This window comes from Arachis ipaensis, chromosome B1 (assembly GCF_059453495.1).
Source record: "Arachis ipaensis isolate K30076 ecotype BB chromosome B1, ASM5945349v1, whole genome shotgun sequence".
NCBI lineage: Eukaryota > Viridiplantae > Streptophyta > Magnoliopsida > Fabales > Fabaceae > Arachis > Arachis ipaensis.
In genome coordinates this window covers 35,591,325-35,663,413 of record NC_142436.1, presented here as the reverse complement: position 1 = coordinate 35,663,413, position 72,089 = coordinate 35,591,325, and the positions used below count along the sequence as shown (strand labels likewise).

General features: G+C 37.0%; 2 protein-coding genes and 1 pseudogene across 2 annotated transcripts; 2 read left to right on the top strand and 1 right to left on the bottom strand.

The window, feature by feature from the left end:
- The first annotated feature begins 15,069 nt into the window (after positions 1–15,069).
- On the top strand, positions 15,070–20,845 carry LOC107628558 (protein phosphatase 2C 29). The gene is made up of 4 exons (XM_016331196.3): positions 15,070–17,232; positions 17,583–17,696; positions 19,148–19,412; positions 20,156–20,845. Exons 1-4 carry the CDS (start codon positions 15,397–15,399, stop codon positions 20,278–20,280), a joined length of 2,340 nt encoding a protein of 779 aa, XP_016186682.1. The 5' UTR covers positions 15,070–15,396; the 3' UTR covers positions 20,281–20,845.
- A 1,017-nt stretch (positions 20,846–21,862) lies between these two features.
- Positions 21,863–24,498, bottom strand: LOC107628546 (pentatricopeptide (PPR) repeat-containing protein). Its single transcript, XM_016331186.3, has one exon. The coding sequence runs from the start codon at positions 24,310–24,312 to the stop codon at positions 22,147–22,149; it is 2,166 nt and encodes a 721-aa protein (XP_016186672.1). The 5' UTR covers positions 24,313–24,498; the 3' UTR covers positions 21,863–22,146.
- Positions 24,499–25,334: 836 nt separating this feature from the next.
- On the top strand, positions 25,335–44,203 carry LOC148576210 (GCN5-related N-acetyltransferase 3, chloroplastic-like; annotated as a pseudogene).
- The last annotated feature ends 27,886 nt before the right edge of the window (positions 44,204–72,089 follow it).

Sequence of the window (72,089 nt, the reverse complement as noted above, 5' to 3'; positions counted from 1 at the left end):
TCATAGAAAAGCTATCCCGGGAAGGAAGACTAGACAGGTTCCTGGCCAATAAAACTGATGAAACAAAGAAAAGAAGAAGGGATGAAGAGGTCGGACGAGCTGAACGTCCCCATCACACCCCTGAGAGGCATATTCACATGATCAATGGAGGATTCGCAGGAGGAGGGATCTCTAAGTTGTCACGCAAGAGACACCTGAAGGAGGTGTATCATGTTGGAGGAGGAGACAGGTCGGTCGACCTCCCCAATATCACCTTCACTCAAGAAGACGCCGCGGGCATCATCCCAGGGCATGATGACCCCGTGGTCGTTACCGTAATACTTGCCAATGCCAATCTTCACCGAACACTAATCAACCAAGGAAGCTTTGCGGATATACTGTTCAAATTTGCCTTCGACAAGCTCGGCTTGCAAGAAAAAGAACTCAGAGCGTATCTAAATAGCCTATTTGGGCTAGGAGATGACCCAATTCAGCCGTTAGGATACATCCCACTACACACAACCTTTGGGAAAGAAACTCGATCTAGGACATTGAGCATAGACTACATCGTAGTCGATGTGACCTTAGCCTACAATGCGTTAATAGGTTGGACAACGTTAAACCAGCTCGCCGCCGTGGTCTCCACTCCACACCTATGCATGTAGTTCCCTACTTCGGAAGGGATCGCTACCATAAAGGGAGACCAAAAACTCGCGCGACATTGTTACAACGAAGTTTGAACCTTAAAGGAGACCCCAGAGGAAAAGAAACCAATACTATAGAACTCAGGGGAATTTGAGCTCACGAAAAACTTTACCCTCAGCTAGAAGGTGAAACTCAAAAGGTTCAAATTGGAGATGCTCTAAACAAAACAACAAGTATAGGAGCAAATCTGAGAGAAGACTTAAAGGAACTGCTAATAAAGCTCCTAAAAGATAACTCCGACCTCTTTGCATGGAAGGCCGCCGACATGCCTGGTATTGATCCCGGACTAATGTGCCACAAGTTAGCCGTATACACAGGATCTCGGCCAGTACAGCAAAAATGTAGGAAGCTCAGCCCAGAAAGGTCGCAAGCTGTAAAGGAGCAGGTACAGGCCATGCTGGAGGCAGGGTTCATAAGGGAGGTAAAATACCCACTATGGCTAGCCAATGTGGTGTTGGTCAAAAAGTCAAATGGAAAGTGGCGGATGTGCACCGATTACACCAACCTCAACAAAGTCTGCCCAAAAGATCCCTACCCACTCCCGAACATTGACACACTAGTCGATGCTTCGTCAGGCTATCAATACCTCTCCTTCATGGACGCTTACTCGGGATACAACCAGATCCCAAAGTATCAACCCGACCAAGAGAAGACATCATTCTTGACCCCAAAAGCAAACTATTGCTATATAGTTATGCCCTTTGGACTCAAGAACGCAGGGGCTACCTACCAAAAACTGATGAACAAAGTCTTCACCAACCACATCGGAAAGCTAATGGAGGTTTATGTAGAGGACATGCTGGTAAAAACACAAAGTGAGGAATCGTTGTTACCCGACCTCACTAAAGTATTCGACACCATAAGAAAACATGGTATGCGATTTAATCCCGCAAAGTGCACCTTCGCGGTAGAAGCTGGCAAATTCCTGGGCTTCATGCTCACCCAAAGAGGAATCAAAGCAAACCCAAATAAGTGCCAGGCCATACTTCACATGAAAAGTCCAACCTGTGTCAAAGAGGTCCAGCAGCTCAATGGAAGACTAGCGGCTCTGTCTAGGTTCCTAGCTGGATCAGCCTTAATATCTCTCCCCTTCTATGCAACATTAAGAAAGGGAAAGAGGTTCGAGTGGATCCCAGAATGCCAACAAGCCTTCCAAGAGTTCAAAAAATTTCTGGGGCAACCACCTGTCCTTACTCGACCTCAGCAAGGTGAAGAGCTCATACTATACCTCGCCATAGGAAGTCGGACAATAGCATCAGCACTAGTCAGAGAAGACGAAAGTGGGCAACAACCCATCTACTTAATCAGCAAGGCTTTACAAGGGGCTGAATTAAACTATCAAAAGATAGAAAAGTTCACCTACGCCCTCATACTCACTTCCCGACGACTACGACCATACTTTCAAGCTCACACCATCAGAGTACAGACCAACCAATCCATAAAGAGGATCTTACAGAAAACAGACTTAGCTGGAAGAATCCTAAAATGGACAGTTGAGTTGTCCGAATTCGACATCAAGTATGAAGCTCGGACAGCTATTAAATCCCAATACCTAGCCGACTTCATCGCAGAGTATACTGATACCCTGGGCACCCCCACAAAATGTAGCCTTTATGTAGATGGCTCCTCAAACAAAGCCGGGAGTGGTGCATGCATCATTTTAGAGAGCGATCAGGGAACCCAAATCGAGCTCTCCTTAAAATTTGAGTTTCCGGCCTCAAATAATCAAGCTGAATATGAAGCACTACTAGTTGGCTTGAGGCTGGCTAGGGAAGTGGGAGCTCAAAGACTTACCATCTTCAGTGACTCCCAAGTAGTCACTTCACAAATAGAAGGGGGCTATCAAGCTAAGGACCCCACTATGAAAAAATACCTTAACGAAACCAAAGAACAGCTCGGAAAATTTAAGGAATATGAGGTCCAACACATGCCTCGAGAACAGAATGCCGAGCTGATGCACTCTCAAAACTAGCTAGCACCAAAACAGGGGGCAACAATAGAAGTCTCATCCAAAAAACACTCCGAAGTCCATCAACCTTGGAGGAAGAAAAGATCCTAGCCATATCAGGACAGGATCAAGGATGGATGACTCCCATAATTAACTACCTCAAGTCAGAAACACTTTCCGCAGACAAAAAGGAGGCAAAAAGGCTAGTACGAGAAGCACAGTACTACACCATAATACAAGACGTCCTATATAAGAGAGGAATATCTACACCTCTCCTAAAATGCGTCCCGACCTCCGCTACAAGGGAAGTTCTCAAAGAAGTCCACAGTGGCATGTGTGGAAATCACCTTGGGGTACGAGCCCTTGCCAAAAAGGTACTCCGAGCTGGTTTCTACTGGCCGACCTTGCAAAGGGAAGCAACAGAGTTTGTCAAGACATGCCCACCATGCCAGAAGCATGCCAACTTCCACATAGCTCCACCTGAGGAGCTCATCTGTGTTACTTCACCCTAGCCATTCGCGAAGTGGAGGATCGACCTCCTTGGACCCTTCTCCCAAGGGTCCGGACAAGTCAAGTTTCTCATTGTAGGCATAGACTACTTCACAAAGTGGATTGAGGTAGAGCCGTTAGCTAATGCCACTGCCCAAAGAATTCAGAAATTTCTATACAGAAACATTATCACAAGGTTTGGGGTCCCATGCTCCATCACCACAGATAATGGTACTCAATTCACCGACACAGGCTTTAGAAATCTGGTAGCTGATCTAAAAATCAAGCACCAGTTCACCTCTGTAGAGCACCTACAAGCCAATGGACAGGTGGAAGCCACCAACAAAGTCATACTGGCCGGGTTAAAATGGAGATTACAGGACGCCAAGGGAGCTTGGGCTGAAGAGCTCCCGCAAGTCCTATGGGCATATCGGATAACACCACATTCAACCACAGGAGAATCACCATTCCGACTTGTTTATAGAATGGAGGCAATGATTCCCGTGGAGATAGAAGAAAGATCTCCTAGAATGGTCCTCTATAATGAAGATACCAACTCCCAAGCTCAAAAGGAAGAGCTTGACCTACTTCCAGAAGTCCGAGAAAGAGTTCAGATTAAAGAGGAAGCCCTAAAGCGTCGAATGGCTCTGAAGTATAATCGGAAGGTAGTCCAGCAAAGTTTCACCACCAATGATCTCATCTTAATCTGAAATGATATTGAAGCAGGTCGGTCAGGAGAAAGGAAGCTAGCAGCTAATTGGAAAGGACAATAACGAGTAGCAGAAGTACTGGGAAAAGGTTACTACAAGGTGTCCGACCTCGAAGGGCGAGAGCTACCAAGGTCATGGCATGCCTGTAACCTAAGAAGGTACTATAGCTAGAGAAAAGTAAAGATCTTAGGTCAATGGGCACTCTTTTTCCTGAAAAAGATTTTTTAATGAGGCGCCAGGCCGAGATCTAAGAAACTGCCCGACCTCTAAGGGTAAGCACTCATATGTACATACTTATATTTATGTTTTTATTTCATTTATTATTCAAATAAAAGTCGCCAATTCCCTAAAAAGTTTTCTACCAAGACGCATTAATCTAAGCTCATAAAATGCAAAAATTTATTGCCTGATTACAAAGAGGTCGGCAAGGTGAAAACCAAATTCATCTCCCGATTACAAAGAAGTCGGCAAGGTGAAAATCAAATTCATCGACCAATTACAAAGAAGTCAGCAAGGTGAAAGCAATAGAAGCAGATTAATGCAAGAAGTTATAAAAAGTAACCCATAAAAAGCGACCTGACGAGGTCTGACTAAAAATGGATTACTAAAAATAACTTAATAAGGCCTGACAGAGAAGTCGGACCAACGAAAGAATCACTAAAAAGGGACGAAGACAGAAGTGCCTAGCTATAAAAGTACAAGTCTTGCAAAAAGACACTACTTAAAAAAGCAAAGGCACAAACAGAGCTAAAAAGTCGTCCAAACAAACTATCAAGAAAAGGTTCCCCTTGGAACACTACCTAAAAAGTTGTTGGAACATGACTAAAAAGCTCACGTCAACATCAACTCAAGGCACGACCTAGCAAAGCAAGCACGACCCCGAGAAAGTAATAAAAGCCAAAAAAGGTTAGAAATAACTTAAGGCTCAAACAGGCTTAGCTAAAGGGGTGAAAACTCTGCTCAAAGGAGGCACGATCTCAAAAAAAAAGGGCTAATCATTCGAACAAACTAAAAAGGTTCTATAGAACACTAAAAAGTTGTCGGACAAAGCCCGGACGCCAAGCCGCAAAGATTGCCTGACTTGATAAAAGAATGGCAAGTTTCAACTCAATGCAAGCCTTGATACCAATCAAAGGAGGTCGGACTAGGGAAATACTTAGCCTCTGCAAAACTCACAAAGGGTTGCAAAAAGTAAACCTCCAGAAATGCAAGGAATCAAAAACCCTAAAACTCTTAAAATAAACTACTGGAGATAGCAACGGAAACCTAAGGTGCCCACACTTCCCTAAAATGGAGCAATAGGGATAGAGAAAATCACAACCCCGATTAAGAACAAGGATGCAGATTTTCCCGAAAGGTCCAACTTTTTCAAGGCAAACACAATAAAGATCGAGACTTTGTGTGTAAAGACAAGCATGCAACAGTAAAAAACACACATAAAGGTGACTACTAAGGCATAAAAAGGAAGAAGAATACCAACTTGTGCAACGGAGAAGGAGTGAGCACGATAGAGCCAATGGAAGCCCCAAAAAGCTGAAGAAAGAAACGATCTTTCCGACGAAGGAAAGGAAACTTCTTTTCGCTGAGCAAAGAAATGCACAACTCAAAGAGCAAAATTTTAGCAGAGAAGCGAGCGTAGGAGCAAGGTAAAAAATGAAATAGGAGGGAGAAAGAAACTGAAAACTAAAGGTAAAACCTCTCCTTTGATTTTCAAACGAAAGAGGGAAAAGAAACAGCAGGAGAAAAATGTGAAGCCCAATAAATGAGCCTTGAAAGCCCTCACGCATTCCCAAGAAAGCGCAACGTGCGCTACAATTAAAGAAAGAAAGGAACGCCTCACATTCAAGCAGAAGCAATCCTATCAGGAGTAATACAGGAGATCAACCAAGAAGCGAAATGCTTGAGCACAACCTTCTCAAAGGGGTCGAAGTCTAAAAACACGACCTCAAGGGAAAGATTGAACTCGAGCAGGGGCACTGTTCATACCCTGGGACAAGCTACGCGACCCGGGTTAAAAACAAGAAGTGACCGACCTCTTATAAAGGTTGGTCGACATGGATCTCTTCTTAAAGAGCTCGGCCAAATCACCATACAGGCCCAAAGAAGGCCCAAAGCAGAAGATCACAGTCCACCTAAAGATAAGATAAGATAACTAACTTATCTCAAAGGAAGGTCACTCCACACTACTATAAATACACTAGAACACCCAAGTATAACTCATACTCTGATTCTACACAAAAATCTGCCTAAAGCACGTGCTAACTTAAGCATCAAAGTCTCTTGCAGGTACCACCACCCTCCGGTGATCAAGGATCAGCAGCACCACCAGAACCAACAAGTCGAACACGACTATTCCGACCACCACAGCAGATCTCATCCAAGATCGACTTTCAGTTTCAGGTAACCCTCGAAACATTTCCTATCTCATATAAATTTCTCCTGCACAAAGTAATTCAACAACATTAGTTAATCGAAATAAAATACAGTTAAAATACAATTAGTTCAACAACATTGGATTATTATCGCCCACTTCTAAAACTATTGTTCTCTGGTCTTAGCAGGGATCTTTGTGTAGCTCGACTATGGGTTGTCATACATGGACTTAATCACATTGGAGATCTCCTGTGTACATGCATTATTATTTGGTGTAAACCTATCAATGAAAAACTAAATATTAGCAAATATATAAAACATATAAAACTTAACACATTAAAATAGAACCTGAGCTTTGAACAAAGGAAGAAGAACTCAGGGGAGGGGTATGTAATGGCAGCGACAGAGAGGGAGAGAAAGAGTGCGGTTGACTTTGGGTTGCAAAGGAGAGAGAATGAAAGAAGGAGCTGATTTCGGTGAGAGGGAGAAGAGGCGGCAAAAAGAGGTTGCAGAGGCGTTGCCGACGGGGGCAAAGCTAACAGAGTGACATGGAGAGGAGAGAGTTAGAGAGAGAGTGGGGAAGAGATGTTAGAGAGAGAGAGGGGAGAATTCGAAATGAAAGGGGAGAAGCTTTGTGTTTCGAATTTTAGGGCTCGTTACCGTCGGATTTACTGGCAGATAAATCCGATGGTAAAATATTGCGGATCACTGAAACGTAGCGTTTCACTAATTGGGTTTACCGGCGAATAAATCCGTCGATAAATTTCATGCTACATTTCGAGCCCATTTTTTCCATTTTCCACCAATTATTATTGGCAAATTTACCGTCAGAAATGAAAATTCGCCGGTAATGATTTGACCTGATAAATTTGACAACTAAACCGTTAATAAATCCGCTAATAAAGCCAACGCTAATGTACAATGCTAAATCCAATAATAAATCCGATGGTATTCGGCATTTTTCTTATATTGCATCTCAGTAGTTGTGGACCCACTTAAAATGAGAGTTGAGACCGTACTAGAACAATGACCCTAGTCTCATGCACCGCTATGCCACAAATAAGACAAACAAGACATCAGTCAAGGATGGCTCCTTGCACTGTGGGAGGTTTAGCTACCATTGCTGGCACCAAGAGAAAAATGATAACCTTTTCATTTAGTTAAATTTTAAGTTTTATCTTTTATTACAAATTTAATTATGACTTATTTTAAATGTGTGTTCACTATGATTAGATAAAGAATAATATTTATCTTTATTTTATAACATATTTTTTTATGTGCTAGGACCCAGCAATCTCAGTAGAGTGGAAAGGAAGAACACAAGTCAAACAGTACTATGCAAGCGGATCCAAATACAGTGTGGCTTGACATTTTAGACAAGCCATACAAGAATTGCGTTTATGGTAAAGGATCCTCCTTTTTCAACACTCTTTGTTGGAGCCTTTTGACATCAACCACCAGCACACCTCTACTTCTCAGGAGATGGTCGTCAATTTGTATGAGTAGGTTCACAACCTCAACAGAATTTACATGATTAAGAAAACACCTATATCAAGATGAGGAGTGGATCCAAGATCTCCTTACTTGCTTAGATGAGGAGCTTGTGCCGAGATTTTACAGGACAAGAAGTAAATATATAAGATGAGGTAGGACATTACAGTCTTTTACGAGCAAATATGCGCTAGTGGCAACATTGCTAGACGAACGGATAGGGATGGCAAAAAAATCTATGAAAATGGGTACCTATATGAATTACCTGCGATGGGAAGGTAAATGAGGATTCACGAAATTTCCATGGGAACAAGGACCCATTCCCGCGAATAATGGAAATGGAGATGAGGGTAGAGGTACGCACTTTTTTGGGACCCACTAAATCCCAGTGAAGAAGTAGAATTTAATAAAATACCCTAACTTACTAAGGTGAATTATGTTATTTTATATGTTAAAAATTATTTTTATTTTATTTTCTTTTAATATGTATGTTAGATTATGTTAAATTGTGTTAGATTAGGTTAATTTTTATTAAATTGTATTGGACTTTTATATTATGATTTTGTATTACTATTTTTTTTTAAATTTTTTAGAGGAGTATCCATGGGTGGTTGCTGATATCAATCTTTTCTGCGAGGACAATTAAATATTTTTTTTTTGTCAAGTGGATTGGATAGCCTCCAATCCTAGGTATTACACTCATATACTACACACCTACACAATACACTCACACACACTACATGGGTTCACACTATAGGTTCTTAAACAACATCCAACTTTAGCTGGGACTTGAACCCATATGCAGCTTGCAAGAGGCATATAGATATGCCATCTGTGCTAGGTCTCCACTGCGACAATTAAATATTTAAATAGGGATTCATAATGGAGATAGAGCGGAGACGAAGCCCATTTTTTAAAACAGAGATGAAAAATAAGAAAAGGATACTCACCCTACAGTACCAATTGCCACTACTAGAAACTGATCGGATAGAATGATGTAGATGATTATGAAAATTCTTCTAATTTTTTTTGTATCATTTAATTTTCTGTAATTATAATTTAACATTTTATAGATTTTATACATTTTTTGTATTATTGATATTTTAATTTATTATTTTGATAAAAAATATTATTTATTTTCTATTATGTTTAATAGTGATTTAAATATGAATTTTGATAATAGGATATTGGTTATTTAGTATATTTAGTTAAAAATTTTAAAATTAGTCATAGATATTATTGTCAAATTTATAATAGGATAAATCTGTCGAAAATATTTAATTTTTTTTTCTAAAAAAATAGATTGTACATTACCATCGAATACACCATAGAAAGATATTATGATAATACTTTACAAATTCATAATTCTTGATGGTATTTACCGTTGGACTAATTCGATCATAATATCAACAATATTAGTATCAAATACGGAAAATCTAACTTTAATATGTTTTCGTTGAAATTTTCATTGTTTGATAGAATCAGACAATAAATTTAACAGTAATATTATAGAATAATGTTACACATCTAACTTTTTTTGTTAATCAAGTTTAATTAAATTGATCAAACAAAACAAAAATCAGTTATGACTAATATTATTCAAAGTCTAATTGTTTAATTTAATTGAATTCGATTTATAAAAAAAAAATTAGATGTGTATCATTACTCTAATATTATATACCATCTAATTTATATATAAAATCCGAAGACACAGCAGATAATAGAGAAGTAAACAAAAAAGGAAAAAAAAATTTACAACTTATGATGCATGCTTTTCAAAAAGGATTCATGGCTTTTTCCTCTGCTTAATGTTAAAAACTTGAAATTGAACAAGTGTCTTGAACAAGAATAAGGTTTATGGCCTGTTGTTCAAGCAATCAAGGTGAAGTGACATTTGGATATTTCTAATGAAGGAAACTGATAATAATGCATTATAGTCCTAGCTTTTAAATCTTAGTATAATATCATATTCAAATTACCGGTTCAAATCAAACTGCGTAGTCTATTATTTCAACACAAATAATTTAGCACTAAATGCTTAAGATAATGATACCACTTTTTTTTTTTTTTTTTCCAGAAAATGATGAAAAATTGACAACTATCAAAAATAAAATAGTCCATAGAAATTGAAGTATTTTTTAAGGTATTAAAAATTAAAAGTATAGAAAGCTTATTTTAAAAATCATAAATTTTAAGCATTTTTATCTTTCTTATAAAATAATATATAATTTTATTTATCATATAAAAATAATAAAATTTACCGATACAGTAAGCAAACTTCATAAAAATAAGCAAGTTTGTCATTACAGTGGACGAACTTGATTCAAACTTAAAAGAAAAAATGTATTCTAAAAATTAAAGATAAAATTATTTGTTTTAAAAAATAAATAATTTTTTAAATTTATTTCAGAAAAATTTACTTTTTAATAATGACAATATTATTAAATGATTATTAATTATTAAAACTACTACCAAATTCAGCGTAAATCTCAACGTTATAATATTTATATATAGTTTATTTTAATATTAGTAGTACAATTATATTTTGATAAACAAATTATCAGCCCCTATTAATATTTTAAGTCTAGAACTATGAGACTATTGCATGCCAAGACCCCATCAACGATGGCTATGCAAAATCGTGCTCTACTACTTCTAACATCATCATTATTTGTTTAATTCAAGCAATGAATGACGCAATTTCATTTAACAAAATGTAGAAAAAAAAAGACTAACCCAAGAAGAATGAATAATTAAGATCCAACAACAAAGGTAAATGAGAAATAGTCAAATTATTTTAAATTCAACACGTCAAATAACGACAACCTAAAATATTTTATATTGGTCTACAGGGTGGGAAGTAGTCAATTAAAATTTTCATTCTACGCTTTCACATGTCTAGAAATTCAATAGGTCAATGACTTCGATCAAATATCTAGAATGACTTTCTATTATATTCATTTTGCTTTATAAAAATATTACATTGTTGATTGTTCAGAAACTCTTCATTAAAATAAACAAGGGAATAGACCCAAAGAGAGAAAATATTATTTATTATTCCCCTCACGGTTGAGAATTTGACGTAAGAATATGAAAATTGAAGTTTGAATTATGTTTATTTTTAGTTTCTCTAATGACCTTGTGATGTAAATGACAAATTGACATATATCTAAGTTGTATTTTTTCAACTAACCTGTGCTGCAATGCTGAGTCTAAAGCGATCTTCAAGACAATAATCTTGATAAGTATGGATGCTATAAGAAAAATTTGAATTCTATCCGATCTTTTTTTAAATAGAAAATAAATTATCTTTTATGATATATTTAATAATTATTAAATAAAATAAATTATGTCATTATAGTTAATATTAACTTTTAATTTAATTTGAATTTTGACAATTAATTAAATTAATTAAATATAATATTTTTTTTTTGTGAATGATAAGAGTTATAAAAAAGATCTTATTTTATAATGTTTTTATTTATTAAAATTACACATATATTAATTAGATCTAATGATACAAAAAATAAACTAAAAAATAAAAAAAACAAATAAAAAAATCAAAGACCAAATCACAAATTTAAAATAACAAAAAAAAAAATAGATAAAATATTAATTGAGTAAGAGTAAATTTCATAGTTGTTAATGGAGTTGATATAAGAATTATGTAATTTTATAGGTATGCAAAGTTCAGGTGATTTTACTATGATTCATTAATTTAGTTGTCAAAATTTAAGTTAAATTAAGAATTAATATTAAATATTTTGATGATATAATTTATTTTATTCAATAACTATTATATTTATTTTAAAAAATAACTTATTTTTTATTGAAAAAAATTGGATAAAATTTACCAAAAAAATGTTTTCCATATAATTTCACATACTTAACTCCTCCCAAGATCATATTATTGATGGTTGTGTAGCATTTTTTAGTTTAATATAAATTCTCTTTATTAGAAAAAACTCCTCCAATAGAGAAATCGATTTTGCTAGACGAACAAAACATCAGCCAATAATACGTAAAAAAGAAACTCGTACATCGAAAAATTCAATAGCTACCTAAAAAAAAAAAATAAAAAAAAAATCCCAAAACTACACATCAAAATTTGTGTTTTCTAATATATTAACTATTGCATATTAATTTTATTAAATGATAAAATTTACATGTATAACTTTTTTTTTGACTAAAATATACTGTATTTGGGTTTGTTCTTAGTGTTTTTTTAAGAAAAATAAGGTAATAATAATTAGTTTCATTTCTCATTAATAAACTAATATTTAAATAAATGAGATAAAATAAGTAGAAAAATATGAAGTGTATATATATATTACATTTGTATTTATATTTATATTTTTTATTAAATTTTAAAAATTATTTTATTGAATATAATTATTATTGATTTATTATCGAAAGCTAAATTTTATATAGAATTTTTTTTAATATTTTTATTTTTGACATGTAAATTATATAAAATAAACATAACAATATTAATAATACTCTACAAAATTATTAGTACTTTTATGGTATGTTTAGTTAAGAAGTTGTTACATATTTTTTTAAATAAAATTAATTCTTATAAAAGTTTCAAAAACTTAAAAATAAATTATAAATTATTAATTATCTCAAAAATATCATACTCTTATAAAATACAAAATATAATTTTTAAAATAAAACTATAATCGAAATAAGTTATTATAAAAAAATCAGATAAAAATTTTTCTTTTCAAATAATATAAGTTTAGAAAAAAAAATATTTTTTATAAAAAAAATATATAAAGTAAATAATATGATTATTAAAATATAATGTTGTAAGTCATTATCCTATAGAGATAAGTATATATATAGAAATTAATTTAAAAAAACATATAGATCTAAGTGTATAATATTAAATTAATTAAATAAAAATATCAATAAAAAATAATTAAAACTTAAACCCATCACATTATTAAAAATAATTACATATAAAATCATTAAATATTTTTTATTTTATCAACCACATATTTAATATATATATTTCAAAATTTTAGGGGATCAACACCATTACTTATCCTCCTTAAATCCGTTTCTCAAAATGATATTTATCTATGTGTTATACATATATAATTGTATCTTAAATAAAAAAAATGTATTTAAATTATTTTATTTATATATATAAAATTAATTATTAAATTAATTATTCATATAAAATATATATTAAAATATAAAATATACGTTAAAAATAAAATAATATATATATATAATAGATATTTTTGATATACATCATTTTTTAAAAATACTTCACCAAACGGTTAATTTTTTTTTTAAATGGATAAATGTGATGTGTTATTCATTAGTATGGATAAGTTAAGTATTTTTTTTAATGTGGAGATAAGAAATATGAGGATAAGATGTCATAATAAAATTCTATCAATACATAAATTTAATTTTTAGATTTGTATTTTTTTTTAAAAAATCATAAACACAAATCTCGAGATTGACCTTTAGATTTGTGATTTAAAAAAATAAAAAATATATAAACACAAATCTAACTTTTAAATTTGTGATTTTTTAAATTTAACCTTTCGATTTCTTTTACTTCTTTTTCACAATTTTGTGATACACCTCCTATTTTTATAATCTAACAAAACACACTTTTTTCTCGAATATTAAAAATAAAAAGTATCACCACTCACCAATATAAATACATAACCATAGGACAAAAAAACTCGCACCCACATGTATTTACAGATATTTACAGAAATTATCCGTGATGGAAGGACTAAAAGATAGTTAAAAAATTCTTACAAAAAAAAAATTTACACATAACATATAATTATTTAATAATAAAAAAATATTATTTTAATTTTAATAACATTTTTTAAAATATTATAATCACTATAGTATAGTTATAATAGAATCCATCACATACATACTCCATAACAATAAAAAAATGTTATTTTAATTTTAATAACACTTTTTAAAACAATATAATCACCCTAATATAGTTATATTAGAATCTAACATTCACATACATACATATATATATAATCCTAATTTATTCCTAATATTTTTGGAAAATTTTTTATTTTATTTTATTTTAATTTATGTATTACAAATTTTGTTGTATGTATATTAATTATGTTGAATTTGTATTGAGATTATGTTTTAATTTGATATATTTGGTTGAATTATATTAGATCTTATTATAGTTGTATTAATTTTTTTAAACTTTTTTTAAAACTTAATATTTATAGATACCTGTAAATATCCGTCTTCTCTACGAAAAAAATAAACAAAGATTTGTGACAAAAATAAAAAGTCAATTCTATAGTGGCTTTTGTTTGATGTCTAACTTTTGCTTAAATTATTTTTTATAGTAATTTTAAAATATTTAAAAATTTTTAACTTATATTTTTAAAATTAATTATTTAACCTATTTTAACAATTAGATAATATTTTTTAGATACTATAATAAACATAAAAATAAAATAAAAATAGAAAATAAAAAAAGATATGCTATAAAACTCTATTGTCATCCCTAAATATGATTATGTGTTGCATGCTAACTTTATTTTTGATTTATATTTTTAAAATAAGTTTAAAAGTAATATACATTATAAATAGACATTTTTATATATAATAAAGGAGATTAAAATTAATAAAAAAAATTAATTTCTACATTAATAGTAATAAAATATTAAAATATGTTTATAATATATTTATAAAATTCGTAAATATTTTATTAAGTGACTAATATGTATCTTTTATATTTTGTTTATAGCTGAAATGTTGAATCACTATTATGCGAATTTATTAATTGATTCCTAAAATTTTCTTTTATAAATATATAAACAAAATTTTAAAAATAACGTGTCAATATATCTCGGATCTTATCATATTCAATATTATCCGTGTCAATACTCAATATCCTTCGTACCAGACCACAATCATAATGAAAAGAAAAAACATTTGAAAACGCCACAAAAGGGACAAATCTCCTTCAAATTTCAACTCACACAAAAACACTCTTGTCCCCCTTCCCTTCTCTCTTTCTCCCCTGCATTTTCTCCTTCTCAAACTGTCAAAAACATTATTACTAATACACATACAAATGATCAAGTTTTTAAGTGCTAATATGTTTAAGTAGTTAACTTAAATAAGCTACTAAATCTTATTACCAATGCTAATGTTTAAAAAATAACTTAAAAATAAAAATTCTTACTTACATTATTCAAAATATTTATTATCAAAATCCATAATATAAAATGATTTTTATAAATGAAAAATTATAAAGCACTATGTAACAAGAAAATAAAAACCCTGTTTAAATACTTATAATATTTTAATTTTAGCTAAATCCATATCTGTATATATAACATAAATGAAATATATGAAGAAAAGAAAAACACAACCCTGGGACCTTTATTTTCTTCTTCCCTCTATACTCATATTTTCTTGGTTTTGTATTCTTTTCTCCACTTTCCCACTCTCTCACTCAGCTTCCTTTTTGTTTTTCTTGGACCGTTCCTTTAACTAGTTTTGGATTAGAGTTAGAGGAGTTGGGGTCTTTTCCCTCTCTCCCTCTCTCTCTCAGCCGGAAAATCCTCCTGATTTTCCCCCCACCCAAACACAAAACCAGCCACCAAAAAAGGAAAGCACTAGACAAGACAAGAAATCAAGAGAGAGAGCAACACAAAACGGTGGCGCAACTCAAATGTGATGGGAAGTGGAGTCTCTACCTTGTGTTCCTGCCTCGAACCGGCGCCGAACCAACCGGACCTCGACAACGACGTGATCTTCGCCGCCACCGAACCGCTTGACGAAACTCTCGGCCATTCCTTCTGCTATGTCAGATCCTCCAACCGATTCCTCTCGCCAACACACTCCGATCGCTTCGTTTCCCCCTCTGCCTCACTCCGTTTCTCTCCAACTCACGACCCGATCCACAGAACCCGGCCCGACCCACCCGAAACTGCTTTCAAGGCCATTTCGGGAGCCTCCGTTAGTGCCAACAGCTCCGTTCCCAAGACAGTTATTCAGTTAGAAGAAGAGGCCACCGACTGTTCCGGTAACAGAGCAGCTGGATTAGGAGGAGGGACCGTTGTCAACGGTTTCGAGAGTACGTCGTCCTTTAGCGCGCTACCGCTCCAGCCGGTTCCTCGCGGTGGAGAGCCTTCTGGAACATTCGAGAGGGGAGGAGGGTTCTTCCTCTCGGGACCAATCGAGAGCGGTGCGCTCTCCGGGCCGCTTAATTCCGGCGCCGCCACCGCCGCCGGAGTCCCGTTCTCGGCCCCGCTGGGAGGGGTGTACGTGAGGAAAAAGAGGAAGAATGGCGTGTCCGGATTCAGGAAGGCGTTTCAGAGGGGCGTGCCGGAGAAGAAGCGGCCGTGGGTGGTGCCGGTGCTGAACTTCGTCGGGAGGAAGGAAGTTCAGGCTTGCGAGGGAAAGCCGGCGCCCGTAGGGGCGGATGACGTGGCGAGAGAGGAGAGCAATGTGCAATGGGCGCTGGGGAAGGCTGGCGAGGACAGGGTGCACGTGGTAGTGTCGGAGGAGCAAGGTTGGTTGTTCGTTGGGATTTACGACGGTTTCAACGGCCCCGACGCGCCGGAGTTCCTGATGGGACATCTCTACCGTGCCGTCCACAACGAACTTCAGGGTCTGTTCTGGGAAGCTGAAGAAGCAGAGGGCAGAAACGACAATATTCCCGCTGCTGAAGTTGCTGCTGAGGTGAAAAACACTGAGGGAGATGCCAGTGAAGACTCGATCTCTCACTCGGCGACTGCGGCTGTTAAGAAGGTAACGTTTCAGGTGGAGGGAACGGAAAGCAGGAGGCGTAGGCTGTGGGAATTTCTTGCTGAGGACCCTGAAGACGGCCTTGACCTTTCTGGTTCCGATAGGTTTGCGTTTTCCGTGGATGATGCTCTCAGTGTTAACAATGCCAATGCTGGCTCCGCTGTTAGCAGAAGGTGGCTGCTGTTGTCGAAATTGAAGCATGGGTTGTCCAAGCATAAAGAGGGTCAAGGTAGGAGGCTGCTGCCATGGAGCTTTGGTGCGGAAGGGAAGGATGAGAAGGTGGAAACAGAGGCAGAGAACCCAGCTGAGGAGAAGTTTTCTTCCGGTGGAGGCCGCAGTGGTGGGAGGAGGAGGAAGGTTGGCCCGGTGGACCATGATCTTGTTTTGAGGGCATTATCTCGTGCGCTCGAGGTGACCGAGCTGGCATATTTGGATATGACTGATAAGCTTCTGGATACGAATCCAGAACTTGCTTTGATGGGTTCGTGTTTGTTGGTTTCTCTGATGAGGGATGAGGATGTGTATGTGATGAACGTTGGGGATAGCCGCGCTATTGTTGCTCATTATGAGCCCAAAGAGGGCGCTGCTGCTTGTACAGGATCCAGACTCAAGAAGGGGAACGATGGGTTGAGCACGGAGAGTATTGTTGAGGAGTCCTCGGCAGGTGAAAGCACAGGCAATTTGGGGAACGAGGATCCTGCTCCGGAAATGAGGTTGGCAGCATTGCAGCTGTCAACTGACCACAGCACCTGCATTAAAGAAGTAAGTTTAATTTTGTTTCAACTTGAGATGAAATGGTTTCTTCCATCACATAATTTTAAAGCTTCAATGGCTTCGTTAGTTGTAATAACATCATACAGATATTTGTTCACTAAATTCACCATTCTAATATGTATAAGTGGTAATGAAGTTCCAGATTTGGTAACATTTTTGAGTAATTTCAAGAGGGTGGAATGTGGATCATGATCATGTTTTGTATGGTTCTTCTTTTAATTATGGAAATTATGAAAAATTAGAAATGTTCCTGTTTCATTGTTGCAGTTTTTAGTTGTGTTTCCTCTTTTGTTCAGATTGCATCAGCTTTCTAAACAGTGGAGCCTATTCTTTTGCAGGAAGTCAATAGAATTAAAAATGAGCACCCTGATGATGCGCAATGCATAGTCAATGATAGAGTAAAAGGTCGTCTCAAGGTCACCAGAGCATTTGGGGCAGGATTTTTGAAACAGGTGTCTTTCAAAATCCTCTATGTTAATGGAATGCATTTCTATACAATAAATGCTAGTATACAAGTATTTAAATGGAGGGAGCCACTCGGATAAACGTCTTTTTTTAAAGATGTTTTCTAACAATTAAAATTTAATATATGTAATTGATTAAACCGTATTATTTTTGTTATAATAGATCGGACAAACTGATTTGACCAAAAAATCGATGAACTAAATTTTAAACTGATATAAATTAATATTTTTTTTTATAAAAAATACTACAATACCCTTATTATAGAAAATGACTAAAATACTCATATATATATATAAAACCCTAAAACTTAACCCCATGACAACTTAGAGAGAAGAGAAGGGTTAGGATTTATGGTTCTCAAAATTAATATATATGAGTATTTTGTCATTTTCTATAAAAAGGATATTATAGTCATTTTCTATAAAAATATTAATTTAGACCGGTTTAAGATTTAGTTCATTGATTTTTTGGCCAAATCAATTTGTCTGATATAATTTTGACAAAAATAACACGATTTAATGAGTTATATGTATTGAATTTTAATTACTAAGAAACATCTTTAAAAAAAGTTGTTTTTAACGTGTTTATCCGAATGGCTCCCTTAAATGGATGCACGGAGCTGTGGACATTTCTTATATGCTTATAAATAGGTTGTGTGATCTTTTTATATTAATGGAAAGGAAAATCATTTTTTATAATCCTGTGTTTCTAATGTGAATTTTCGGTATGTAGGTACTTTCACATATATAAGTTGAAATTTTGGCATGTAAGTTTAGTTTCATTTATAAAAGTTAAATGAGATGATTAGAAATATGACCAGAACCAAAAATTGAAGGGTGAAATTGCAAACCTGTGGAATTGAAACTTGTCAGATGAATTCATGCTTGTTGAAAAGTGTTTCCTTAAGATGCTCTAGTGCTCTATATGATGTAAGCTACACATTCAAACATTTAGACTTAACGGTTGCAAATTGCATTACACTTTTACTTGAAAATAATCTGGTGAGTGGTAAGGTCAGTTTTAGTAGAAGATGCTGACATTGGAAGCATTAGTTCCTTGAAAAAAAATTTGTCTTTCTTTAGGCAGTGTATTATATACAATGTTGTTTCTCTATAAAGGGTTTCTTGGCAAGTACAACTTGGTACTTTTTGCTCACAAGTGTCCAATTATTGATTTTCATGTATTTTGAATATGCTGCTTATCTGTATGTTAATATTGTACTTGAAGAACCAACATAAAATTCTTGAATTTCCCCTTGCCCTGCTCTTTTTGTGATTTGTTGTTTAAGATGGCCCAACTTGGCATAATATGTCATGTGCATATTACTACTTATGCTGCTCCCTCCGCACAATAATTTAGAAGCCTGATTGTTATGCCTCCTGTTTAATATCTTGCACAAATGTATACTCACATCAGGGGTGGTTTGCATTTTTTGTAGCCAAAGTTGAATGATGCGGTGTTAGAAATGTTTCGGAACGAGTATATTGGCACTGCTCCATATATATCCTGCTCTCCTTCGCTACGTCACCATAGATTATGCCCTAGAGATCAGTTCTTGATTCTCTCATCTGATGGGTTATATCAATATCTAAACAATGAAGAAGTTGTTTCTCAAGTGGAGAGCTTCATGGAAAAGTTTCCAGAAGGAGATCCTGCTCAACATTTAATTGAAGAGCTGCTTCTCCGTGCAGCAAAGAAGGCTGGTAAGCAAGTCTTCTGCCCTTGTGTATCTTTCTTCTTCTGCAATCTACTTAGTCATGTAAAGTTTGTATGGCATAAGCGGAGAGAATAGTAATTAGATCCTTGTTTTTATAGAGACTAAAGCTTACATCGTATACAAGTTGAGACTTGTCAGTTGGAAATATTTTATGCATTTGCCTTTGGGAGCTTTATACTTAATTAACCAAACCCCCACCCCCCCCCCCCCCCCCCCAAAAAAAAACCCCAAAGTCTGCTGTTCCGCAAGATTGCTGGATCGTCTATATTAAATAAGCCTCTATTTTACATTATGCTCCCTTCTGGTCCACTGATTTGATACTCTGCAGTTTTATGCAGCAACTACTGTATATTTCCCATCTTTTATAAGTCTACAGTCCTTAATGTTCTTATATTTTATTCTTACCACTCCTGTGGACCTCTGAATTATTCATCAGGTCAATTTCAAAGAGTACTATTGTAGTCAATATCCACCTTTTGCGTCTGTCTGCTTTTGTTTTTGTAGTTTTGGCTCTTGTGTTTGAACAAAATTTATGTGATTATTATCTTTGATGCCAGAACGCTGTTTTTCCCTTTCTCAACTTCCCTGGGAATGCAGGTAACATGAAAAATCAGGCAAACAAGAAAAAGTGCTTCCTTCAATATGTTGATTTCATTTATAAGCTGATTTTTCTATCATGTTTATATATAAAATGCACGTCTAGATATTTATTTTGGACTTATTTTGCAGGCATGGGTTTTCATGAGTTGCTTGATATCCCACATGGAGATAGGAGGAAATACCATGATGATGTCACTGTCATGGTGATATCACTTGAAGGAAGAATCTGGAAATCCTCTGGGAGGTATCTGTGAGTTGCCACCTTCAAGTTGATGTTGGCTCTTATGACATGTGATGGTCACTTTCCATTCGCTTTGCCTCAAAGCCGGGACAGAAGTACATAGCTGATCCATTTTTCATGGATCCTGGATGCTTTCCAATCACAAAAACCGTTATCAAATTGAGGAATTCTCAGATGTTGTTGGCAAGAATCTTCAACTAGAGCTCTATCTGGAATTAAAGAAGCTGAATGCAATTTGATGAGCTAGGAATGAGCGTTGCAGATGCACTTTGGACTTCAGGAAAAAAAAAAAAAGAAAATCTGTAAAGCCTTTCAAACTGTTTCCTTATCCATTGAAAGAGTCTATTCTCTATAATCCCCTGCTCTTTAGTAGTTATAGAGATGGAAAATGATAGAAATTTTGCAGAGGGAAGGCCCTTTCTATTTATTTTTCTTTTTCTTCTTTTCTCTTCGGCAGAGCTAAGGGTGTACATTCGTGGGGATACAAAATGTACTGGTTGAAGTTGAGCATCTCTGTAACTGAGGGTGGATTTCACCACAGTGGATTAAATATTTTTCTTAGAGATCTCTAAATCAAATCAGTCTGCTCATAATTCAGTGCATATAACTTGCTGATTGAAATAGCCCTTTCGGACTTTGGACGACCAGACATTAATTGCTGTCACTTATTTCTAGGGGTGACCATGGGTAGGGTAGGGTAGGGTTTGGATCCAACTCTAACTCTACTCGTGGGTTGAGAATATTCCAATCCTAACCCTACCCATTCTTAACTCGCGGGTACCCGACCTTACCTGCGGGTTACAAAAAATATACAACATTATTATATAACTTGATGATAATTTAAAATAGAATTGATTTTTATATAAAAAAAAATATTAAATTATCAATTAATAATTTTCTTTTAGTGGTTAAAAATCTTTTGCATTTAGTAAGAGGTCTTTGATTTAATATTCACTTAAAACATATTTTTATATAAGTATATAATATAAACATATATAGAGTGCGGGTTGGTCGGATAAGATTGAAGCTCAATCCGCACCCTACCCGACCCGCACGAGAACCCTACCCGCACCCTACCCTACCCGCTGCGGATTGGGTTGACAACCCTACCCGAACGGGTGGGATCGAGTTGGGTACCCGCGGATAAGGTACATATTGCCACCCCCTACTTATTTTTTTCACAAGAATTAAGTCGGTCTTTTTTTTTTGAAAAGAAATTGTCTTAAATCAGTCTAAACTCTAAAATAAAAGAATAAGGATATAATTTAATTCTTAATAAATTGAGTTACTAAATTAATTTCTAATTTTTTTATTAAAAAAAGCCATAAAAAAAAAAATAAAGAAAGAGTAATAATTCAAATTAATCCTTAAGAAATTTTTGGTGGAACACTTTTAATCTTTAATAAATTTTAATTCTCAAATTAATTGTAAAACTTTTTATTTCGGTATACAGCTTAATTCTCATATTGGGGGGGGGGGGGGGGGGGGGAGTTTGTGTAATACATTCATTTTTTTAAGTGCATGTTTGCATAAATACTAAACCAACTGCATTTCACCTTGTTAAAAAGAATGCAATTTTGCATTGGAAAGTTCAGTATTGCTTTGAATTGTGCAGTAAATCCCCTTCCTAAAACTAATTTTTATTGAATTTGAATGTAATAAAGATTGCAAAAAAGGAAAAAAGAAATAGTGAAGGGGAAAAAAGAAAAAAGAAGACTACATTTAAGGGTTTTTATCATTAAATAAACAGAGAGGAGTTACATGCCATCCCCTCCAACTTCACTCTCCACATTTCAAGTAATAAAAGTATACTTGCAAAGTATCATTGTTATGTATCAGCGATAGAGAAAGTTGAATGCCACTTGATCCTCTCCACAGTCTATGTTGCAACAGCTGCTGATGAAAACTTTGACCTAACCCAATAGATCAAATCCTCTCTAGTTGCAACGAAACAACCAGCTTTTTCCTCACTTGGATTAAATGGAGCAGCTAGTTTCTTCAAATGAGACGCAAAAGAAATGTTCAGTCCTTGCGCGAACTTATGAACACCGGTACCAGTTTGTGCTAGGAAAAACTCTGGAAGTGCCTCCTCCCGCTGAACGATTTTGGTGAGTGTCCACATCCACTCTTCGAGTGCAGTTAGAGCTGCGCCAACTGACAATGATCGAACATCTAAACACCATTCGCTATTGGTTTTGTTGTGTAAACCAGGGTATAATCCAAACAAGGTTCCCAGGTAGAGTAGCTCATGTGCTCTCTCTTGTAGATCTTTGTTTCTACATATGTCAATCAAGCAGTTACAGAAGGGTCTTCGAACTTCAACCGAAGCATTGCTCATTATCACCTTGAACTCTTCCTTGACAGCCTCGAATCTAGTTTCTTCATCTACAATCAACTGAATAAAGGCAACCAATTTCGGGTTAGCTTTACGCAAACAAGAAAGGACCTTTTCCTCGTCGTCCTTGCTACCCTGAGACAGAGACAAAACAGATAGCAAGGAACCGCATAGCCTATCATCAGGCTTAACTCCCCTCTCAATAGCAACATCAAAAACTCTGACCAGATCATCAAACTCCATAGCCTTCCCTAAGCACTGAATCAAGCAGGTACACCCCATCACGTTGAGTTGGATCCCCAACCTTGACATCTCTTCAAACAACTCCATTGCGCTATCGACATCTCCCTCACTCCCATATATGTTGAGCATTGCTGTGTAACTATAGCTATCAGGTTTAGTATGCTCGGACTGTTTCATGTCCTCGAAGAGAGTCTCAGCCTCCTCCACCAACCCAACATCCGCGCACATGTTCAACAGCGTATTATACAGAATGAAATCCATAGGCCAGCCATTTTCCTTCATTCTCTCCCACAACTCCAAAGCATCTCTAGACCACCTAGCCTTACCATATATCTTAATAACAGCAGTTAGCGTCTTCTCGTTCGGTTCTACCCCCGACTCAATCATTTCCTCAAAAAGGCTCCTAGCAAAACCCGGCTTCCCGGCCTTCCCCATTGCCTCCAACAAGGTGTTGTACACAACCAGATTTGGCTGAACCCCAATAGACTTCATCTCTTGCAAAACATACCTAATGCCATCATAGTCCCCGGCCTCACCAAACATCTTCCCCAAAACAGAGAATGTTATTGGGTCCGGCTTCCACCCAGTTGCTCTCCCTCTCTCATACAAGTTTATCACCTCTTGCACCTTCCCTAACTTAGCATAAACATCCAATATAGCAGAGTAAGTTACCTCATCTGGCATCAAACCGGTCTTGTACATTCTCTCAAACCAGTACACGGCCTTATCAAAAAGATTGCACTTCTTTGCACATGAAATGATTGTAGAGTAAGTAATGTTATCTAACTCAATACCATCATGAAACATCTGGTGTGCAAGTTCTTCAATCAGCTGAAACTGCCTCCCAAACCTCAACGACTTCATTGTGACATTGTAGAAGATTGTTTCCATGGGAATCAAATTCTGGGTCCGCATCCAATGCAAGAACATGTGGGTCTTCGGCCATGGCTTCAAGCTATTAAGCACCAAAAGCGCGTTTTCTCTAGTAAGTGTGTGCGGGATTTCCTTCACCATATCAGAGAACTCATCATCAGAATTCCCACATTCATTGATCTTTTGCGCAAAGAGTTGAAAATCTCTGAGCTGAGGAGTGTAGGAGTAAGGGGCACGCTTCTGCCTCTGGTGCGAGAGCACGGAGCGTTTGGGTTTTGTGGGGTTGACCCACGTTGACTTTGGCTTCGAAAGAACATTGGGTTGGATTCCAATGGAGGTTGATAAGGTTTTGTTGGCGAGAGGAGTGAGTTGTTCAGACAAAGAAGGGTTCTTCTTGGTGGTTGTGGAAGGAGCTTCCGGGTTGGATTTTGAAGTGGTGCAGTGAATGGGGAAATTTTTTCTACGTGTTTTTGGCTTCAGAGGGTTAGGGTTAGGGTTGGTGGTGGCGGTATTGGTATTTGTGTTGGTGGTGAATCTTGTTCTCTTGGTGTCTGTGAAGAGGATATCAGTGATTGAAGAGAGTGGCGCAGCCATTGAAGAAGTGAAGTGAGTGAGGGGTTTGGGATCTTGCAATGATGTTATATTTTCTTAGTACCTTATCTAAACGGTTAATCCAAAAAATTCTGGGTTTTTTCTTGGGTCACAGGAGATAGATATTTTTATGACATCCCATTAAGATCCTTAGTTCTAGTTCCTCAAACTGGGCCTTCACAGAAAGCCTGTCATAACTCGGACCAAAAGCTTAATAAAAAAAGAGAAAAAGATATAGTGAATGGCAAATGAGGTTTTGGTTGAGTGGCTAAATATGTTACATTCGGATTCGAATTTTAGTGTTGGTTAAGTAGTAGATAAAATTTTTAAATGTGTGCGAATATTTGATACGTAAGTGTATAATGTCTAAAATTGGGGCTATCCAATCTATCCGATAAAAAAAAGGATATAGTGAATGTAAGGGGCAAGATTCGACAATGTCACAACGAGTTTTGCACTAACGTTAGTCAACAAATGCGTTGATGGTTATATGAAGAAAAAAATTAGATCCGAAAGTTGATAAGTGGTGGTATTTATTCCTTACATTTAAATCTCATAATTTTGTATTATTTAATTTTTTTTATCTAATACACTAGGCACTAAGTATTTTATAAAAAGTTTAATTATTCTGTTGGTTTTTATAATTTTATTAAATTTTCAATTAGGTCTCTATACTTTTTTCTTTCAATTGGGTCCCTGAATCATTTATATTTTTTTTTCAATTAGGTCCTTTCTGATACCAAACGTTAAAAAAATGTTAAAGAAGAGTGAATTTACTATTATACCTATCGTTTACTCTGTACAATTCTCTCATACATAGTATGGTTCTAACTCTCCTTTCTCTTCCTTTATTTGCTTCTCATACTTTGTGAACACTCATAGATTCAAGCCAACTATTTTCAGAAATCTCTAGATTTAAAAAGTATTTTCAAGTGATGATGGATTAATTTGGAGTAATCCTCTAAAATTGATTACGACTATCAACTTTCCACTCGCCCTATCTAAAAGTTCAGTAGTCAACAATAATGGAAGTGACACCATTGCTAATGATGATAGAATGTTTCACCTCTAAAAATCCTACTATGGAACTCAAATGGCTCAAAACTACAACAACAATAATAAAATCAACCACCAACAAGAACCTTCTCCTTACACCATCCATCTTTTCAATTTACATTTCCACCGATCTCACCACGTCGACCTTCTCTGCGGCATGTGCCACCACTCTTTCCACAGGTTTCTAAGTCACGTGGTAGAGGATCAACCCCTCTTTCTTGACACTCGCAAGCTCCGCATTGCTCTCTCTCACAGCACTTTCGTTGTCTTTGTCTTCTGCAAGTCTTACCATATTCTTGCTGCTGCTGATGGTAGTGACGATGGAAGTTTTGAGATAGAGAATTTGGTTGAGTGTGTGATGTTGATGACTCCTTCTGATGGTGAATTAGTAGGATTTGGGGTTTGGGGTACCATTTCGAATTGTTGCCTCATTGCTTCAATTTATGATATCATGGTAACACTTACAAAAAGCAATTAAAAAGATGAGCTTTACCTGGTTGAAAAATTTTCCTGAGCTGAATTTGATGGTAATAAACACATGAGTTGTATCATTTGGATTTTAGTTATTTATTTTTTGGTTAGTATATGAATAAACGTGTACGAAGGAACGAAAGAGGGAGTGAAAGAGAAAGATTTTGGTCTAAGTGTGAGAATGACAAAGGAAAGGACTAATTTTGTCTTTATGAAAAAAAGCAGGAGAGAGACAATTAAGGATCCAGAAAAAAAAAGTTAGGGTATTTTCAATTTGAAAATTGAATATTTTGTTAATCAAATATTTTTATCATGGTAGGGACCTAATTGAAAAAAAAATAAATGCTCAAGGATCCAATTGAAAGAAAAAAAATATAAAGATCTAATTAAAAATTTGACAAAATTATAAAAACTAACAGAATAATTAAACCTTTGTAAAATCATTATTAATCATGCGACCCACCTTTTTTTTCCTTCTCTCCTTTTCTCAATAGATCAAAACCCAAGAATGATTTTTTTTTCTTTCAAGAACTTCCCAATCTTTTGTGGAATCCTATAAAGTAAGAAATTTCAAGAGTATGAAGCTAGCTTAATTATCACCGCCACCACCCCTAGGGAGTGGAATCCCCCACATAATTAATAGAAGTAACACTACCATTATTGTCACCATTATTATTGACCATAAAAGCTTTGAGCTTTTTCATGAGTTCTTGAAGTGGGTTTTTTCTTTAAGATTCTAAGAAAAAAGACAAAGTAAATGTCTTTCTTGAAGGAAGGAGAACAGTGTTGCGATCTCTATGAGAGTCTGGTGCACGAAATTGTGATCTCCAGGCTCGAACAAATCCTGGTAATGGCTCCAAGGCTTGGTGCTCTGATCTTAATTCATGATTGTCACAACTTCGATACAACTAACCAGCAAGTGCACTGGGTCGTCCAAGTAATACCTTACGTGAGTAAGGGTCGAATCCCACGGAGATTGTTGGTATGAAGCAAGCTATGGTCACCTTGTAAATCTCAGTCAGGCAGATATAAAGTGATAATGGTGTTTTCGAATATTATATAATAAAATAGGGATAGAGATACTTATGTAGATTCATTGGCAGGGATTTCAGATAAGCGAATGGAGATGCTTTTCGTTCCTCTGAACCTCTGCTTTCCTGCTATCTTCATCCAATCAGTCTTACTCCTTTCCATGGCTAGCTTTATGTGATACATCACCACTGTCAATGGCTACTTTCGGTCATCTCTCGGGAAAATGATCCAATGCCCTGTCACGGCACGGCTAATCGTCTGGAGGCATCACCCTTGTCAATGGCTTCATCTTATCCTCTCAGTGAATAATATGCTCACGCACCCTGTCACGGCACGGCTATTCATCTGTCGGTTCTCGATCATGCTGGAATAGGATTTACTATCCTTTTGCGTCTGTCACTAACGCCCTGCAATCGCGAGTTCGGAGCTCGTCACAGTCATTCAATCATTGAATCCTACTCGGAATACCACAGACAAGGTTTAGACCTTCCGGATTCTCTTGAATGCCGCCATCATTCTAGCTTATGCCACGAAGATTCTGGTTAGGAGATCTAAGAGATACTCATTCTAGCTTAATTCATGTAGAACGGAAGTGTTTGTCAGGCACGCGTTCATAGGGGAGATGGTGATGAGCGTCACACATAATCATCACCTTCATCACGTTCTTGGGTGCGAATGGATATCTTAGAAGCGAAATAAGATGAATTGAATAGAAAACAGTAGTACTTGCATTAATCTTTGAGGAACAGTAGAGCTCCACACCTTAATCTATGAAGTGTAGAAACTCTACCGTTAAAAATACATAAGTGGAGGTCCAGGCATGGCCGAGATGGCCAGCCCCCTATTGTGATCTAAGATAGCATACAACTGATCAAAGATGCCTCATACAATAGTAATAGGTCCTATTTATAATAAACTAGCTACTAGGGTTTACATGAGTAAGTAATTGATGCATAAATCCACTTCCGGGACCCACTTGGTGTGTGTTTGGACTGAGCTTAAGTGTAGCACGTGCAGAGGCCATTTGTGGAGTTGAACGCCAGCTTTTGTGCCATTTCTGGCGTTCAACTCTGGTTTTGGATCCTTTTCTGGCGCTGGACGCCAGATTTGGGTAGAAGGCTGGCGTTGAACGCCAGTTTACGTCGTCAATTCTTGGCCAAAGTATGAACTATTATACATTGCTGGAAAGCTCTGGATGTCTACTTTCTAAAGAAATTGGAAGCGCGCCATTTCGAGTTCTGTAGCTCCAGAAAATCCACTTTGAGTACAGGGAGGTCAGAATCCAACAGCATCAGCAGTCCTTCTTCAACCTCTGAATCTGATTTCTGCTCAAGTCCCTCAATTTCAGCCAGAAAATACCTGAAATCACAGAAAAACACACAAACTCATATTAAAGTCCATAAATGTGAATTTAACATAAAAACTAATGAAAACATCCCTAAAAGTAACTAGATCCTACTAAAAACATACTAAAAACAATGCCAAAAAGCGTATAAATTATCCGCTCATCACAACACCAAACTTAAATTGTTGCTTGTCCCCAAGCAACTGAAAATCAAATAGGATAAAAAGAAGAGAATATACTATAAATTCCAAACTATCAATGAAACAGAGCTTCAATCATATGAGCGGGACTTATAGCTTTTTGCCTCTTGAATAGTTTTGGCATCTCACTTTATCCATTGAAGTTCAGAATGATTGGCATCTATAGGAACTTCAGATTTCGAATAGTGTTATTGACTCTCCTAGTTCAGTATGATGATTCTTGAACACAGCTTCTTTATGAGTCTTGGCCGTGGCCCTAAGCACTTTGTTTTCCAGTATTACCACCGGATACATAAATGCCACATACACATAATTGGGTGAACCTTTTCAGATTGTGACTCAGCTTTGCTAAAGTCCCCAATTAGAGGTGTCCAGGGTTCTTAAGCACACTCTTCTTTTGCTTTGGACCTTGACTTTAACCGCTCAGTCTCAAGTTTTCACTTGACACCTACACACCACAAGCACATGGTTAGGGACAGCTTGGTTTAGCCGCTTAGTCCGGGATTTTATTCCTTTAGGCCCTCCTATCCACTGATGCTCAAAGCCTTGGGATCCTTTTTATTGGCTTTTTGCTCTTGCCTCTTGGTTTTAAGAGCTTTTTGGCTTTTTCTGCTTGCTTTTTCTTTTTCTTTCTATTTTTTTTTCGCCTATTTTTTTTTTCTGCAAGCTTTGTTCTTTGCTGCTTTTTCTTGCTTCAAGAATCATTTTTATGATTTTTCAGATTATCAAATAACATGTCTCCTAGTCATCATTCTTTCAAGAGCCAACATATTTAACATTCTTAAACAACAACTTCAAAAGACATATGCACTGTTCAAGCATACATTCAGAAAACAGGAAGCATTGTCACCACATCAATATAATTAAGTTAAGTTCAAGGATAAATTCGAAACTCATGTACTTCTTGTTCTTTTGAATTAAAAACATTTTTCATTTAAGAGAGGTGATGGATTCATAGGACATTCATAACTTTAAGACAAAGTTACTACTACTAATGATCATGTAATGAAGACACAAACATAGATAAGCACATAACATAGAAAACGAAAAACAGAGAAAGTAAGAACAAGGAATGAGTCCACCTTAATGATGTCCTTGAGCTCTTCTATGTCTCTTCCTTGTCTTTGCTGCTCCTCCTTCATTGCTTTTAGATCTTCTCTGATTTCATGAAGGATGATGGAGTGCTCTTGATGTTCCACCCTTTAGTTGCTTCTAATAATTGTGTGGAAGAAAATGTATCCCCTGAGGTATCTCAGGGATCTCTTGATTTGCAGTCAAATGTTCTACCATTGAGCTATAGACCCTTGATGGAAGCTTTTTGTCTTCCCTTTCCTCTTTCTAGAGGCTTTTCTGGCCTTAGGTGCCATCAATGGTTATGGAAAAAACAAAAAAGCTATGCTTTTACCACACCAAACTTAGAATGTTGCTCGCCCTCGAGCAAAAGAAGAAAGAATAGAAGAAGAAGATATGGAGGAGATGGAGGGAGATGTGTATTCGGCCATATGGGTGGGATTGGGTGGGAAAGAGATGTTGAATTTTGAAGGAAAGTGGGTGTTTGGATGTGAGTGGTAAAGGGTTAATTAGGGAAGAGTGTTTATTGGGAATAGAGGATGATTGAGAAGAGAGAAGAGAGTGAGTGGAGGTGGGTGGGGATCCTGTGGGGTCCACAGATCCTGAGGTGATCCTGTGAGGTCCACAGATCTTGAGGTGTCAAGGCATTTACATCCCTGCACCAATTTAGGCATGCAAAATGCCCTTGCACACAACTCTGGGCGTTCAGCGCCAGGTTGGTGCCCATTTTGGGCGTTCAACGCCCATTTGCTGCCATTTCTGGCGTTGAATGCCAGAACCATGCTTGTTCTGGGCGTTCAGCGCCAGGATGCTCCCATTCTGGGCGTTCAGCGCCAGAACTATGCTCTGTTCTGGCGTTTGAACGCCAGACAGATGCTCCTCCAGGGTGTGATTTTTCTTCTGCTGTTTTTGATTCCGTTTTCAATTTTTTTATTTATTTTGTGACTCCATATGATCATGAACCTAAGAAAACATGAAAAACAATAAAAATAAGAATTAGATAAACATTGGGTTGCCTCCCAACAAGCGCTTCTTTAATGTCAATAGCTTGACAGTGAGCTCTCATGGAGCCTCACAGATGTGCAGAGCTTTGTTGAGACTCTCCAACACCAAACTTAGAGTTTGGATATGGGAGTTCAACACCAAACTTAGAGTTTGGTTGTGGCCTCCCAACACCAAACTTAGAGTTTGACTGTGGGGGCTCTGGTTGACTCTGCTTGGAGAGAAGCTTTTTCTGCTTCCTCTCCATGGTTGCAGAGGGAGATCCTTGAGTTTTAAACACAAGGGAGTTCTCATTCCATTGAAGGAATATTTCACCTCTGTCAACATCAATCACAGCTCTTGCTGTGGCCAGGAAAGGTCTTCCTAGGATGATGGATTCATCCTCTTCCTTTCCAGTATCCAGAACTATGAAGTCAGTAGGTAAGTAAAGGCCCTCAACCTTTACTAATACATCTTCTACTTGTCCATAAGCCTGTCTTCTTGAGCTGTCTGCCATCTCTAGTGAGATTTTAGCAGCTTGCACCCCATAGATTCCCAGTTTCTCTATTACAGAGAGGGGCATGAGGTTTATTCCTGAACCAAGGTCACACAGAGCCTTAAAGATCATGGTGCCTATGGTACAGGGTATTATGAACTTTCCAGGATCCTGTCTCTTCTGAGGCAATGTCAGTTGATCCAGATCACTTAGTTCATTGATGAACAAGGGAGGTTCAACTTCCCAAGCATCAATGCCAAATAATTTGGCATTCAGCTTCATGATTGCACCAAGAAACTTGGCAGTTTGCTCTTCAGTAACATCCTCATTCTCTTCAGAAGAGGAATACTCATCAGAGCTCATGAAGGGCATAAGGAGGTTCAATGGGATCTCTATGGTCTCTAGATGAGCCTCAGAGTCCTTTGGTTCCTCAGAGGGAAGCTCCTTATTGGTCACTGGACGTCCCAGGAGCTCTTCCTCTTTGGGATTCACGTCCTCTCCTCTCCTCACAGGTTCGGCCAGGGCACTTATGTCAATGGCCTTGCACTCTCCTTTTGGGTTCTCTTCTGTATTGCTTGGGAGAGTACTAGGAGGGATTTCAGTGATCCTTTTACTCAGCTGGCCCACTTGTACTTCCAGATTTCTAATGGAAGACCTTGTTTCATTCATGAAACTTACAGTAGCCTTAGATAGATCAGAGACTAGATTTGCTAAATTAGAAGCATTTTGTTCAGAGTTCTCTGTCTGTTGCTGAGTTGATGATGGAAAAGGTTTGCTATTGCTAAACCTGTTTCTTCCACCATTATTAAAGCCTTGTTGAGGCTTTTGATCCTTCCATGAGAAATTTGGATGATTTCTCCATGTTGAGTTATAGGTGTTTCCATAAGGTTCACCTAAATAATTTACCTCTGCTATTGCAGGGTTCTCAGGATCATAGGCTTCTTCTTCAGAAGATGCCTCTTGAGTTCTGTTGGATGCAGCTTGCATTCCATGCAGACTCTGAGAAATCATATTGACTTGCTGAGTCAATATTTTATTCTGAGCCAATATGGCATTCAGAGTATCAACCTCAAGAACTCCCTTCTTCATAGGCGTCCCATTGCTCACAGGATTCCTTTCAGAAGTGTACATGAACTGGTTATTAGCAACCATGTCAATGAGTTCTTGAGCTTCTGCAGGCGTTTTCTTTAGGTGAATGGATCCACCTGCAGAGGTGTCCAGTGACATCTTTGATAGCTCAGATAAACCATCATAGAATATATCCAGGATGGTCCATTCTGAAAGCATGTCAGAAGAACACTTTTTGGTCAACTGTTTGTATCTTTCCCAAGCTTCATAGAGGGATTCACCTTCTTTCTGTCTGAAGGTTTGAACATCAGCTCTAAGCTTGCTCAGCTTTTGAGGAGGAAAGTACTTGGCTAAGAAAGCCGTGACCAGCTTATCCCAAGAGTTCAGGCTGTCTTTAGGTTGAGAATCCAACCATAATCTAGCTCTGTCTCTTATAGCAAAAGGGAAAACCATGAGCCTGTAGACTTCATGATCTACTCCATTAGTCTTAACAGTATCACATATCTGCAAGAATTCAGTTAAGAACTGAAAAGGATCTTCAGATGGAAGTCCATGAATTTTGCAGTTCTGCTGCATCAGGGAAACTAATTGAGGTTTCAGCTCAAAGTTGTTTGCTCCAATGGCAGGAATGGAGATGCTTCTTCCATGTAAATTGGAATTAGGTGCAGTAAAGTCACCAAGCATCCTCCTTGCATTATTATTATTTTCGGCTGCCATCTCCTCTGCCTGTTCGAAAATTTCTGAAAGGTTATCTCTGGATTGTTGTATTTTAGCTTCTCTTAATTTTCTCTTCAGAGTCCTTTCAGGTTCTGGATCTGCTTCCACAAGAATGTTCTTATCCTTGCTCCTGCTCATATGACAAGGAAGAATGGCCAGAAAAATGATAATAATAATAGAGATCCTCTATACCACAGTATAGGGATCCCTTTGTGAGTGGAAGAGAAGGAGGAGACAAAGAATGTGATGTAAAGGAAGAAATGCAACTGTACGAATGGAAGAGATGTGAGATGAGATGTTAGGATATGAATGAATAAATAGAATAGGATGGGGGAGGGATAATTTTCGAAAATTATTTTGAAAAATAGTTAGTGATTTTTGAAAATAGTTTTTTAAAAAAAGGTTAGTATTTTTTTTCGAAAATTTTTGAAATCAAAAATAAAAATAAAAATAATTAGTTAATTAAAAAGAAATTTTTGAAAAAGAGGGGAGATATTTTCGAAAATTAGAGAGAGAGAGTTAGTTAGGTAGTTTTGAAAAAGTTAAGAAACAAACAAAAAGTTAGTTAGTTAGTTGAAACAAATTTTGAAAAGATAAGAAGTTAGGAAGTTAGAAAAGATATTTTGAAAAGATATTTTTGAAAAAGATAAGATAAGAAGATATTTTTGAAAAGATATGATTGAAATTAGTTTTGAAAAAGATTTGATTTTTAAAATCTCAATTAATGATTTGATTCATAAGAAATCACAAGATATGATTCTAGAACTCAAAGTTTGAATCTTTCTTAACAAGCAAGTAACAAACTTCAAATTTTTGAATCAAAACATTAATTGATTATGTTATTTTCGAAAATTTGATTTAAAAATAAGAAAAAGATTTTTGAAAAATACTTTTGAAATTTTCGAAAATAACTAATAATTTTGAAAAAGATTTGATTTTTGAAAAAGATTTTGAAAAAGATAAGATTTTCAAATTGAAAATTTGATTTGACTCATTGGCAACAACTTGATTTTAAAATTTTTTTGAAAAAGTCAACTCAAATTTTCGAATTTGATGAGAGAAAAAGGGAAAGATAATTTTTTTGATTTTTTAAAATTTTTTATGATGCAAGAGAAAAACACTAAAAAGATGAAATGCATGAAATTTTTAGATCAAAACAATGAATGCATGCAAGAATGCTATGAATGTCAAGATGAACACCAAGAACACTATGAATGTCATGATGAACATCAAGAACATATTTTTGAAAAATTTTTAATGCAAAGAAAACATGCAAGACACCAAACTTAGAATTCTTTAATGCTTAGACACTAAGAATTCAAGAATGCATATGATAAACATGAAAAGAAACAAAACAAAAAATCATCAAGATCAAACAAGAAGACTTACCAAGAACAACTTGAAGATCATGAAGAACACTATGAATGCATGATATTTTCGAAAAAATGCAAGATGCATATGCAAGTGACACCAAACTTATGATATGACTCAAGACTCAAACAAGAAACACAAAAATATTTTTGATTTTTATGATTTTCTAAATTTTTTTTTTTGGATTTTTATTTTATGTTTTTCGAAAAATAATTTTGAAAAAGAAAATAAGGATTCCAAAATTTTTAATATGAATTCCAGGAATCTTATGCTCTAAAGCTCCAATCAAAGGGTCAGGCATGGCTTAATAGCTAGCCAAGCTTTAGTATGTAACTCAGACATGACACGCCTGACATTCCTTACATTCAACAGCCAATTGGCTAAGAAAGATAAAGAAGCTCTTCTCTTGAGTATAAGAATTGAGACATGGCTTTACAGCCAGCCAGGCTTCAACATGCTCCATGAAACACTAGAATTCATTCTTAAAAACTCTGAAAGGAAAATATATTTTTGAAAACATTTTTATTTAAAATTTGTTTTTTTTCAAAAACAAAGGAAGAATTTTTGAAAGATTTTTGAAAAATTTTTTTTGAAAACAAGACAAAAAGAAAATTACCTAATCTGAGCAACAAGATGAACCGTCAGTTGTCCAAACTCGAACAATCCCCGGCAACGGCGCCAAAAACTTGGTGCACGAAATTGTGATCTCCAGGCTCGAACAAATCCTGATAATGGCTCCAAGGCTTGGTGCTCTGATCTTAATTCATGATTGTCACAACTTCGATACAACTAACCAGCAAGTGCACTGGGTCGTCCAAGTAATACCTTACGTGAGTAAGGGTCGAATCCCACGGAGATTGTTGGTATGAAGCAAGCTATGGTCACCTTGTAAATCTCAGTCAGGCAGATATAAAGTGATAATGGTGTTTTCGAATATTATATAATAAAATAGGGATAGAGATACTTATGTAGATTCATTGGCAGGAATTTCAGATAAGCGAATGGAGATGCTTTTCGTTCCTCTGAACCTCTGCTTTCCTGCTATCTTCATCCAATCAGTCTTACTCCTTTCCATGGCTGGCTTTATGTGATACATCACCACTGTCAATGGCTACTTTCGGTCATCTCTCGGGAAAATGATCCAATGCCCTGTCACGGCACGGCTAATCGTCTGGAGGCATCACCCTTGCCAATGGCTTCATCTTATCCTCTCAGTGAATAATATGCTCACGCACCCTGTCACGGCACGGCTATTCATCTGTCGGTTCTCGATCATGCTGGAATAGGATTTACTATCCTTTTGCGTCTGTCACTAACGCCCTGCAATCGCGAGTTCGGAGCTTGTCACAGTCATTCAATCATTGAATCCTACTCAGAATACCACAGACAAGGTTTAGACCTTCCGGATTCTCTTGAATGCCGCCATCATTCTAGCTTACGCCACGAAGATTCTGGTTAGGAGATCTAAGAGATACTCATTCTAGCTTAATTCATGTAGAACGGAAGTGTTTGTCAGGCACGCGTTCATAGGGGAGATGGTGATGAGCGTCACACATAATCATCACCTTCATCACGTTCTTGGGTGCGAATGGATATCTTAGAAGCGAAATAAGATGAATTGAATAGAAAACAGTAGTACTTGCATTAATCTTTGAGGAACAGCAGAGCTCCACACCTTAATCTATGGAGTGTAGAAACTCTACCGTTAAAAATACATAAGTGGAGGTCCAGGCATGGCCGAGATGGCCAGCCCCCTATTGTGATCTAAGATAGCATACAACTGATCAAAGATGCCTCATACAATAGTAATAGGTCCTATTTATAATAAACTAGCTACTAGGGTTTACATGAGTAAGTAATTGATGCATAAATCCACTTCCGGGGCCCACTTGGTGTGTGTTTGGGCTGAGCTTAAGTGTAGCACGTGCAGAGGCCATTTGTGGAGTTGAACGCCAGCTTTTGTGCCATTTCTGGCGTTCAACTCTGGTTTTGGATCCTTTTCTGGCGCTGGACGCCAGATTTGGGTAGAAGGCTGGCGTTGAACGCCAGTTTACGTCGTCAATTCTTGGCCAAAGTATGAACTATTATACATTGCTGGAAAGCCCTGGATGTCTACTTTCTAACGCAATTGGAAGCGCGCCATTTCGAGTTCTGTAGCTCCAGAAAATCCACTTTGAGTGTAGGGAGGTCAGAATCCAACAGCATCAGCAGTCCTTCTTCAACCTCTGAATCTGATTTCTGCTCAAGTCCCTCAATTTCAGCCAGAAAATACCTGAAATCACAGAAAAACACACAAACTCATAGTAAAGTCCAGAAATGTGAATTTAACATAAAAACTAATGAAAACATCCCTAAAAGTAACTAGATCCTACTAAAAACATACTAAAAACAATGCCAAAAATCGTATAAATTATCCGCTCATCAGAGTCGTGATGAAATTCTTGTAAAGCATAGGGGAGAGGGTGTTAATGACTGGGTGCTTGCAAGGAAGGTGTGTTTCAAGAACTTAAAATAGTCATTTTGATATCTGAAAGATTATGATTTTGATAAAACGGGTTCCAATATTTGTTTTTGAAAAAATGAACTGCCAGATATCGGGTCTATTTGACAAAATGACCTAAACGTCCTGAGTAATGGGTTTACGATTAGCCTATTTTGTCAAATGAAGTTGATATTTGAAGGTCTATTTTGTGAAAAATAAAAACTTTATCAAAATCAAAATTCTTCAGTTGCTAAAATGAATATATCCTCAATTCATTAGTTTGATTTTGAAAAAAGACACAAATAAAACTCTATATAAAAATAGAAATAGAAAATTTATTGTAGGCCTAGTCCATTGAAAACAAAAGAGTACAACTATTACCATAATTTGTAAAATATTTGAGGTTAATGTACAAAATAAAAATAAACAGCACATAGCACAAAAATTTAGAGTCAAAATGTGAAAAAAAATAAATGTTTCCAATTATAAACTGTTACATTTAATTTCTTTTGATCCAAGGTCCATATGTTAGTACACCAACGTTGGTGTAAAAGGTTGAGGTACCAAAAAATTTTTCACCTGGATATTTTTATTTTTTAATTTTTTACTTCAAAAAATCAAGTATAATTTCTTGCTATAACAATTTTAAGTGGAATTACACTACGCCATAAGCGGCAGATGGTGGCGACAATATATCAATGGTTTTCAGAAACACCGCTAAAATGTTAGATTGCGACAGTCTCAGTGACGATTTTAAATGGGACTGCTAAATCAAATAATTTGACTGTGGTTTAAGTGAAAAACGCAACGTTAACAAAGAAATCCCCGATTGGAATTAAAAAAGAAACCCTCTCCTTCCATGATTCAAGAAAAAATGCAAAACCTCCAAGGGCTCTCTGCCTCTCCGCTGCGCTCAAAATCCTGCCACTCTCATCATATCGCTTGGCCATTGCTCCATCCTATTGCATCGTCCTGTGTGTGAATTCCCCTCTCACTATCTGTTCAGTCCACTGCTCCCGCAAATCTCGCGAACGAAATCTTCCCTCAATCCGCCACCCATGCACCATCCTTCTTTCATTTTGATATGCTCTATCTTTGCTACTGCTTGCTTTCTTCTTTCCTGATTTGATCTTCTCTCTGTGCTCGCTTATAATTAATTAATGTGTATTAGGGTTATCTATTAGGAATTAGGATGAGCTTTTGAATCTGTTGTAATTGATGAGCTTCCATTTAAGCTCTTTGTCTTGAGTTCCCATTTGATTAGTCAATTAGTATTTCTAAATATTTGTTTTTTAATCTTTCCTCTGTTGATGGTACGAATACTTCTGATTAATTTTGCAAGTAAAATTGGTGCTATAGTTACCAAGATTTGGACTTTAGAAGTTACCCATGTGATTGCAGCTACTGATGAAAGTGGAGCATGCTCTAGGACACTAAAAGTTCTTATGGCAATTATAAATAAAAAATGGATTCTCAAAATAGATTGTAAGTTATTGTGGTTCTACGTTTTCTTACTTTATTACTTGATTTTATCCTCATATTTGATTTTGATTATTGAGTTCTTTAGTCACTTTGTGACTTCATTATTTGGTTCTTATTCTGCAATGATTATGTTCATTTGAGAGTTGGGGTTTAGAAGGAAGAATAGAATTTGTGGAACAGTGAGATCAAATTCAGTAATGTTCTACACAGTGGCATTCTTTCTAGACTTACAATTCTCTGCCATGTGAATTTCATATTTTGTTTTGATATTTATAAGGTAATCTATATATTTAGTTCTATAATAGTTATTTGATGGAAATTTTATTTTGAGAAAACTTTAAGTTTAAATTGACGTGACAATTTAAAAGTGTTATGATTAAGTTGATTAATTTTTTTTCTATATCATCTCATATCATCTAAATCATGCGGAATATCAACAAAATATAGAAGGTCAAGTGCTCTGTGTAACACCCTAATTAGCCTAAGCCTTACCTCGCGTTGTAAAACAAAGGTTAATCAGAGGTTACGACAGTTCTAAGCTTATACATAGTATATATAGAAGAATAATATAATATCTAGAAGCTCGATGAAGGATATAGCTCAAATATTGGATTTCAAGCGCAAAACGTACTATCTTAAGGCATAAGAAACCGAAGTGATATAAACAAGATAATAGTATAATAGTATAATGTCATAAGAAAACTAGCCTCGACTCGCGGAGTTTAAGCCGGCTAGCCATATACAGATCATATAGAAACTGAAAGTTTTAAAACAGCTTATACAAGTTTTTCTCTCATAATACAAGCCTCTAGGCTAAACAAAATACAAAAGAGAGATGTATAAACAGATAAACCAAAAAGACTCCAAAATAGTCCAGGATCCTCTACTTCTGTCACCATCCCAAAGCAACTCACCGAGGTGGGTTGCGACCTGCATCTAAAAAACGCAACAAAGATATGGTATGAGAACCGGAGGTTCTTTGTATAGTAACAGTGCCCAGTGATGTAAGATATGAAACCCTGGGATGCCAAAGGCAATCCTAAGCTCCATATCCATCACAAGATTCAAGCTTAAAGCATTCTAAAACAATAAGCATAAAATAAACCTCATCATAAATAAACCGGGTAATCTATCTTAAGAGACTTCTACTCTAACCAAACCCCGCTGTCCCACAGCCTTCACCAACCTATCCTCCATGCGATCCTATCGCCACCGCCTTCTGAACCTCCTCAATCCCAGTAAAAAGCACAATTAATAACAAGGCAAGTAATTCACAAGTAAAAGCATAAAAGGCAAGTAGATCAAGTAAGCAAATAGGCATGTTATTCAACTAGGCATACAAGTACAAGTCGGCAAAGCAAACAAACAGATAGAAAATGCATATGATGAATGCCTGACCTACTGGTTGTGATATCACATTGTCGGTTCAACTGCCAACCCGACACATCTCCATGGAGACGTCGCCCTTCGGATTACTCATAGGGGAACCCCCGAGATATAGTGCCCGGATCACTGTCCAGGTACCGGCGCCTGCACGCTCTATAGGTCCGAAGGGATGCGAGCGTGATACTCTTGCCACAGACCTCACATCTCAACGCAAGCGGAACGAACCATCGCCCTTACGCCGCCACCGCTACCTCGACAGGCGGGATCTAACCACCGTCCCTGCCGAGCGCATAGCATCTTATTTTCTCAGTAAAGATAATACTTCAGTGGTTTTCAGAAAACATTTTTAGTACATAGAGATCCATCGTCTCAATCTGAGTCCTCGACTCACCTCAACCACTGTCCCTTTCATAACTCAGTTTCCAATGTCAAAAGCTCATCATTCCTTATCTCATATATCACTCATCTTCCACCCAACATCAAATCATTCTCAGCACGCCAGAAACCTAAGCCTCCATTTTCTAATTTATCATAAAACCATGTACTAGGACTCTTCAGTTATATCCCATGTACTAATACTCAAAACTAGGCCCAAAAGTCGTCAAATTGTGTTTTAGAAGATTACAACCTTGTTGGGAAGGTAAAATAGTTGAAAACAAATAAAATTTTGAGAAACAGGACGTGTGCGGCCGCACAAGGGTCTGTGCGTGTGCACACTCCTGAGAGTTTTGAAATGCGTGCGTACGCCCAGGGGTGTGCGTACGCACAGGTATAAATTTTTACAAGGATCTGTGCACTCGCACAACCTGTGCCAGCGCCTCCAATAAACTGACCTTCCCGACGTGTGTGTCCGCACAGGTTGAAGTTTTTCCTTAGATGTGTGCGCGCACAAGCTGTGCTGGCGCTGCGAACAGAACGCACTTCCCTTCCTGTGCGTGTGCACAGATGTGTGCATTCGCACATGTCAAAATATTTGCAGGGTGTGCGTCCGCACGAGGGTGTGTGCCCGCACACATCAGAAATCATGAAATTATGTAACTTTACAAAATTTCAGATTTTAAACACCAACTTTGAAGGATCATAACTTCCTCTACGAAATTCAAATTTTCACAATTTTTATATCGATTTAAAGAGTTTTCAAAGATATTTAATTATAAACAAATTTCAATCAGTTTCGAAAATTGAGGCAAAAGTTATGATCAAGCAAAGTTCACTAAAAACTCCATTTTACCAAAAGTTCACAATTTACCAAATTACTTATTTTCACAACTCAAACCAACCAATACCAAATAGAACCATTCCAAAACTCCATTTCTCATCAAAACCTACACTTCGTGACATTTTACACCATTCTTTCCACATTCTCCTTCACATATTATTCTCAATCTCAATATCACACATATCACATATTCACCAATCAACATTATATCACTATCAATTTTCCTCATCAACTCAACCATGATTCATATTAATAATCAACCATATTCATTCATCCAATCCATCATATCTCAACTTCCTCATTCAACCACAGCAACAACATCAATTCATTATACGTTGTCAACCCAAATAATCATCAACAACATATAAATTTCCAACCCTATCCTATAGGTCACTAGCCTAAGTGTCCATGAATATTATATACTACATAGAGAAAACTGAAACCATACCTTGGCCAATTCTCTTTTATGCACCAAAACTCAAATTGATAACCAAATAGCTTTTAAACAATTTTCAAGCTTTCACTTCCACTCCAATAAGCACAATTAAGTTCCAAGAGCTCCCAAAGCCACAATAATCAAACTATATATATATATAAATCATCTCAAATCAACCTAGGGCTCCAATTAAACATAATTTCACAAGGGTTTAGTGGCTCTTACCTTCTCCAACAGATTCACTAGCAAGAATCCAAGGCTAAGCAAGGATTAGAGCAAACTTAAACACCAAGAATCACAAAAAATCATTTAATCAAAAACCCTATATACCCAAAATTTTGAGGAGAGAAACTCATTTAATCAAAAACCCTATATACTTAATTACAAGGAACGCATAGCCATTGACGGCACGTAAATCGGAGCTCTTTAGCTCAAGATATGAGCTTTGGAAGAAGATAATGAATAGTACCCAAAAGGGTTTCTTCTTCCTCTCTTCAATTCAGCATGAGTGTGGGTGTGTTTAGTGTTGTGGCCGATTTGGTTCATTTAAAGAGTCTTTTATATGTTGGGCTTGGGCCCAATTTGGGTCTGGTCCAACCCGTTAGCATTTTTAGCCTGTTTGGCCCAACTTCGGGCCAAATCTTTAAAATTAACGTCCAGTTTTCCATTTCTAACATTTTTCTAAGGTTTTTGCCGGTTTTTACTTTTTCTCTTGCGGTACCGGGCAGACTTGAACCGGTTTAACCGGTTCAACTACCGATTCGCGATTTTTCAAGGTTTTTCGCAGAAAGCACATTTTCTGACTCAAAAAAATCTACTGAGTTCAAAAATCACCTTTAAATTCTCAAATTCTCTCTCTAACTTTTTGGAATCTAATTTGGGCAATTATTCGCTTAATTAACTGGTTGATTAGTTACGGTTCTTACACTCTGTATTGGTCATACATGTAAGTAATGAATTCTAATACTATTTAATCTGCCTTTAGTGGCAATTTTGAACATAAACCAAATTCTAATGTTTCTTTCTACTCTAAAACCCAAGCCAAGGTGAGTTCCAAAAATTATACAATCTTCGTTAGATGATTAAATGTCCGATGTATTTAGTGCATCAAGACTTGATTAATTTTTATACACAGTATATATTTACTCTGTCCATTAGAATTTTCAATCTTACATTCGTTATGATAATCTTAATTATTTAACACAATGGATGATATGGTAAGAGAAGAGAGGATAAAAGAATAGACTACTTCATACATATTGTATTAATAATATGTATAAGCATATAAATATAAACAAGTTTGATTAGTTATGTACTTAAATATATATATAGCATTATTATTGAGATCCGTTTCAACAGTACCTTTCCAAGTATATGCTTCACTAATTTTTTTTCACTGGACAAAAATCAGTTGAAGGATCAATTTTTATTGGATCCTAAGAAATTTAGTATAACATCTATTCCTTTATTGGAAATTTTAGTGTTATTGATAGATATCAAACTTCTATAGAGCTGTAAGATAGTAGGACATATATTTCAAAACAATGCATTTAGTCTACTTAGAGACATTATTCTCACAGCAAAGGTAACATATAAATCCTTTTACGTTTATTATTGAAGTTCCTTAATGGGTTTCAAGAAACTTTTATTTAAATATATTATAAATTTACTTTTTTATATTGATAGTTTAAAATAACCAATATAATTTGACCTCTTATACCATTTTGCAAATAAATGCTTAAAGTCCTAAACTTAATGATCTGCTCCAGGATGATGTAGATAATCATATTTACCCTGCAAAGGTATCATCATTGGAATGTATGCTTACTGTTGTAATGTGTCATATTGGTCAGAAGCCATGTATATGTTCATATTTTGATCCAAGATATGGCTTCTCTTCGCAAATCCTTACAATTCCTTTCTTGTGAGATGCTTTTCCAGACTTTAAGACAGGTATGTTTTGTACCAATTCTATTTGATGGTTCTTTTTTCTTTATTTGGGTGATAAGTGGAAGGTGAGAGGTTAATCATAAGAAATCTGCATATGTTTTGAACATATCAAGAGAGAAACAAATATAAGATAAGATGTTATATAGTTTACAAGATCTAGAAATTAATATTGAAACCTTGGTTTGGGGAATTCACTGTGGGAACTACTCTAAGAAAGTACTCAGGTCCAGCCTCAAACACTTTTTTAGTGAATTTTAAGCTCCTTTAAGTCATCAGTAGGAAATATTATATTGCAACCTTAGCTTGTATTCTATCTTGTTGATACCATTCACAATCAATTGATATGCAACTAACAATGTGAAAACCCTGGGAGGAGGTGGGGAGATCTTAAACTTATTAAAAGTGAATTATTATTCCTGTACCTTTTATTGCTTAGGTTCCCAATGGTTGCTATTCCTTTTTATATATCCTGCCTGCGTGCTAGAGTTTGTTGATGTGCCAGAACTATTTGGTTTCTATTAACTTTGGAAAATCTTGTGAGAAACTGGGTTATGTTTGCTTCTCAGGTTTATGCAACACAAGGCCTAAATCAACATTATGTTCATTAGATGTCAACTCTTGTTCCAGATCAAATCAATTTTCTACCTAAAGACATATCTGATGAAATTTCTACCTATGCCTGTCTACTTAAAGATATATTAAAAACCGCGGGAATTACTTTGTCACAACCTGACTGTTCGTTTGATATGGTAATGAGATTAGCCATTGCAGTTTACCATCTTTTATTATCATTCTAAGTTTAAATTGCTTCATATATCTCGTGTGCTTTTATCTGGCTCAACTTTTTTTTGTAATTTTTTCCTTAATGTAATACATTTGTTGCAGTTAGCAAGCTTTGGTATTTGATGTACCTTTATTTAAAGGAATTATGTCTGTTTGATACTTTGAGTTTACTTTGATGTGGTTTAAAATGAGAACTTCATTTGTGAGGGTAGGGTACATGGAAGAGAGTTGCAAAATTTTGAATTGATAAATCTTCGCTTAAAGGCTCATTTTATCTTAATATTGATTTTTTTCCTTTTTTATATTCAGGTCATGGACCTTGCAGTAGTACACGGCAATGGAATATAATGTAGATAACTTGATATGGCATGCTTTACAAAGACTTGTTATTTGGTACCAAATGGCTTAAATTGGAGAACTTGAATCTTGTGAAGATGGATGTTAGTCTATTGAAATATTCTAGTGTGGTTGTGGATTGATTCTCTATGTTATAGGGTCCAAAAAATAGGTTGGTTTTGTCATGATTAGTGATTTAATATGTACAAAGTACTTTTACTTCATGTTTGTTTTATTTTGGTTTGGCTTTGAAAAAAATTGGTATGAATGATTGTCTATGTAATTGTTATACTTCACTTTGATGAGTATTTATAAGAAAAAATTATTATTGATGGAAATTGATACGGCTGGAATGCCTTGATTTATATCTTTTTATTAAAAAAAGCAAATTGCGACGGTTCAAAACCGTTGCAAATTTTTTAAAAACACACATAAATTTGTGGCAGTTATGTAACCGTTGCAAATTATTTTTTAAATCCACTTACCGAAATAGAGGCAGTCTATAACCGCCACAAAATCAACAACTTGATTAGCGGTGGTTGTACCAGCGATTTATTAGAACCGCCACAAAATCAAATCTCCACCCCCTAAACTGTAACGCTTCTGGTTGTGCCATGCAACAATATTCACATACATAAAGATTAGGGATGGCAACGGGTCCCCATGGGGGCGGGGACATGCCTCCTGTCCCCGCTCTTCGCCTCCAAAAATACTCCTCGTCCCCGCCCTGTCCCTGCGACGGGTAACGGGGACCTAGTTCCTGCCGGATATTCGGATATCCATGGATTTGAAGGAAAAAAACCAGAATCAATAAAAATTTCAAAAATAGTTCAAAGTAAACTCAGTATATGTCCCAATTTTACAAATCCAAACCCTAAATCAAATTTTACAGCAACAAAATCTAACTATGAATTCAAATTTATCAATTAACAGAATCAAAACCATAATCCTAAACCCATAAATCAAATTCTAAAACCAATTTCATCAATGAAAAATTAAAATAAATCAGTATATGTCCTAATTTTACAAATCCAAACCCTAAATCAAATTTTAGATAATAGAATCTGACTATGAACTCAAAATTATCAATTAACAGAATCAAAACCATAATCTTAAACCTATAAAAAAATCCTAAATCCAATTTCATCAATGAAAATTCAAAATATATATCAAAACCAATTTCATCAAACAATAGAAACCAGCTATGGAGCAAAATCTTCATCGTTTTCGCCTTCGCTGAGCATATACATCGTGTTGAAGAGGCGTTGTTGGAGTAGAGTTATTGATGTCACAGATCTGAGGCATCGCACAGAGAAGAGGCGGAGGCGATGACGAAGCTGTGAGCAGTGAGCGACGCAATGAGAGGAAGAAAGTGAGCAGCGACGGAGGAAGGTAAGGGACGCCGGCTGAGAGGAAGAACGCCCCACCCCGTTTATTATACGGGTACCTATACCCGTTCCCCGTGGAGAGAAAATATTTCCCAAACCTGCTCCCCGGCGGATAAATTCCCGCAGATACCTGCCCCATTGGGGAGAATTGTCATCCCTAATAAAGATCTATTATCAGATGCAGAATCAGAAAAGTATGTTGCAAGAGCTCAAAATTAGCAATGCTTCCAAACTCGTACGCTCCATTCTTAGGCTATCCTCAAAGTAAAATCTGTTGAGTGGCTAGAATTTTACAAAGTAACCATTAGCATAAAATTAAAAATAACAAGTATTTTTTGAGCTAACTCTTAGACACTAATTAAGTTTTTAAACATATCAGGAACATGTATTAAATTTCTTAAAAGATATATGCAATTATTATAAAGGAAAATTAAATAGCTATGGCCAATATAAGCAATATTACTGCTAGAATCAATGCGTAGCAAAACCTGAATAGTACCATTAAATTTAAAGGCACTAGGGACATTAGATTGGCCAAAAGTTTAGGGGTGATTTTGTGCACAATATTGGCATGTAATTCTAACCTTTTCATACTCCAACAACGATAACTTGAGCTATAGAAGTTTAAATGAAGTGACTCTGGCGGAGGCTAACATCCATAGCTTTCCAATGATATATAATAGTCTATGGTGTTTGTGCAAAACAGTAGGCGTGCAACACGCCAAAGACAGGGCGTGTCACATGTCCAAAAAGCGTGCTCCAGGAGGCCAAGAAGCGTGGCATGTAACACGCCAAGATGAAGGGGCGTGTCATTTTGGCACGCCTTCAAAAGAGCATTCACGCGTAAGCATCACCCATGCGTACGCACAATACTTGAAGAATTGCTGAATCATGCGTATGCACAACACTTGAACAATTGCTGAATCATGTGTATGCACAAATGAAGAATTTTGCATAATCATGCATATGCATCCCATGAGTACGCATCCCATGCGTACACATGACCCCCCTTTCAGCAGTTGGCATTTTACACGCCCATATACAAAGGCGTGCCAAAATGGCACGCCTTCGAGGCTCCATTCCATGCATAATATTGGTGTGCCACATGCCATATATGGGGAGTGCTACACGCCCAACACCCCACCTTCCAGGATTGAAGAAAGTTTGGTGTTCCACACACAGGGTCACGGCGTTACACACTGGGCCAACTTTTCAAAAGACCACTTCAACGCATCATTGGGCGTGCCACACGCTACAGCAAGGGCGTGTCTTACGCCAAGAAAGAGGGAGCTCTAGAGACAACCAAGAAGTAGAGTTCTACACGCCATACCAAGGGTGTGTCACACGCCGAGCATCAAGCACCCCCAAGGGAGGAAGAAGAGTGGCGTTTTACATGCCAATAGAGTGGTGTTTCACACGCCTCGTGGCCCAGCTTCCACAAGTCACTTTGTAACACTCCGAAACAACCAAGGATGCTAAAGGATTGGACCACTAAAGCCCTAAACGGAAAACACAATTGAAAGTTGAAGATTTAATGTGAAAGATTTGATTTGATTTGTTTTTGTTTTTTAATTAAGTTTGAATTTAATGATTAGGTTTTGTTTGAAGTATAGTATATAAGGTTCTAAAAAAACTTTGAGAAAGGGGGACCTTTGGACTTTTTGCCGTTTTTCATACTCTATTTTTGATTTTGAAGCATGAGTCACTAATCTCCTTGATTAAGGTTAGGAGCTCTGTTGATTCCTATGGACTAATGTTATAGCTTTTCTATCTTGATTAATGCATTGAGGTTTTCTTAAGAAAAAATTTTCGTTCTTCATCCAAAGGATTTGAATGTGTTAGAAAACAATTCTCTTCTGACTTGAGTTCTCTCAACATCTTGAAAAAGTTAATTAATTGAATTATGCTTGAAAACCTCTTCTCATGATTCTTAGGTTTTGAACTTAGACTTGATAAGTGACATCGAATCAACTAAGTTTGGCTCTTGAGAATTGTGTGGTTTTTAAATTAGTGAACGTTCTTAACCTCTTGTCACAATTAGTTAATCAAGAAATTGATAATTGATTAGGATTAAAGAAATTAAATTACCAAGGAATTGGAGTTTAATTATTTATGATTTGCCATAGAGACATTATTGCTTGATTAAGGTGGAAAGTGAAAACATTTTTTCGAAAGTTCCAACATCTCTGAAATCTTAACTCTTTTGAATCATATTTCTTTCTTAATTACTTATGACTTGCTTTTATTCAATTTATTGTTTTTATGCAATTTCTCTTGAAATCCTTAATTTTGATTGTCTAACTAGAATAATCAATTGACTATTTCTTACTTAGTCTGTTAATCCTCGTGGAAACGATAATCCACTCCTGTGGTATTACTTGATACGATCTGGTGCACTTGTCGGTAGTTTGTAGTTTGTAAAATCCACATCAATAAGCATTCATTCATTCACAAACACAATCTTGCTTAATGTTCTTTGTTTCTACTTCAAAATTCACAATCCTCTTGCCAAGGTTTGATTGATCTAATTAAAGGTTTAATTAGACGTTACTTGATTCAATCTGTTAATCCCCGTGGGAACGATATCCACTCACCGTGATATTACTTGGAGCGATTTAGTACACTTACCAATATCCGAGCGTATCAATTTTTGCTCATCAATAGGTTGAGAAATTTCCTTCACAAGTTACTGGATCAACATCTAGTTCTATAGAAAACAAAAATTTTCAAGAGTCTAATTTAACAACTTATAATGTTGGGGTGCCAACTTGAGGTTTCAAGGTACCATCATAGAACTTACATATTCACTAAATCAAGTACTAACTCCAATATGCCAAATGCCAATGATAGCACATAATTAGATTTCTATGCTTAACTCCTCGGCAAGTGCACCGAGTCGCATCAAGTAATACCATAGTGAGTGGATTATCATTTCCACGAGGATTAATAGATTAAGCAAGCAATGATCAATTGACTATTCTAGTTAGACGATTTAAATTTGGATGATGAACAATTGGTAATATAAGCTGGATTTAAATGACTTGATAAAGAAGTAAATAAAAGTAATAAATGACTTAAATGTAAATGACGGAAATGTAAATGACTAGAAATCAAATTGCAAGAATGTAAATAACTGGAATGTAAATGGCAAGAATTAAAGTGAATAAAAGCAATAGTAAAGTGCAAGGAAAAGAATCAACGTAAATGCATTAATTAAAGGCATTTCTAAAGCAAGATAAGAAGATAATAATGGGAAGAACATTGGGGTAGAGAGATGTTGAATCCCTAGGATCAATAGTTCTCATCTCCACTTCAATCATGCAATTATTGATCTCTTGGCAAATCATAAGTAATTAAATTCTAATTTCTTGGTAATTCAATTTCTCTTGCCATGATCAATTACCAATTCCTTGATCAATTGCTCATGAGAAGAGATGAAACATGTTCTCTGACTTATCACCACACAATTCTTTAAGAATTAGATAGGATTGATTCAATGTCACATATTAAATCCAGATCTATAATCATGAGAATTGAGAGAAAGAGTTTTCAAGCTTGTTGATAAACCACTATTTTATGGTTTATCTTGTGCTCAATTAAGTAGTTTTTATCAAGTCTTTGCACACTTATTCATACTAATTGCATGGTTTTACATTTTTCTTCCTAATTTTGTGCTATGATTGAAAATATGCTTCGTTGTTCTTAAATTTTACTAATTTTAATCCTCTCTTATTACTGATGCACGGAAACTTGTCTCTCAACAAATTTTCCTTCGGCAAGTATACCGAATTATCGTCAAGTAAAAACTCACAATAGAGTGAGGTCGAATCCCACAGAGATTGATTAGTCAAGCAACTTCAATTAGAGGAATGTTCTAGTTGAGATGAGCAGAATTTGAGTTGAGTAATTGCAGAAAGTTAAATGGCGGGAAAGTAAATAACAGAAAATGTAAGTAAATGGCGGAATGTAAATGGCATAAAGTAAATTGCAGAATCTTAAATGGGGAATTGGGGAGATGAGCAGAAAAGTAAATAGCAGAAAATAAAGAGAATGGGTAAGATCAGAAATGGGAGATTCATTGGGCGTAGGAGATGTTGCATTCTCCGGATCAAGTTCATTCTCATCTCTTCCTCAATCAATGCATTCATTGATCTCCTTGGCAATCTTAAGTGATTGGATCCCAATTCCTTGGCAACCCAATCTCTCTAAGCTTGAACAATTGCCCAATTCTTTGATTTAATTGCTCATGGGAAGAGATGAAGTATGGTCACTGATTATACCACATGTATTTCCAAATCAAAGTATTGGTAGGATTATATGTCACTATATCCATCCAAACCCCAATTTGGTCCAACATGAGAAACCAATTCTAGCATGATCTCCTCATCCCTTTTCCATGGCTCAGAGGAGATCCAATTATGGAGAGTTTCTTTTCCAAGACAACTAACCAATTGGATTAAGATCGAAAGCTTTCTAGTAAAATCAAGAGAAAAGAAAGAAGAAGAAGAATGAAAACTATAATTGATCCATCAAATTATAACAGAGCTCCCTAACCCAATAAAAAAGGGTTTAGTTGTTCATAGCTCTGGAAATGGAAGATGATAAAGAAGAATGCATTCTAAAAATTAAACTAGAAGTTGCAGAGAAAGTAAAATATACAAAGTGTAGTTCTCAAGTTCCGGATCCCCTTTTAATTCAAAATATCCCTATATATACTACTCTTCAGATCTTCTAGTTAGCTCTTCAAGTCTTGGATATGGGCCCTTGATCTTTAGTTGAAGCAGTTACAGTCTTTAGTGGGCTTAGCTCTGCTTGCAAAGAAAGTGTGAGTTAGGCATGATGGGAATTTAGTTAGGACGTTAGTGGCGTTAACGCTAGGTGTAAACTTGGGTTCAAAAGCGTTAGTGACGATAACTTTGTCACTAACGTTCCAAACTAGTTGATCCACGTTAACTTCAACGTTAGTGGTACTAACGTAACCACTAACGTAGCCTCTTAGCCCTTCGCAAGCATTATTGGCACTCACTTTTACCAATAATGTTGTTCTTTGTCCCTCTCTTTCACGTTAATGGTCCACGTTAGCTAACATGGCCCTTAACATGGGCATGCCAAGGCTCGAGAGCGTTAGTGACACTTACCTTTGTCACTAACGCTTCAAAACGGCCCTTCTTTCCACGTTAGTGCTTCACGTTAAGGGCCTTAACGTGACCACTAACGTGGGTGTATTTGCCATCTCCAACGTTAGTGACAAAGGTGAGTGTCACTAACATTGGCCTATCATTCATTGCTCCACGTTACCCTTCACGTTAGTGGTCTTAACGTGACCACTAACGTAGGCAATCTAGGCTCGGTCTAGCGTTAGTGACAAAGGTGAGTGTCGCTAACGCTTGCGACTTCCTCTTTACTCCACGTTAATTGGATTAACGTGACTCTTAACGTGGCTTAGTGTGGCCTTTTGGAACGTTAGTGGTATTCAGTTTTACCACTAATGTTGGAGTTCCTCCTTTCTTCCATGTTATTGGTGGTAACTTTACCACTAACGTTGCAAGCTCGCTCCTATTCCACGTTAGTGAAGCTAACGTGGCTGCTGACGTGGCTCTTCTTTGCTTCCTTTGTCCTGAAATCAAACAAACAAGGTGCATCAAAGCTTTGTTTCAAGTCATTAGATCATGTATCATCCATTTTATCATTCAATTCATGCATAATTCTCATGAAATCATGTGAATTTCACAATATTTGCTTGAATCAAGGTGTAAGTGTGTATTCACCCAAAACTTGCTTATTTACTAAGAAAATGCATGAAACTACCCTAAAATAGTAAAGAAAAAGGTCAGTGAAACTAGCCAAAATGCCCTGGCATCACAACACCAAACTTAAAGCTTGCGTGTCCCTAAGCAAGTACTGAAACATAAGAATGATGAATGAAAGAACAAGAGAAACAAGTTCTTATTATAGAAGTAAAGTTCTTGGTTTATGGGGTTTCATGCATAGCAACTTAGGTTCATTCCTTTACTGGTTTTCAGGTCCTTATCATGCTCTTGAATACTTACTTGATTGCATCCTATGAGATCCTTATTCCTTGATCTCCCCCCTTTTTCTGGGTTATTGCATTCTTAGGCTAAGTGCTCTGTGAGAGGGCAACTCTTTAAAATAAGCTTTCAGTCAACACTCCCGAACCAGTTGGTTCAAGGTACTAGGTGTTGAAACACCCCTAAGGACTTACTCCCTCAAGTCTCTCTCCCCCATACATGCACACCACAGGCATATAGTTTGTTATTTTCTTTCCTTGAGGCCTTGGTGTCCAGCACCTCTTTGGGTTACTAAGTGTTTTGTAGCAAGGTTGCTCTTGATAGTGGATTTTCAGTTGATAATCCTGGGTTAGTTAACCCAAGTTACCAAGTGATGAAGCACTCCTGAGAACTTATTCATCTAAGCAGATCCTTTGCACAGGAACACCACAGACATATCCCTCAAGATTTAAACCCTTGGTGCCTAGCCTTATTTATTATTCTTTTTCTTTTTTTTTTCAAACTCTCACTGTTCTTTTTCTTTTTCTTATTAGGACCTTGTTGTTTAACTAGTCTCATAGAATGTACTTCAAGCATAGGATTCAGAACATGTAGTTGCCTGTATACCTTGTTGGTGGACCAACTTAGCTAACCAATTACCACTCCACAAACATTGAGAACTTACTCCACAAGATGAACCCCACTCTGGTTTTTCATAACATTTTCTTTTATTTAACTTAAAGGACAAGCATACATTTAAACAGGATGAAATTGACAACAGGAAACTTAGACTAGCACACATGGACTTAAGCAATGAAATCTTAAAGGCAGAATTGAAACTTCCTAAGCTACTATGGATGCATGTTTTGTTTCATACATGATCTTCCTTATTTTAAGCTTTGAAAGAAGGAAAATGAAAAGGAACTCCGCCACCTTTTACTCATGAGGGTGCCTATGCTCTCTCTCTTGTTTGTTCTCTTTGTGTCCTTCTTGATTGCTCGAATTCCCATATCCTTTGTGCTTCCCCATCAACTTTTTCCAGAAGCCAGCATCTTCCATCTTCTTCTTCAATGCTTCCTTCTGTTGTTTCACCTTCCCCTCCTCTTATTCTGTTAGGTCTTTGTGAACTGTATCATACCTTGGGATGGCAGAGTGCAAATTATGCATATGCCCAGCCACATAAGTCAACTTGGCCTGAGTGTTTATGTTGAATTCTTCCTTATGTAGTTGCCGTCCTTCATTAAGTACGCTGAACTCATTGAATGCTTTCATCTGAGCTAACTGACGTTGGTTGAATTCTTGAAGGTATTTATCTTGACGCTCTTGCCTTTCAATTACTTGATTGATGGCTTGGGTGAGCTGAGAGTAATGTTCCTGTTGCTTCTCCATTTGTTATTTCTGCCATTCTCCTTGTTGATTCATCCAATTAGAAAGTAGTTCTTCCTGACGATCCATCCTTTGGGATTGAAAGTGTAGTTGCTGTTCTTGTCCTTCTATGTATCTCCTTGCTAGATCCTCAATGGCTCTTTGAATGTGAACCAGATTTATGTTGGTTGGATCGTATTGCTCTTCTTGCTGGTATTCTGTTTGTTGAAGTTCTTCTTGATGTGGTTCTTCTTGTGATGTCCTTTTCCTTCTCTGAGGTCTTCTTTGTTGTTGAGCAGGTGCCACATATGTTATACGCTGGAGCGTAACTAGCCTTCCAGGGTTTACCCAATTTGGATTGCTATCTTTGAAGACTACCTTGGCTTTCATACATAGTCTCAGGATGGTACTGGGGTAGCAAAGCCGAGCACTCGGATCATTCTTCTCGGCTACTTCTTGGATCCCCTCAACTATAATTTCATGTACATTGATGTCTCCACCCCTCATTATGCAATGTACCATAGTAGCTCGAGCAATGTTGACCTCAGAATTGTTTGAGGCTGGGAGGATAGATCTCCTCACGAGCTCAAACCATCCCTTGGCTTCCGGGATGAGGTCTCCTCTTCTAATGAACCGTGGCCTCTTATCCGAATACCTTTCCCAATCTGATCCTATAACACACATGTCGTTCACAATTTCTTCAAGTTCATCATTGTCGGGACCGTTACTTATTCTTGCTTGATAGCTAGGCTTATCAGAAGGGTGTGATCTCAGATGAAGAGTCCTCATTATGGCATTGGGACTGAAGTCCACCTCTGTTCCTCTCACGTAGCTTTTGAAGGTAGGAGCCTTGGCAGTGTCTTCTCTGGCTACATTGGCATAGAACTCCTTAATGAGATTTGCATTTATCTTTGTGTCTGGGTTTGTGAGTTCTTGCCAACCCCTTTGTTCAATATTCTCTCTAATCTGTGGGCACTCATCATCGTTGAACTGGAATGTTAATTCTGGCAATATTTTTTTGTGTTTTATCCGTTCAAATTGGAGCTCATGGAAGGCGGTCTTGAACCTCCCTTCATCAAAAGGAATGCTCTCCACCGGTTCCTTTCCCTTTCGCCTCTTGGAGCTTGATGATGCCATGAGTGCTCTCTGAATTCGAAATTGTAGAAGTATGGATGGTTGAAAGGGTGTAGCTAAGGGCGTGGGTGAGAGTAAGAAGTATGAAGAAAGGAGAATTGGAATGTGAAGGGGTACGTAATAAGAGCCACTTATATGGAAAAGTGGTGAGTAAATGAAAGGTGTGAATTGATGGTATAGGCTAATAATGGACGGTTGGGGTTTGGCATGAAATGAGCACAAGGATCACCCCTTTTATGATGGGGTTGGTTCGGTCTCCAAAGATATTCTCCTTCCAATGTTGCATGGCAACATTTCCCAATGCATTCTCTTTTGAAGACATGTGTATAGACCCCTTTTGTGAAGTGGCTGAACTCCCCTCTTCATTTGTCCCATCAATTCCATCCAATCTTCCCTTCATTTCTCCTACAAGATAAAAGGAATAAAATTAATTGGTTTGGATAGTGGCGGCAAAATTAGAGAGTGGAATAACTACTTTTTAAATTTTTTTTTGTTTTTAAATAACTAAGTGCTATTCATGAATACAACCCAACTGACTGATTAATTGTTCATGTATGCAACATTGGTGACACCAAACTTAGTTTGTGACCATGTGGTGTAAAAAGAGTTGATTAAGGCTCTAAGAGTAACATGATATGAATTGTGTTCTTGTCCTCTTAGTATGCCTGGAATACCAAACTTGTTGTTCACTATACGTTGCATACAAGGATTCATCTAAGTGTTTGTCAAAGTTGATTTGGAATTCATGAACCTTACTTTATTAACTACTTTAATCATCCTAAAAAAAAACTGAAAGGATATAAAACATGGGTTGCCTCCCATGAAGTGCTTCTTTAGCATCATTAGCTTGACGTTTTGCCTTTGTCAGGGTGGTTGGTAATACTTCAAATCTTTCCCCCTCGCAGTGAATCTATCTCCTTTGGCTTCATTAAGAATCTCCACATGTTCCAAGGAGAGAATTTTGCTGATGGTGTAGACTTTAGGTAGTTGAGATGGAATGGTGGGTAGATGAGGTGGAATAGCTAGGAAATGAGCAGAGATTACTTTATCCCCTGGAGAGAAATCCTGTGTAGGGATATTCTTGTTCCTCCATCCCCTTGGCGCCTTATTCCTTGTTTCTTTTAATGCTATTCTGCTCCTTGTGGCCTCTGTTTTTAGGGAAATTTTGTTGCTGGTCTCATATAACTCTGGTGGGTTTAGCTCTTCTTGGGTTTCCTTTTGCTGTTGTACCTTCTGACTGTATTGTTTGCCAACCAAAGGGATTCCCAGGTGTACTGTTTGTGCTTCAGTGCTTGTTTCTTCCACCAGTGCCTTATTGTGATCTCCCCTTGATTCCTTATTTTCTTGATCTGCTTCTTGTGAGGGTTTGAAGACATTGAAGGTAAGTTGTTCATCATGTATCCTCAATATTAGCTCTCCTTGTTCCACATATATGAGTGCCCTGGTTGTGGCTAGGAATGGTCTTCCCAATATGATTGGATGGAGGTGACTCTCTTCCATCTCCAAGATAACAAAGTCTGTGGGAAGGAAGTAGTTCCCAACCTTCACCAACACGTTTTCAACCACTCCTATTGCTTGTTTTTTAGTTTTGTCAGCCAATTTGATGATTACATCCGAGGGTGTTAGCTCATTGATCTGAAGCTTCTTCATGAGGGATAAAGGCATTAAGTTGATGCTTGCTCCCAGGTCACAGAGTCCCTTATCAATCACTGTTTCTCCTATAGCACAAAGGATGTGAAAACTCCTTGGGTCCTTCCTTTTTGTAGGCAACTCTGTTTGAATGAGAGCACTGCACTCCTTATTCATCACTATTGTTTGCCCTCCCATTAGTGAGCTTTTCTTGGTCAGCAGCTCTTTCATACATTTGATGTATGAGGGCATTTGTTGGAGAGCCTTGATGAACGGTATATTTACATGGAGAGATGTAAACATGTCGAGGAACTTTGAGTACACTTTCCTTTCTACACCCCCTTGAGTCTTTGGGGAAAAAGGTGCATATGGGTTCAGAATCTCCTTCCCCCTTAACTCCTCCTTCTGTGTGGGTTTGGTTTCTTGGTCATTGAAGAACTGAAGATTGATGGTTTAGAGGTTATAGTAAACTCTCGTTGCAAGTATAGTTACTAAACCAAGCAATCAACCTTTCTTACAAACGTTTTGGTTGTCACAAGTAACAAACCCCTTTTAAATTGATAACCGAGTATTTAAACCTCGGGTCGTCTTCTCAAGGAATTGCAAGGAGGTATATTCTTATTATTGGTTATGGAGATTGTAAATTTGGGGTTTCAAGAATGAGGAACAAATATGACAAATAATTTAAATGGCAATAAAAAATAAATAAATACTGTAAAGCAAACTTTTGGGCAAGGTATGAGAAATTGGAAGTCCAGACTTAGTTATCCTTATCAATAACAATGAAAGTCGAATCTTAATTCCACTTGGTCAACCTTTACTAAAATAAAGGAAAGTCAAGAGACTAATTAGTTTGATTTTCGAATCCTATTTATTTCCTAAGAAAAGGTTGGGATTATTGAAGCTCAGTTCAATTAGCAAAGATAACAGTTATCAATTATGTTGAGATAAGATAACTCCTGAGTTACTACTTTCTTAACCAAGACCAAAAGAGGAAAAAGTAAATTTGCTGGAATAAAAATGCCTTCAAATGGGAAGCAATAATCATGTAAATAAAAAAAAGCAATAATAACTGAAATACCTCAAATAATATTAATTCAAAGAAAACCATAACATGAATGTAGCATAAGCCAAATAGGCAACATAACTAATATAAGCATTAAAGTATCTAAAAATAAGAGATAAATATAAAGTAAAAGAACATTGAACCTGAGATTGAGAGTCACTCCTAAAACTAAGAGAAGTCCTAAATCCTAATCCTAAGAGAGAGGAGAGAATCTCTCTCTCTAAAAACTACATCTAATCCTAATAATTGTGAATTATGAAAGCTTCCTCTGATGAATGGATGCATTCCCCCACTTTATAGCCTCTAATCTGTATTTTTTGGGCCGCAAACTGGGTCAGAAACAGCCCAGAATTCGCTGGTTGCGAAATCTGCCATGCTGGTTTTTCGTCACTGCGACGCGGCCGCATGGATGACGCGGTCGCATCGCCTAGAGTCAGAGAAACTATGGCATATTACATATCAAATCGATGCCCTGGACGTTAGCTTTCCAATGCAACTGGAACTGTATCGTTTGGACCTCTGTAGCTAAAGTTATAGCCGTTTGAGTGCAAAGAGGTCAGGCTGGACAGCTTAGCAATTTCTCCAACTTCTTGTATTCCTTCCACTTTTGCATGCTTCCTTTCCATCCTTTGAGCCATTCCTGCCCTGTAATATCTGAAATCACTTAACACATATATCAAGGCATCTAATGGTAATAAGAGAGGATTAATATTAACAAATATAAGTCCAAAGAAGCATGTTTTTAATCAAAGCACATAATTAGGAAGGCAAATGTAAAACCATGCAAATATTATGAATAAGTGGGTAAAGAGTTGATAAAATCCACTCAATTGAGCACAAGATAAACCATAAAATAGTGGTTTATCAACCTCCCCACACTTAAACACTAGCATGTCCTCATGCTAAGCTCAAGAGAAGCTATAAAGATGAAGAGGAATGGTAAAATGCATGAAATGCAATCCTATCCATATGAATGCAACTAAATGTGAAATGATTCTACCTACTTAGTTAAAAATAAATAAGTTCTCCAAGACAAACATAAATCAGATTTCACTAATTCAAATTATACAATAAAAGACAAGTAAACTTGTAAGAAGATAGCTCATGAAAGCAGGGAACATAGAATCAAGCACTGAACCCTCACTGGTAGTGTATATCACTCTAACTCTCAAGTGTATAGGGTTATTCACTCTACTCTTCTCTAGTCATGTTTTCTAAACCTTGTTCTTCATCTAGCCAATCAACAAATATTTAATGTACCAATGCAAACATCATGAGGTCTTTTCAATGTTGTAATGGGGCTGAGGTAAAGGTAAGGATATATGTATGGCCAAGTGAGCTATAATATGAATCTTTAATTAACCTAAGCTCTCACCTAATATACATATACTCTATATACTTTTAAATTCATGCCTAGCTACCCATAATTCCCACTTTTGTATAATTCCCATACTTATGTACCAAATTTTCTTTAATTTTTATCACATGTGCATTGATATTTTCATTAACTTAGCATTGGGGTAATTTTGTCCCCTTATTTATTTATATTATATATATATATATATATATTTTTTCTTTTTCTCTTTTTTTTTGAATCATAAAAGCAAACATAACTTATCAATGCACATGGATTTTCCATTATTTTTCTATTTTGATTTTTTTTTCATGAGTAGGTTCCCAAATTCCCAATATTCAAATAAATTAGAAACATGATACATTCCCTTATTAACCCATGTTCCCACAGTTTCCCCACACTTAGTTGATGCACAATCTCTAACTTAAGCTAACCAAAGATTCAATTTGGGATATTTAATTATTTTTTTGCTTAAGGCTAGTGATGTGGTAAAATACAGAATAAATGGGATTAAAAGGCTCAAGGTGGCTGACAAGGGTGATTTAAAGGGTAGGCTTATTTGGGATAAGTGAGCTAAAATCAAATAATGGCCTCAATCATATGCAAGCATGTAAATATACTAAATATTGGACATATAGACTAGAACAAAGTAAAGATTGCAATTATAGAGAAGAAAACACACAAGGATAAAATATTTATGGTTAAATAATGTAACCATATAAATAAGCTCAAAATCTCACAGGTTATGTGTTCTTTGGCTCAAAAACCATGTTCCAAATACAACTTCAAACAAATTTAACACAAAAATTTTTCAAATTAGTGAAATGCTATAAAATTTCTTGAAAAAGAAAATATTACTTCAACCAAGTAGTAACTAAATGCATAAAATCAAATAAACATGCAATTAAATATGCAAATACAACAACTAACAAGAAAAAAAATAAAACATTGGTGTTTGAGATAGGAAGGTACTAACCCACGGAGATCGGTATCGACCTTCCCACACTTAAAGATTGCACCGTCCTCGGTGCATGCTGAGATTTGCAGGTGGACGGGTTGTTCCAACTGATGCTTTTCTCATCAAGGAATGTGCTGATGGACTTGTTTGTCTCCCCATGTAAACGTCTTCTGGTTCTTTTTCTGGTGGCCATCCTGAAAGAAAAAGGGAAGAAAGGTAACCCAATAATAGAGATAAGAAAATAAATGAAGTATGGTTGGGTTAATGCCAAATGAAAAGGGTCCCAATTATATGGTAGCTACAACATGCGAGTGAGAAAATAGTAGAAGTACATGGCAAATCAAGAATGCAAAAAGTTGCAACAATAGGGAAGAGAGTGTGGGTAAGGAGAGATAATATAAATTCATGTCAATGTAAAAGTAATATAGGTATGAAAGATTGGCATTGATATAAATAATATTACCTAACCAGAATAAAAACAAGTCATTAAGCACCCAAAATAATTCAAGAGAAGATGCAACAGTGAAATAAGAAAATTCAACACCAAAGAAAAAAATAATAATAAATTTAGAAAGGAAAATAAAAATATGCACTAAATTAAAATCCAATGAATGAAATATTCAAATAAATTAAGTAAAATAAAATAAAAGATAAAAAGAATGAGAAGGGAAAGGAGGGAAGAAGTAAGTAAGAAAGGAGGGAGGAAAAATTAGGATTCGGGGAGAAAAGATAAGATATTTGGCAAATTAGGATAAGCTGTGCGGCGCAAACGACGCGGTGGCGTGGGGCACGCGGTCGCGCGGCTTGCGCTTAAACTGATTGATGCGGTCGCGTCGGTCACGCGGTCGCGTGACACAGTTTATGCTACTGCCCTCGCGCCTGCACAACTCTCTGTTCAAAATCATATTAGTGCCAAATTTTAAGTGACGCGATCGCATGGGGCATGCGATCGCGTGAGTGGGCTTTAAAGAAATATGACGCGGTCGCGTGGGTCACGCGGCCGTGCGGGAAGGATTATGCGTTCAGCACCAATCCAGCACCACTCTCGCACAACTTTCGGGTGTGCACCACTTTGACGTCGAAATCTTGGTCACGCGGCTGCGTGGGGCACGCGGTCGCGTGGGAGGCCATTATTCCCATATGACGCGGTCGCATCAGCGATGCAGTCGCGTGGGACAATTTTTGCCATTGGCACGCCTCCAGCCACGCTCTCACGTGACTTTCTGTTTGTTTTCTTTTCTTCCCATTGCACTGGTGACGCGAACGCGTCAGCGACGCTGCCGCGTCGCGTGCGTGCTTTTTTTTTTAATCTGAAAAGATGCAGAATGCAGTGTTAATATGAATGTGATGCAAAACTCTAGGTTCAATATAATAAAATAAAATAAAACTTGAAAACAAATAAAACTAAATAAAGATGAAAAAAAAGAACGATCATACCATGGTGGGTTGTCTCCCACCTAGCACTTTTAGTTAGAGTCCTTAAGTTGGACATTTGGTGAGCTCCCTGTTATGGTGGCTTATGCTTGTATTCATCCAAGAATCCCCACCAATATTTGTATCTCTAGTAACCTCCGGGGTCCCAAACTAGGCACGTAAAGCCTTTGAGTAGCTTCAAACAGATTCTTAGGCTCCCGGGGTGTTGGATGTCAGAACAGATTCCAGGATCCCAAATCTTGCTTTTACACCCATCCTTGTCGGGATCTGTATTTTTCCAACTGGGTGATAAGTAATTTGAATTCTCACTGCAGCTACCAAACAGCTTCCTAGACCCATTCAGTTGAGCTTTACACCAACCTTTGCGTTTAAACTTAAAGCTTCCAACCATGATGAACCTTGTAGGATAATTCTTACCACTGGCCATCTTCCTCTTACTCTTAATTTTATAAAGAGCTCTAAGTTGACCATCCGTCTCCAGTAGCCCATATTCAAGTGGAATTAGAAAGCTAAGGGATATGAATTTTACCCACTTGAATATTGTGAAGGATGATGGCAACTTAGGGGGGTATTTTTAATGAAATTACAAGCTCCACTCCCTTGTGCTCTTCTCTGATAATTACCACCTCTTTGCAAGCTTCTTCAATTTCAACCTCTTCCTCTTGGTAGCTTTCTTCCAATTCAATCACCTCTTCATTGTTTTCCAAGGGCATGGGAGGTTGTGCTTCTTCTTCTTGAATCTCCATCTCTTGATCAACCTCTTCCAAGTCTTCAACTGTGATATGCCTTGGAGGTTGTACACCCTCCTCAGCATCAATTTCAAACGTCTTGGAAGGAGGTTCTATGTCTTGACTTTCCCATGGAGATTCAGCATCTCCTAAGTCTTCAACCACTTCTTCCTCTGCAACTATTATGGCTTCCTCCACTTGTTCCAATACAAAGCCATGTTCCTCATTGTCCACCGAAGTTTCTAGTGTCTCCTTCATGCTTTGCTCTTCTTTTGATTCTCTACATGTAGCCATGGGAGTTCTTTGAGTGCTCAGATATTGGGAAGCTATTATATTTACTAACTCGCCAAAGGTGACCGTGAAATTTTGCACACTCTTATTCATCCTTTCTTGCCTTTGAAGAATAACACGAAGTCTGTCATCCATTGGAGGTTGGGGTGGATATAAGGATTCATTGGTTGGGAGAGAGGGTTCATAATAGGAAGGTGGTTCATCTTGATAATGATATGGAGATGGTGAATATTGAGGTGGTGGTTCATGAGAGTAGTTGTGTTGGAAAGATGGTGGTTCTGTGTATGGTTCATTTGGCTCATAAGGTGGTTGGTATGGTGGATACGGGTTAGGGTCATATGGAGGTGAATGGTGGAAAGGGGCTTGTGAGTGTGGTGGTTTGAAGCTATGTTGAGAGGATGGTCTATAAGCACAGGGTGGGGCTTGTTGGTAACCACAAGGGGGTCCACCGTATCTATCAGCTTGGTATGCATTGTTAAGTGGTCCTTGCCCATGATATCTTGGAGGGTGTTGTTGCCTAAAGGGTTGATCAGATCCTCTTGGCTCCATCCATCCTTGACTGTTTTGACCTTGATGCATGTTCCTGCTGTAGCTTCCATTCCTTTCAACATTATTAGAACCAAACTCAAAGCGAGAGGGGTGAGAATTCATAGTTAGTTAATAAAAATTTAAAAACAAAAATAAAAACAAATTTGAAAAAAATTTTTGAATTTAGAAATTAAAATTTGAATTTTGAATTTTAAATTTGAAATTTGAAGTTTTAAAATTTGAAATTTTTAAAATTTGAATTTTAAATTTTGAAAATTGAATTTTTTTTTAAATTGAAAATTGAAAGTTGATTTTTTTTTTCGAAAATAAATCAATTTAAAAGAAAATATTTACAATAACCAATAATAAGGCACACGTTTGCAATTTTCCGGCAACAGCGCCATTTTGAAGAACTGAAGATTGATGCTTTAGAGGTTATAGTAAACTCTCGTTACAAGTATAGTTACTAAACCAAGCAATCAACCTTTCTTACAAACGTTTTGGTTGTCACAAGTAACAAACCCCTTTTAAATTGATAACCGAGTACTTAAACCTCGGGTCGTCTTCTCAAGGAATTGCAAGGAGGTATATTCTTATTATTGGTTATGGAGATTGTAAATTCGGGGTTTCAAGAATGAGGAACAAATATGACAAATAATTTAAATGGCAATAAAAAATAAATAAATACTGTAAAGCAAACTTTTGGGCAAGGTATGAGAAATTGGAAGTCCAGACTTAGTTATCCTTATCAATAACAATGAAAGTCGAATCTTAATTCCACTTGGTCAACCTTTACTAAAATAAAGGAAAGTCAAGGGACTAATTAGTTTGATTTTCGAATCCTATTTATTTCCTAAGAAAAGGTTGGGATTATTGAAGCTCAGTTCAATTAGCAAAGATAACAGTTATCAATTATGTTGAGATAAGATAACTCCTGAGTTACTACTTTCTTAACCAAGACCAAAAGAGGAAAAAGTAAATTTGCTGGAATAAAAATGCCTTCAGATGGGAAGCAATAATCATGTAAATAAAAGAAATCAATAATAACTGAAATACCTCAAATAATATTAATTCAAAGAAAACCATAACATGAATGTAGCATAAGCCAAATAGGCAACATAACTAATATAAGCATTAAAGTATCTAAAAATAAGAGATAAATATAAAGTAAAAGAACATTGAACCTGGGATTGAGAGTCACTCCTAAAACTAAGAGAAGTCCTAAATCCTAATCCTAAGAGAGAGGAGAGAACCTCTCTCTCTAAAAACTACATATAATCCTAATAATTGTGAATTATGAAAGCTTCCTCTGATGAATGGATGCATTCTCCCACTTTATAGCCTCTAATCTGTGTTTTCTGGGCTGTAAACTGGGTCAGAAACAGCCCAGAATTTGCTGGTTGCGAAATCTGCCACGCTGGTTTTTCGTCACTGCGACGCGGCCATATGGATGACGTGGTCGCGTCGCCTAGCGTCAGGGAAACTATGACATATTATATATCAAATCGAAGCCCCAGACGTTAGCTTTCCAATGCAACTAGAACCGCATCGTTTGGACCTCTATAGCTAAAGTTATAGCCGTTTGAGTGCGAAGAGGTCAGGCTGGACAGCTTAGCAATTTCTCCAACTTCTTGTATTCCTTCCACTTTTGCATGCTTTCTTTCCATCCTCTGAGCCATTCCTGCCCTGTAATCTCTGAAATCACTTAACACACATATCAAGGCATCTAATGGTAATAAGAGAGGATTAATATTAGCAAATATAAGTCCAAAGAAGCATGTTTTTAATCAAAGCACATAATTAGGAAGGCAAATGAATAAGTGGGTAAAGAGTTGATAAAATCCACTCAATTGAGCACAAGATAAACCATAAAATAGTAGTTTATCAGTCACCCTCTTCTTGCTTCTCTACTAGAATATCTCGAGAGTGTTCTAAGGGTTTGTTCGGTTCTTTCTCACTCCCCCTATTACTTATGGTGACCATCTTGCATTCTTCCCATCTTACTTTTTTTGCTTCACCTCTCGGGTTTTTCTCTATGTCACTTGGAAAGCTATCAGTAGGTTTGGGAATCTGCTGAGAGAGGTATCCCACTTGAGACTCCAGCTTCTTGATGGTGTCTCCTTGGTTTTTGATATTAGCTCGCACCTCATCCTTGAACACTCTGTTGTCTTGGATTTCCTTGCATATACCTGATGAGATATTTTGGAGGAAAAATAAATTTCTCCCAAAACACACAAATCTAACCGGCAAGTGCACCGGGTCGCATCAAGTAATAAAAACTCACGGGAGTGAGGTCGATCCCACAGGGATTGAAGGATTGAGCAATTTTAGTTTAGTGGTTGATTTAGTCAAGCGAATCGAGTGTTGGTTGGGTGATTTGTGATTTGCAGAATGTAAATTGCATGAAAGTAAAGAGTGCAGGAAATTAAATTGCTGAATCTTAAGGAACAAGAAATTAAATGGCAGAAACTTAGAGTGCAAGAAATGTAAATTGCGGAATCTTAAAGTGCAAGGAATGTAAATTGCTTGAAATGTAAAGGGGATTGGGATGTGGATTTGTAGAAATTAAACAAGGAAAAGTTAAATTGCATCAGACAAAAGAGAAAAAGGGAATGGGGATTGAAACGGATCTTGAAGCAGTAAAGTAAATGAACATTAAAAGTAAGAAACAGAGAATGTAAAATTGAGATCTCAGGGCCCAGAGACTAGAAAATCAAGTCTAGATCTCAATGCCTTCCTAGATCCAACAAGAACAATTGCAAAGAAACTGTAAATTGCAGAGAAAAGAGATGAAGAGCAATTAACCGGAAATGAAATTCAATTAACAGTAAAGAAACAGAGAGATCCAAGATTGAGATTGAAACAGAATTTCTTCAATTCTCCAATCCAAGATCCAAGACAAGTGTAAAATGAAATTGAAAGCAATGAAAGCAAAGAAATTAAAGTTCACTAAATAACAAAAGCTCTCCGAAAACTATTATGAAAATTCCAAAAGGAAAGCTCTCCGAAGAACTTGAATTCTATCCTATTTATACACTTTCTTCAAATGATCTTCAAGCCTTGAGTTGGGCCTTTGCTCTTGGTGGAATTGGGTTGAAAGAGGCCTTGGTTGATTGCTCTTGAAGTTTGGAGAAGAACCAAAGTGAACCAATTGAACCGGTTTTGAGGTTAGCAAAAGTTGGACCAAAAGTTGGAGCTAAAGTTAGGGGTCTAACTTTGGCTCCAACTTTTCATATCAGCTAGCACAATTTACTGGTATGAACGTTGGTACCAACGTTAGGGGTCTAACTTTGACCCTAACGTTGGCCTTGCCTTGTGTGCTAGTGGCGCCAACGTTAGCCACCAAGTTAGGGGGCTAACGTTGGCGCAAACTTTTGCCCCTCTCCCTTGTATTTTCATGTGCCAACGTTAGCCTCCAAGTTAGGGGTCTAACGTTGGCGCAAACGTTGGATGGCCAGGGAGGAATTCATGTGCCAACGTTAGCCTCAAAATTAGGGGGCTAACGTTGGCGCAAACTTTTGCTCCTCTTCCTTGAATTTTCATGTGCCAACGTTAGCCTCCAAGTTAGGGGTCTAACGTTGGCGCAAACTTTGGTGCCCAGGGGAGAAATTCATGTGCCAACGTTAGCCTCAAAGTTAGGGGGCTAACGTTGGCGCAAATTTTTGGAGCCCAGGGGAGAATTTTCAAGTTCCAACGTTAGCCTCCAAGTTAGGGGGCTAACGTTGGGGCTAACTTTTCAATCAAAAGTTTGTGCAAAAGTTTGATGCTAACTTTAGGTCCAGCTTCTTGCTTCCTGGTTCAATTTTACTTATTCCATTGTCTTCTCTTTACTCCTAGCTATTCCTTGCTTCAACCTTTCTCCAAGCTTTCTTCACCTATCATTAATCAACCAAACTCATCAAAGCTATGCTCAAAATCATGAGATATTCAATCTTTCATAATATGCAACAAATATAGCATAAAACCTCATGAAATGGCATGAATTCATATATGGTTGGTTCAATCAAGGGAAACATGAAAATCTACTCAATTAGCTTGCTTGTAGCTCAAGAAAGTGCATAATTCTAATGAAAACAAGAGAAAAAGACTAGCTAAAATAGGCTAGGATGACTTGTCATCACAACACCAAACTTAAAGCTTGCTTGTCCCCAAGCAAGAAAAGATTTATTGAGAAGAAAGAATGAAATGGAAGAGGATGTTCATGCTAGCAGAGTATTATTGATAGTTCATGGGGTTTTGTGTGGATATGCAAATACTCACTTCTTATTGACTCCTAGGCCTAGAAAGTCTCCTTCAAGCTTCAAGTGACATACCGCTATGACCTCTCATTATTCCTTTATCCTTGGCTATTACTTTGTTCATAAGCTTTATTTGAGTGTCATGTGTAGCAAGTTCATTTTCTTTTCTTTATACTTGACACATTATTCACCATAGACACTTGGCTCACATTCCTTCTTAGAACATTGATGCCCAGCACCTCTTTGGGTTACTAAATGCCTTGTAGTTAAGTTGCTCTTGATAGTGGACTTTCAGCTGATGATCCCGGGTTAGTTAACTCAAGTCACCAAGTGTTGATGCACTCCAAAGAGCTTAATAATCCAAGCAGATCCTAATACAAAGACACCACAGGCATATATTCTAAGGTTCAAGCTATTGGTGTCCAGCTTTGTTTCTTTTTGTTTTTCTTTTGTTCTGCCACTTTTTGGCTATCCCCCTTTTTTTTTTTCCTCCTTTTTTTGTTTTTCTTTCTAACCAAGGAATTTAATTCAATTGAGATTCATAGACAGTAAGCCACTCTTTACTTAGAAGGAGATATCCTGGCTCTTTATTCACTAAAAGTGAGCTATTATACAATCACACACATACCACCACTTACTTTTATTCTACTTCTATCTAACAGAGACTATCTTGCTTCGCATTCAAACTGTTCTTTTATTGAATTAAAAGATGCAGGGGACAACACATGCTTCTTGTCAAGTGAAAGTGAATACACAAGCACACACATAAGCTAGTTTACTTATTTTAAAAGAAACAAACATAGTGCAAAGACTTTTAAATGACTACTTAAAAAATGCAAAGACAACTTAGAATAGATAGATTTTGTAGTGATGAATAAGGAGCAAGTCCACCTTTCATTTGTCATGCCTTTTCTTTCTCCTTTCATACACTTGGCTGCTAGTGTTCCCACCATCCTTGTTTGGTGCCTGTTGATCTTGCCAAAAGCCAGCCTTATTCATAGCCTCCTCCACTCTATCTTCAAGTCTCATAGCCCTGCTTACTTCTACCTCACTTCTCATTTTGAAGAATTCATCAAAAGTTGGGAACGCCGGATCCATGTTGTGCAAATGTTCTCCAATATAGTTCAGTTTGATTTGGCTATTGACGTTGTAATCGGCTTGCACTTCATACCTTGCATCTTGAAGTGTTGTGAACTCTTTAAGAGCCTTCAAATTTTCAGCTTGCATTTGTTCCAACTTTCCAAAAGATTCATGAGATTGAAAGGCATGTTCTTCTTGCATCACAAGGAATCTTGACTCGAATTCATTTTGTTTGTTCATTATTCTTAGCTCTCTTTCTTCTTGTGCTTGTTGGTTTTTCATGTACAGAGAATGGTATTCCTCTTGCCTTTCTTGGATTCTCGTGTACTGTTGAGACAATCTCCCTATTGCTTCTTGCATTTGAGTCATATCCATATTGCCATGTGGGAAAAAGTGTGGCTGTTCCTCCTCCTCTTGTGGCTCTTCTTCTATGTGTGGCTCATCTTCTTCCATTGGTTCTTCTCTTTCCCTTCCTCCATGTGGTCTTCGGCCTTGATGTGCTTCAAGGGGCATCATCATTCGTTCAATGGTTATGGGCATGCCTTGGCTTAACCACATTGGATTCTCCTCTTCCAATGGAACCTTAGCCTTTGCACACAACCTCCAAATGGTACTCGGATAGTACAACCAAGATCCGGCCGAATTCTTTTCAGCCAGCTTTTGAATGTCTTTTGCAAGGATTTCATGAACTCTTATCTCTCCTCCCACAATGATGCAATGCAGCATCACGGCTCTCTCTGTTAACTTCTGAGGTGTTCACAGTGCCCAGAATTGATCTTTTCATCAACTCATACCATCCTTTTGCTTCCGGAGTGAGGTTACATCTCTTCAGGAACTTGTATCTGTTCTTGTTATCTCCTTCCCATTCTGAGTTCTCAAAACAAATGTCTCTCGCAATCTCCTCATAATCTTGATCCTCATTCAATCTTTGTTGGTATCCCGGTTCATGAAAGCGGACTGACTTTAGTTTCAAAACTTTCTTGATTGCATCTGGGCTAAAGTCTACTTCCACCCCCCGTATATAGCTCTTGTACGTTGGGGGCTCACGCATGTCAAGTCTTGGGACATTTGCATAGAACTCTCTTATGATATTGGCATTGATTCGGGTGGCTGGTGATGTAAGTTCCTCCCATCTCCTCTTCCGGATTTTGTTCTTCATTTCTTGACATCCATCATCCGGCAACATGAATGGAATTTCAGGATAGATTCTTTTCTCGTTCATCCATTGAATTTGCATTTGATGAAACCAAGACTTGAACCTCCGTTGGTCATACTCATGTGTTTCTTCCTCCACTATTGGATCTTTTCCTTTTCGTCGTTTGGTTCTTGAGGAGGATGCCATGATCACTTGGTTGGTTGAGAGGGAATGCGAAGAATGTTGGAGAGTTTGATGTGTGTTTGGAGGAAAAAGAAATTAGGACCGGACTTGCTATGACAAGAAATTATGAAGAGAAGTTTAAGTGGTTGGAGTTTAAAGTAAGAGAAAGGTTGCACAAGGCTTGTTATGTTGAGGAGTGATTCGGTCATGTGCATGGCTTGAAGGTGGTATGCTTTTAAATGAGCAATGAAGGGTTAGGATGCAATTAGACTTATGGAGATCAAAGGCATGCATGTATGGATGAATGAAGACAAAGTTTGCTCCTTCCCTTGCCTTTGCCGTGATCATTCTCAAGGAGTGGCAGATTTCTTTCTTGAAGCATGTGATGGGATTTTGTCCTTATGCTATACCTTCCTTTGTCTTGTCTTTTTCATTGAAGATTCTTTGACCTCCTAGTCATCACAACAAGACAACATACATTAGTCTTATCCAACCGTAGCAAGAGTGTTCTTTTTAGTAATACTATGTGAATCATCAATTCTTATCTTATTTGAACCGTGACACTCTCTTTGGAGGACACCAAACTTAGTGTTTGGTCATATATAAAGAAAATGAGTATCTTCCTCCAATTAGTGAGATTCAAATATTAAATGTTCATAAGAATTGTTTTCATCATACTTTCTTTTTCTCTTTTCTTTTTTTTTTTCATGAAGGATCAATTGTATCCCTAAATCGGTGCATCAAGGTTTGGTGAACACCAAACTTGTTTCTTGTCAAAGGGTACATCACAATCAAATCCTCCATTACCGGAAAAGAAATTTTTTTTTTCATTTATAAGATTTTGAAAAAAAAAACAACAATTGTATGATTATTGATGCATGAGTTTCTACTTTTCATGAAGCTATGTGGACATCAAACTTAGTGTTCGGCCATATGCTTTGTCAAGATGCTCCAAACATGCAAAATGAGATTATTTGTAACATTGGTTTAGTGTGCTTGAAGGCACACCAAACTTAGCATATGTTTCAAAATAGTGCATGCAGTCAATGGACATGTTCATGAAAAGAGAAAAGAATTCATGCTCAATTGATCATAACTTATTGAATTTAAAATGACATGAATCTTAAAGCATGGGTTGCCTCCCATGGAGCGCTCTTTTATTGTCATTAGCTTGACATTGAGGCTTTCTTTTATGGTGGTTGGTGCTTGTAGGGCCTCAATTTGTCTCCTTTGACCGTGATCCTCTTCTTTGTTTTCTGGTGTTCAATTTCAGCATGCTCTAATGATAGTATGTTGCTGACAGTGTAGTAATCCTCGGTTTGTTGATTTGCCCCCAGCTGTTGATATATCAGTTGCACTTTGTCACCTTTGGAAAGCCCCTCTGTTGGAATCTTTCTATTCTTCCAGCCCCTTTTTGCTTTGTTTCTGCGTTTCATCTTTCCTTTTGTTGATCTTTCTTTTTTGGCCATAGGCTTTCCTTGGGGGCCTCTCTTTTCAGTGGCTAATACTCTAATACCCTCTTGGGCTTTTTCATCAGTCTGCACAATCCTTAGCATTGGGATGTTGCTGTGACTTTCCTGGTCATTTTTTATATAGTCTTTCTTCTCCTTGCTAAATTGTGCCTCTGGTAATACCTTCAGAGTGACACTCTGGTCATGCATCCTTAGAGTTAATTCCCCTTCCTCTACGTCTATGATAGCTCTAGCAGTGGCCAAGAATGGCCTTCCCAGTATAACAGAGTCACCATCATCATCGTTTGATTCTAGAACCACAAAATCAGCAGGGTATATAAAACTGTCCACCTTGACCAAAAGATTTTCAATTACACCCCTGGGGTATACCATTGACTTGTCTACCAGTTCCAGAGACATTTGTACTGGTTTGACCTCCTCTATATGCAGCTTTTTCACCAAGGAGGATGGTATTAAGTTAATACTTGCTCCGAGATCGCACATTGCTTTAGTGATGGTCAATTCCCCAATGGTGCAAGGTAATAGGAAGCTCCCTGGGTCCTCAAGCTTGGGAGGAAGCCCCTTTTGAATCAAGGCCCTGCATTCCTCAGTAATCATTATGGTTTCTTTCTCATCCCAGCTTCTTTTCTTGTTGATAAGATCCTTCAGAAATTTGGAATATAGAGGCATTTGCTCAAGTGCTTCAGCCAAGGGAATATTGATTTCCAGCTTCTTAAAAATCTCAAGGAATTTGTGAAAATGCTGGTCTTTAACCTCTTTGTTGAACCTCTGGGGATATGGCAGTGGAGGTGTGATGCTCTTTCCTATTTGCTGCTGTCCCTGAGCTACTTCCTTTGAGCTATGTGGCTGGTTATCTTTCTCTTTAAGGTTCTCAGTGCCTTTGTTTGGCATCACAACTTGCTCCTTAGCTTCATCTGCCTTTGTTTGATTCTCATCCTCCGTTAGCTCTTTGATGTTCTCTGCTTGCTTCCTTGTAGTGTCATTGTTGCTTATCAATGTTCTCCCACTCCTTAATTGTATTGCCTTGCATTCCTCCTTGGGATTTGGAATTGTGTCACTGGGCAGTGAGTTTGAAGGTCTCTCAACAGCTACTTGCTTGGAGAGTTGCCCCATCTGTCTCTCTAGGCTCTTTAAGGAGGCTTCCTGATTCTTGGTTACCATTTCTTGGTGTTTCAACATTTTGTCTATCATGGCCTCCAAGTGAGTGATTCTTTGGGCTTCAGGTGATACTTGAGGTGGGTTATGAGATGTGGGTGGTGGATGGTAGGCATTTTGGTTGGTGGGTTGGTTATTAGATTGGTATTGGTTGAGGTTGGGGTAGTTGTTTTGAGGTTTTCTGTAGGGGTTTTGGTTAGTTTGCTGCTGGTTGTGGTTTTGGTTGCTTCTTGGGTTGTGTTGGTTTGAGTTCCTCTGCCATGGTTGTTGGTTTTGGGTATGGTTATCTCCCCATCTGAGGTTTGGGTGGTTTTTCCAGGATGGATTGTATGTATCACCATACACTTCATTTGGTCCTTGGTTGTGCATATACTGTACTTGCTCTTGTTGTTGTTCTTCTTGAGTTTCTTCACTCTGTCCCCATGTGGTTGATGGTTGGCTGGTGTTAACTGCTGCAACTTGGAGACTATCAATCCTCTTGGCCATTTGCTCAAATTGTTGTTGAATTTGCTGCTGCATCATCTTGTTTTGAGCCAAGATTGAATCCACTCCTTCTAGCTCCATTACTCCTCTCCTTTGTGATGGTTGGCGGCCTCTTTGATGAGCAAAGAAATATTGGTTGTTGGACACCATATCAATGAGTTCTTGAGCTTCTTCTGCAGTTTTCATGAGTTGCAAGGAACCTCCAGCTGAATGATCCAAAGCTTCCTGGGATTTCAGTGTTAAGCCTTCATAGAAGTTTTGAAGCTTCT

What these genes read in the sequence shown, in the direction of transcription:
- LOC107628558 (XM_016331196.3), top strand. Translation starts at nt 15,397, where the DNA reads ATGGGAAGTGGAGTCTCTACCTTGTGTTCCTGCCTCGAACCGGCGCCG. An exon ending in ACAGCACCTGCATTAAAGAA is followed by an intron (nt 17,233 to 17,582) that starts GTAAGTTTAATT and finishes ATTCTTTTGCAG; the next exon opens with GAAGTCAATAGAATTAAAAA. An exon ending in GGGCAGGATTTTTGAAACAG is followed by an intron (nt 17,697 to 19,147) that starts GTGTCTTTCAAA and finishes CATTTTTTGTAG; the next exon opens with CCAAAGTTGAATGATGCGGT.
- LOC107628546 (XM_016331186.3), bottom strand. Translation starts at nt 24,312, where the DNA reads ATGGCTGCGCCACTCTCTTCAATCACTGATATCCTCTTCACAGACACC.